The following is a 51,475-nucleotide window of genomic DNA, read 5'->3' as shown; positions in this document are numbered from 1 at the left end:
ATCCCACTTTATTATTTTGCAATTAATTCATCTGAATTCTCCAGTGTATATATATATATAGAGAGAGAGAGAGAGAGCGCCAGACTCCCTTGAGGCCACAGAGGCGCTGGCACTGGTTAGGGCTGCGAGAATCAAGAAATATGGCCTATTGATCTATTAGATTCAATAAGTCCTATGGATAATAGAAGGCCTCAGAAGAGAGAGATAAAAATGTTTTTTGCAAAATATGCACTTGTATGGATTCGTTTAAAACAGGAAGAATGAAACTGTTGGAAATGAGGAATTGAAAGTTCTGGGCACAGGTGTTCACAGAAAGTGACAGTGAGGTTGTGAAGCATGAATGTGGTTAAAGGAACACTATAAAGGATAGGGTTCAAGATTGGCTCAGGCTCTTTGATTTATAGCAGCCCTTGTAGGACTTGCTATTTCTCATTGGCCTTCTGCATTAATATGTTAATGCAGTGTATTACTGCTATTATATCTTTTATATCTATTAATTTCTAATGTTCCAAATTATTAGAAACAATAAACCTCTGATCTTAAAGTAAGAATTTCTGCTTGTGTTGTTGCCTTTGTTTTCTATTGGAATTTTCTTATGACGGGGCTTTGAAGGTTCTTCCTGCCTGTTTAATTTTAATTATTCTATTCTTGTTTCAAATGCCTCCTATTATAGCATTTATATCTAGCCTTTATGTTTTAATGTCTTGTACACTGCCCAGCATAGCTGTGAGATGAGTGCTTTCCAAATGTGACACACACACACACACACACACACACAGATGTAAAAAAATCTAAACACACCTGTTTAAATGCCAGGCTTTTGAGATGTAAAAGAATCAGTGCAAGAAAAATTACTTTGATTTTCTTCCACCTTTAATATAATATAAGCAGTTTGGAAAACAAACTGAAATATTTAAGTGGAGGAATAAAAAAAAACTAGAATATGACTGCATGAGTCTGTGCACACCTATAAGTAGGATATGGCTGTGTTCAGAATTAACCAATCACATCCAAACTTACGTTAAATAGTAGCAGTATTTACCTGCCATCAGTTGAAGTGACTGAACAAGCTCACATAAAGTTCAGCTATTTTAGTAGGATTCTTCTGACATTTATTCAGCTGCCTCTTACAGCAAAAGCCATGGTTTGCAAAGGGCATCAAAGGCATGATCTTACAAAGCATCAAAGGAATCTCATTGTTGGAAGGTATCGGTCAGGAAAAAAGTACAAAAAAAAATCCAGGGCATTGGATATACCCTTGGACACAGTGAATACAGTCATCAACAAGTGGGGGAAATTTGGCACAACAGTGACATTATGAAGAACTGGATGTCCAGTTGATGAAAAAACAAGAACAAAAGTGGTCTGAGAGGCTACAAGGGGTCCTACAGCAACATTAAAGGAGCTTCAGGAATATATATGGACTGCAGGCAGGATGGCAAGAAGTCTTTTCTTACAAAGAACATCCAAGACCAGCTACATTTTATAAAAGCCTACATCAAGTCTGGCAAGGGCATGTTGAAAAAAATGTCTTATGGTCTGATGAGACCAAGGTTCATCTTTTTTGCCATAAAAGTAAGTTTGGCACAAAAACAGCAATGCACATCACCAAAGGCACACCATACCTACAATGAAGCATGGTGACAGCAGCATTATATTTGGGGGCTGCTTTTCTTTAGCTAGAACTAGGGCTTTAGTCAAGGTGGTGGGAATTAGGAATAGTTCCAAATATCAGTCAATTTTGGCACAAAACCTTCAGCCCTCTACTAAAATGCAAAAGATTAAGAGGAATTTCACCTTTTAACAGCAATGGCCCAATAACAGTGACCCTAAACAAACATTTTCAGTTTGTTTTTCAATTTAATCGTACAGCTTACATGTTATATTAAACGAGGGGGAAAAATCTGAAGTGATTTATCTTGATCTGATTTTTTTTTACGTCTCAAAAAGCCGGCATTTTAACAGGTTATGTAGACTTTTTATCCACAGTGTGCATGTGTGTGTAGAGAGAGAAAGAATTATATATGGTAGTTATAGCTCTAATTTTACTGAACAGTATCTTCTGTTTTCTAGCCATGTTAAATTCATAAAGAAAGATGGAATAGCTGTGAGGGGGATAGTATTAGAACTTGTTCTTTTTAAAGCAGCCTGAGAGTAAATCCTGTCTTGCTCAGCTTTTTTAGTAAACATATTTTTGATAATGTTAAGTGCACTAATCCTTTCACCTATAGCTCACAGAAGTCCTAACATTCCAGACATAACTTGAATTGGTGTTCTTTTTCACAAAAAGAATCTTTTCAGTGTTACGTCTCAGTCCCAGAATATGTTCAGCTTTAACAAAGGGAAGACATCTGTGTATGAAGATAAAACTGATTAGTAGCAAGTGTGTAGCCCAATCTCTAAATACACTTAATTTTCCATAATGCTGTTTACGTACAGCTATAACTACGATACCAACTTGTTTCATTTCATTTTCATTTTATTAGGTTATTTTATTAGGGTTTATAGGCCGCCCTTTTCCCTGAGGGGACTCAGGGCGGCTTACAATCACCAGGGAGGGGGTGCAAATCAAAATAAACAATATACAAACAAATAAAGTAATAAAAACACAACTTGCATTCAACATTCAACACTCGGGTGGGGCAAATTAGAGACTTATCCCCAGGCCTGTTGGGAGAGCCAGGTCTTGAGGGCTGCGCGGAAGGCCTGGACGGTGGTGAGGGTGCGTATCTCGACGGGGAGATCGTTCCACAGGGTCGGAGCTGCAACAGAAAAGGCTCTCCTCCGTGTAGTCGCCAGTCGACATTGACTGGCGGATGGGATTCGGAGGAGGCCCAGTCTGTGCGATCTTATCGGTCGGAGGGAGGTAATCGGCAGAAGGCGGTCTCTCAAGTACTCAGATCCACTACCATGAAGGGCTTTAAAGGTGGTCAACAGCACGCTGAAGCGCACCCGAAGATCAACAGGTAGCCAGTGCAGCTTGCAGAGGATGGGTGTTATGTGGGCGAACCGCGGTGCGCCCACTATCACTCGCGCGGCCGCATTCTGAACTAACTGCAGTCGCCGGATGCACTTGTTGGCAGGAACGATCTAGACATTCAGCTATTTACATGTTTGTAATTCACGGACTTCCGGGGAGTGGCCTGTCGCCGGTCGGCAGCTTAACAGAACTGCCCCCAGAATTCAGGATCGTTATCTACTCAATATCAAGAAGATAACTCTTTTTTCAGACAAGAAAAAAGCAGTGAGGAATCTCAGCTGGTAAGAATCTTCTTTGAAGTTCACAGTTTGTTTCTTTGTGAGCTGTGGACGGAGGGGGAGAATCAACCCAAAGCTGAGTCATTCAACTCCGACCTGAACTTCGCAGCTGTTATTCACAGCACGAGACAGGATCCCCTCCCCCTCAGGACAATCTTTAGAAAAGAGACTATTAAAAGTCAATACGAGCAAAGACCAACTTGTGAACTTTAAAACCTTTCTCTATCTGAAATACCAGCTTCAATGTTATAAAAACCTCTTTTGCTTAATTGTCTTCAAAATGGCGTTTACAGCTTCTGCATCTGTTATCTCCGGCTTCCTGCTACAGAAGTAAAGAAATAATCTCTTATAATTTAATTAGAGCTACTCCCTTAAAGCTTTCAAGACTCTTTGTTGATTCAGACACATTCCAAACATTCTAAACGGACTTTCTCTTTTGAAATCTTCCGTAAAACCCCTTGGAAAAAAAAAAAGAAAAAAAAAGAAGGGAAAAAAGGGGGGGGAGGAATTTCTTTTTCTCCACATAGCACAGTGGATTAGTAATTTAGAATAAATAATTAAAACCAAAATATAATGGCATCCAAATCAACCTCTGTTAAATTACCTCCGAAAACGTCTCCCATACCTGGCACAAAGTTGCAGCCCCCACCATCTATGCCCCCTAGTGGAGATGTACTAACAAAAGAATTTTTTCTGGAAATGTTCAAAGAATCCAGAGAACAGAACTTAGAAATGTTTAAAGAATTCAGAGAACAGAATCTAGAAATGATTAAAGATTTCAAAGATGAAATAAGGAATGAGATGGAAGTTCTATATGACAAATTCGATACCAGGGTCACTAAAATGAATGATAATATGATGGGAATTGTAAATGTGATAACAGAATATATTTCTGGAATGGAAGATAATTTAGAAACTCTCAATGAAGCTAAAACTAACCTGATATCCAAAACTGAAGTGGTGGAACAAAAAATTGATAATGCTGAAAAACAAATTATTATGATACAGTATAAGCAGATGGAGCTTGCATTAAGAGTGAGGGGGCTGCGTGAAGAAAAGCAGGAGAACTTAAAGCAAATGTTTTCTGAAGCTTTTGACCGTCTGGTGGGAAAACCGGGATCCAATTTTGATTGGCAGATTGACAGGATTTTTCGTGTTAACTCATGGGCGGCAAAACAAAGGCAACTTCCCCGAGACGTAGTAATATACTTTGTTACAAGAGAATCTAGAAATATGATACTACAAGAGTCCTACAATACTAAGCTTCAAATTGGTGGACAGGACCTGATTGTTCTGAAAGAAATACCGCCTCAGATGCTAAGAGCCAGAAGAGATTATGCTTTTCTGGTGGAAGAGCTCAGAAGGCGCCAGATACAGTACAGATGGGATGCCCCATTCGGTATTATAGTTACAATGGACAAACAAAGATATCGTCTCAGCTCTGTATGGAAAGCTCGTGATTTCTATCATAAGATTCTGAAGATGGGATATCCTGAACCTTCGGGATATGGTGAAAAACCACGAGACGAACAAGATAAACAGCAAACCACACAACCATCAGATAAAATGTATCATCTCCCTCTTCCGGAAGGGCAAGGAGTCAAGGAAAAAAGATCCAACCGCAAGACCACCAGACAAACGGATAAACAAGCTACTATGCAACAATCTCAACAATCATTGGCCACTGACCAAGGAGCTACTGCAACAAGCTCAGAAGCTGTGGGAGGAGCCAAACCAAAGGTGAGACAGGCCTTGCGGGAGGCTCTAAAAAAGCTTCAGGCAACCAAAAATGACAACTAAGATTTTGACATGGAATGTTAACGGATTGAACTCTCCACAGAAAAGAAAGAAAATATTTCATTATCTTAAACAGTTTAAGAATGACATAATTTGCTTGCAAGAAACTCATATCAAATCAACCGATCAAAAATATTTGTTTAACCCCAAACTGGGCCAACATTTTGCGACCTCAGCCATGGAAAAGAAAAATGGCATAGTAGTATATTTAAGAAAAGACATTAAAGCTGAGCTAATTGAAGCAGATCCCTTTGGAAGATATATTGCATTAGATTTAATCTTAGAAGGGAAAAAGACGTTACTTTTGGGAATTTATGCTCCTAATCAACAAGATGGATTTTATAGAAATCTCCATGCTAAATTAGTACAGTGGGATTTTGAGTCTTGTATATTAATGGGTGACTGGAATGGCGTGATCGACACCAAAAGAGATAAGAAGACAGCTCGCCCGAACACCAAATTTCGAGCTAAGTTACCCAAACCCTTTTTTGACATGCTGGACGACTTTGAATTGCGAGACGCTTGGCGCGAGAGGCACGCAGAAGAATATGACTTTACCTTTTTTTCCAATAGACATCAATCTCTTTCAAGGATTGATTTTATACTAATTACAAATGATTTACTTTGTAGGGTGAAGAAGACAAAGATTATGGCGAGAGTTCTTTCAGACCATAATCCAGTCTGGATGGAATTGGGAAGGGTAGCCCAGGCAAGAAGGTCCTGGAGGTTGAATGAAAACTTATTTAGATATGAAAAGTATGTTAATGATTGTAAAAAATTGCTATCGGGATATTTTGTCTTCAATATGAACAAGGGTACATCTTTGGAATATGTATGGGATGCAAGCAAAGCGTATATGAGAGGAGTATTAATGAATATAAATAAAATACATAGATACAAACAAGGGCAAAAACGAAAAGAATTGGAAGAGGAAATTAAAGGGAAAGAGTCAGAATTAACATTGAATCCAGGAGATACAAAGATTAGGGAAACAATTGCTATATTAAAATCTCAGTTTGATATGCTGATCTCTGACCAGGTAGCTACTAGTTTATTATATGCTAAACATAATACTTTCTGCAATGCAAATAAACCCAGTAGGTGGTTGGCTTATCAGATTAGAAAAAAAAGGAAAGCTCGAAATGTAACCAAATTGTGTCACAGAGGGAAGGAAGTGTTTCAACAGGAAGAGATTCAAATGGTATTTCGGGAATTTTTTACAGAGTTGTATAAAGGGGATAAAATTAAGGACGGAGATATAGACAAATACCTAGATAAAGAGAAAATCCCCCTAGTCAGAGAAGAACATAGGCATAAGCTGAACCAACCTATAACCTCTGGGGAAATTTTGCAGGCAATTAAACAATTAAAGTTAGGGAAAGCACCAGGCACAGATGGTTTAACAGCTGTTTATTATAAATATCTACAGTTAGAAATGGTAGAACCCCTCAGAGAACTATTCAATAAAATTCAATCGGGAGGGAAAGTGCCTCCCTCGTGGAAGACTGTGTTCATATCGTTGATACCCAAAGAAGATCAAGACCTCACCCAACCAAAAAATTACAGACCTATTTCATTACTTAATGTAGATTATAAAATTTTTACTAAAATATTAGCAAATAGGCTAATGGGGGTAACTCAGCAACTGATACATACCGATCAAACTGGTTTTATACAGGGCAGACAGATGAAGGATAACGTTAGATTAATTATCAACGCTTTAGAATACCTGGGAAAGAACAATCAAATCCCGGCCGCATTCATATTTTTGGATGCGGAGAAAGCCTTTGATCGAGTTAATTGGCAATTCCTGCTGAAGACATTGCAAAAAATGCAGATAGGAGATGGCTTTTTACGGTCAATTGGTGCAATATATCAGCAGCAAACAGCCCAGATCATTGTCAATGGAAGTCTGACAGACTCCTTTCAAATTGAAAAAGGTACAAGACAGGGCTGTCCTCTGTCCCCATTATTGTTTATTATAACTTTGGAAATACTGTTGAATAAGATACGGGGCCTGGGCGGTCTAAAAGGGATCAAAATTAGACAGCAAGAATATAGAATTTGTGCATTTGCGGATGATCTGGTTATAATATTGGAACAACCGCAGGAATCTAGTAGGGTATTATTGAATACGATCAATCAATATGGTCAAGTCTCGGGATTTAAAATAAATCTAGGAAAAACCAAAATAATAGCTATAAATATGACTATCAAACAGAAGGAAGAACTGGGGGCGACGCTAAGATGTGAGGTAGTTAAAAAAGTTAAATATCTTGGAGTTAATATCTCAATCTCAAATGGGAAATTATACAAGTATAATTATGAATCACTTTGGCATAGTACACAGTTGGAGTTGAAAAGGTGGGAAAAACTGCATTTGTCCTTGCTGGGTAGAATAGCGGCAGTAAAAATGAACATTTTACCAAATTTTTTATTTCTTTTTCAAATGTTACCAATACTTAAAAGAGATGCGAATCTTTTAGAATGGCAGAAGGGTATCAACAAATTTGTGTGGGCAGGAAAGAAGCCGAGGGTAAAGATGAAAATAATGCAAGATGCACGTGAAAGAGGAGGATTGAAATTACCTAACTTAAAATTATACTATGACGCAGTGGCATTATCTGCAATTAGTGATTGGATTCATCTAACTAATGACAGAATTTTGAATATCGAGGGATATGATTTGTTATATGGTTGGCATGCTTACCTGTTATTTAACAAAAAAACGGATAAGAAATTTAAAAATCACATCTTAAGAAATGCTTTATTGCGGGTTTGGAAAAAATATCAACATAAACTAAATGATAAAGTGCCCATGTGGGCAATTCCTAGACATGCAATTGAAAATATGAATGTAGAACAAAAACACGATAGAACCACCTATAGACAACTTCTTATCTCAGAAAGAGGGGTGATGGAACTAAAATCTTTAGAGGTACTTAAAGAAGAGAAGGTAGTTCAAACGTGGTTTCAGTATGGTCAACTACAAGCTAGGTGGAAAACAGATCAAAAAACTGGCTTTGTAAAAGTTGAGGATAATTTGTTTAAACAAATAAGAGATCAAAGCTCAATGCATATAAAGAGGATATATAATGTATTAGTACAGATGGATTCTGAAACGGAACTGATTAAGGATTGTATGATAAAATGGGCTCAGAATGTCGAGGAACCAATAATGCTTGAAACATGAGAAAGAATCTGGGTAAGAAATGTGAAATTTACACAAGCACAAAACTTGAGAGAAAATTTTTATAAGATGTTTTATAGATGGCACCTAGATCCTAAAAAGCTTGCCTCTATGTATCCAAATGTTCAACCTAAATGTTGGAGATGTGGTTCTTGTGATGCTACATATTTTCATATATGGTGGACATGTCGTAATGTTAAGGCATTTTGGATAAAAATATGGTGGATCCTGCAAAACATCTTTAAAAGAAGGATAAAATTTACCCCCCAGCTGTTTTTACTGGGTATATGCATTGATTTTACAGTAGCAGAGACTAATTTGATCCTGTATTTAATAACGGCAGCAAGACTCTTGGTGGCGCAGTATTGGAAGAAGAAAGATTTACCCACAATTCAAGAATGGACTTTGAAAGTTATGAACTTAGCCGAAATGGCCAAAATCTCAGCATATCTCAAAGAACATTCAAACGAGAGATACAAAAGAGACTGGAAAAAGTGGATTGATTACATAAAAAGTAAATATGGGACTAAAAAACTCCAGATAGCTTATGCTTAGTATCAGTAATAATTTAAATTGTTTAAAATTTGGGTAACAGTAAGAAGCTGAGTTCAATGTAGAGATATTTCAGACTGTGATTGTTCAAAAATTATACCACGTATGGTCTTTGGGAAGTCGGGGGGAGGGAAGGGAGGTGGGGATTTAGGGGGAGGGGGGAGGGGGGAAATACAATATGTGTTAAATTCCATGATTGTATTTGTATACTGTGGCTTTTCAATGTTAGTGCGAAAATAGTACAAACCGAATATACTGGAAGGTAATAGATACCGAAGGAAAGAGTCGAGTGAAAGAAGAAGGAGGGTGGAGAGGGTGAGAGAGAGGAGGAGGAGAAGGGAGGGAGGGAATGGAGAGGGAGTGATAGGGTTAGAAAGAAGGGGAGGGGAAGTAGGCGTAGAGGGGTGTGTGAGAAGGAAGAATGAAAGTTGGAGGGGGTTGAAAGAGGGTGTATGGCAGGCCAAGGTGGTATACTGGGTTTGTATTGTAGAGGGCATTTTCTATATAAGTGAGGGCCGTGTTTATTATTCAATGTTATATGCCCTGATCAAGCACAGTGAATATGTGATTGTATAGAATGAAAACATAATAAAATATACATTAAAAAAAAAAAAAAAAAAACATGTTTGTAATTCACCATGGTCTCTATGCACAAATGTGCTTTGTGCTGGAGGCGTCACACTAAGAAAAAGACGATATTGCTAGATGTAAATGGAATTCGTATTACAGAAAGAACAGAAAAAACTAGCCATTAAAAAGTTAAACTCCACCTTTACTCCAGCTTATGGAATAGCTGGCAACATTCTGAACTGCCTTCCCATTAGGAACCATCAACTAAGTTGAAAGATTGACGTTTTCTCATCATAAGTAGCTTATCTATTCCTACTAGCACTCTCAGACATCTCTAACAAGAAACTCTCTTAAGAAAACTTTTAAGCGATTGTAAGCAGATTTCAGCACAGCAGTACCTAGATGCCATTTCTTGCAATAAGTGCAGAATTTTTTAGCTGTCAATATATCTATATATATAAAAGTGAAAACCACTCACACCTCATCGCGAAATCTCCAGGACTGTAAAGCATACAAACTTGAAATATGCCATATATGTTCCTCTTGACTTCTAAGTGCTCACTTAGAAAGGATTTTTTGAAATGGCCATCAAAGCATTGGTATTTCTTATATATTATAAAGTGAAAACAATGGGATTAAAATTACATATAATCATCAAATTAATGACAATAAGTAGAACTATCAGCCTTAGAATTGCAATGAAAATATCAAAGTGGTGTTGTTTCAAATTTTAGGCTTCATTGTTAGCATTTTAAAAGGTGATATTAGCACTTTTAGCAGGGCAGTCTAGGCCTTTTTAAAAAAACAACTAAGAAAACATGTTCTAACGAAAGCCATTTCTTTGGTATGTGACAACTTGCTTTTTCAGCAATTACACAATAGACAGCATATTCTAAAAATCTTTGAATACATTTGCAAGTTTTAACAAAGATACAAATCCAGCCGAGAAAGACCAATTTAAGCCATAAATCTGTCACTTATGGAATGTCTTCTAAAATCAACATTTTCTATTTTTTGAGACTCACATGTAATCAATGTCTTTTATTGTTTGGTCACTTGCTCTTTAACATATCATATATACCAAATGTATCTATTGTTTCTATAGCCTAAAAAATGATTTGACTCCCCCCCTTAATGATTTTTGCTTTGCCCAAATTACTTGGTGATTCCTATTTTCAGGTGGACAAAGAAGCTCTTTTACAAAGACAAATTTTTCTCTCAAATTCAGGGATCAAGTTCATATTAGCTCCATGCCAAATTCAAGGTGCCTGTGTTTGGAGACAAGATTCAAGATTTAATAAATTTGTATGCCGCCCAATCCCGAAGGACTCTGGGCAGCTTACATACAACAATTCGAAAAAATACTAATTTTTTTTTTAATAGAGCGAGAACAAATTAAAAGGCACATCATACACTCAACTTTAGTGGGGCTGGACCTCGTTCATGAGGTCAACAGCCCCAGGCCTGCCGGAACAGCCTGGTCTTAGTAGACTTTCGGAAGGCCGAGAGAGTGGGGAGGGTCCGGATCTCTGGAGATAGATCGTTCCATAGGGCCGGGGCAGCTACAAAGAAGGCCCTCCCCTGAGGAGACGCCAGCCGACATTGTCTAGTCGACGGCACCCGGAGAAGGCCCATCCTGTGAGATCTTATCGGACGCTGGGAGGTATGTGGCAGGAGATGGTCTCATAGATATATAGGTCCTAAGCCATGTAGGGCTTTAAAGGTGATAACCAGCACCTTGAAGCGCGTTCGGAGACCGATGGGGAGCCAGTGCAGCTCGCGGAGGATGGGTGTAACATGGGTGTATCTCGGTATACCCAGTATCGCTCACGCGGCTGCATTCTGGACCAATTGTAGTCTCCGAACACTCTTCAGGGGCAGCCCCATGTAGAGCGCGTTACAGTAGTCAAGTCTTGAGGTGACAAGGGCATGAGTGACCATTTGAAGTGCCTCCCGGTCCAGGTAGGGCCGCAACTGGTGCATCAGGCGAAACTGGGCAAAAGCTCCCCTGGTCACAGCTGACAAATGGTGTTCTAGAGTCAGCTGCAGATCCAGAAGAACACCCAAGTTGTGGGCCCTCTCTGAGGGGTGTAAAATTTCACCCCCCAGGCTTAAAGATGGAGTATCTGGACTATCCTTGGGGGGCAACATCCATAGCCATTCGGTCTTGTCAGGGTTGAGTGCAAGCTTGTTCACTCCCATCCAGACCCTGACAGCTTCCAGGCACTGGCACATTACTTCCACTGCTTCACTGAGTTGGCACGGGGCAGACAGATACAACTGGGTATCATCCGCGTACTGGTGGTACTTAATCTCGTGCCGCAAATGATCTCACCCAGCGGCTTCATGTAGATATTAAATAGGAGGGGGGACAAGACCGAACCCTGCGGCACCCCATATTTAAGGGGCCTAGGGGTCGACCTCTGTCCTCCGACCAACACCGACTGCGACTTGCCAGAGAGGTAAGAGGAGAACCACCGTAAAACGGTGCCTCCCACTCCCACCTCTTCCAGCCGCCGCAGAAGGATACCATGGTCGATGGTATCGAAGGCCGCTGAGAGGTCAAGGAGCACCAGGATAGAGGAATGCCCTTTATTCCTGGCCCGCCAGAGATCATCGGTCAATGCGACCAAAGCGGTTTCAGTGCAGTAACCAGGCCTGAAACCAGACTGAAAGGGATCCAGATAATCCGCTTCATCCAAGGTCCGTCGGAGTTGGAAGGCCACCACCTTCTCAACAACCTTCCCTAAGAAAGGGAGGTTGGAGACTGGATGGTAGTTTTTAAGGACAGCTGGGTCCAGAGAAGGCTTCTTGAGGAGGGGTCTCACCACCGCTTCCTTCAAAGGCTGCGGGAAAGATCCCTCCTGAAGAGAGGTGTTCACGATCCTCTGGAGCCAGCCTCGTGTTACCTCCCTGCTGGTCGAGACCAACCAGGAGGGACACGGGTCCAGCAAACAGGTGGCGGCACTCATCGCTCCACTTCCTCAGGAGTGACAAGCTGGAATTCACTCCACAAAATTTGATCAAGGCCTTCCCTTGGCATCTCTGCTGGCACTGTCCAAGTGGAGTCAAGGTCCGTCCGAATCTGAGCGACACTTTTAGGATGGCAGTCTAGGCCTTTTTTTAAAAAAACTAAGAAAACATGTTCTAACGAAAGCCATTTCTTTGGTATGTGACAACTTGCTTTTTCAGCAATTACACAATAGACAGCATATTCTAAAAATCTTTGAATACATTTGCAAGTTTTAACAAAGATACAAATCCAGCCAAGAAAGACCAATGTAAGCCATAAATCTGTCACTTATGGAATGTCTTCTAGAATCAACATTTTCTCTCAAATTCAGGGATCAAGTTCATATTAGCTCCATGCCAAATTCAAGGTGCCTGATAGTTTCTCCCTTTTAGGATTAAACAGCATAAAGAAACAAGCAGTCAAATACATTGGAGACTAGCACTTGGTAGAGCAGCCATGAAGGCTTTTAAAAAAACATTCAAATGCCATGTCGCCATACCTACAGGTGTTTAAAATTGTGCTGTGATATTTCCTGTGACACTCTATGGGTATGAAAGTTAGATTTTGAAGCAGGATAGGAAGAGAGCCAGTTTGGTATAGTTGTTAAGATGATGGCCTACAAATCAGGATTCTAAGGTTCGTGTCCTGCCTTGGGCATGAAAACTGCCCAGTCACTCTTTTCAGTACAACCTACCTCAGAAGGTTGCTGTGGAAAAATAGAAGGAGAAAGGAATATTATGTATGTTTGCCACCTTAAGTTACTTGTAAAGTAATGAAAATGGGATTTGAAAAAATCTAATAAGCAGTATTGATGCTTTTGAACATTGGTATTGGAGAAGTTTTCTATGAATTGTGAGGACTGCCAAAAAACCAAATTAATGGACCATCAAACAAATCAAAAACAAGTTCTCAGTTGAGGCAAAAATCACCAGAATCAAATTATTCTACCTCAAACACATTAAATAAAGATAAGGAAAGAGGAAAAAGAGATGACCAGGCGCACACAATAGAAAGACTTCATGACAATAACAATGCTGAAAACCAGATTAGGGACAGATCATTATGAAGAATAATTATCTGTGGTTGCTAAGAATTTAAAATAACTTGATGGCTATTCAAGGAATGCACTGATTGGGGTTAGTACTGAAGTTTTATTTGAGAATTTTGCTTCATAGCACCTGAATCATTAACACTGTCAAATTATGTTCATGTCAGTCTATATTGTAGTCCGCAATGGGAATTGCCAGCATGCAATTTCTCATCCACAGATATCTTTGCTACAATTCCTCTTAAGATGAATTGCTGAACCATGTCATTGGCATAAGTGTTAGGCAGACCATGACAATCTTATTGGAGGCAGCCAGTTCCATCAGCTCTGTGAACTTTTAAATGCACTGTGAAGCCACCTAGATGAGGCAAAGCAGGGCCGATGTATTGCTCATCAACACTTACTTAGTTAACACAGCACAGCAGTTTTAACAATATTAGCCCTTCAGTGTGTTATACTGTGTTAAAAACATGGTGTTTCTTCTATGCCTTAGGTTAGGATTATTTTGAGGGCCATCTCTGCTGATGGGGGAGAGAGAGTTGGTTGATATTCCCTCCAAATGATGCTAACTTCGCAGTTTTGTTTTATTTTGCTGTTTGTGTATATTAAGCTGTCCAGCTGAGTGGCTGGAGTTCATATCATAGAAATGTGATTACAAATAAATAAGCAAGCAAGCTAGTTAGTTCGCCACCAGACAACCACTGAACTGTTCTAATAAATTATATAAATCTATTCATCATATAATTCGTTTGTTCAATACCGAGAATAAGGTTATCTTTAAATACAACATTCAACAAGATAAAAAAATGCAGATTGCTGAACAACAGAATAGTTATGTAGGAGTTTGGGATAATTGTTCCATTTGTCTCACTAAAGACTGCAGAAAAGAACAGTAAATACTTCTAATACCACTATTTCAATAAATACTACTAATGCTATCATTTGTTGGCCATTTTGATAAATACTGATTGTTGCAAATATTGGTATGATCTAGCAAAATTTAAGTACTTTTACATCCTATAAATTTTAAAGAAAGAAAAAGAGGATATAGTTTTTTTCTGATATCTGGGATAGAAATGTGATTTGATTATGTTTTTCCTTACAAATTATTAGGCACAGATGTATGTATATGTTAGCCTTGAAGCAACATTTATTCCTCATGTGAAAATGAAGTCTTATTATTACCATGCTTACTTGTAAAACAAGAACATCAGGAGCAGTGGACTCAGCAAAACAGCAAGTCATTCACTTTCACCCTTCTTTTAAAGGTGAAAAAGATCTAAAGGTTTATGTTGATTTATTTCTAGGTAAGCCAAAGGACATGATGCGAACATTTAATACATGGTAATTCTTCTTAAATGTACACAAAATATTGTCATACTTCTATCGAACTAATAGGCTGAAAACACCCACTGGCAATTTTCCATATCATGTAAATCTACTTTTTGTTAAGCAGTAGTTATTTTAAATCTACACACATTCCTAACTAATGAAATATTACAGAGTCCATTGTGAGTTCTGCTTTATTTTATTATATTGTATTTGCCAGAAATTATCTTCATTTACTTTTTCACAAATTCACAAAATTGATGCAAAGAACTCAATGGCATGCATATGCCTTTTTATGATCTGACAATACTTTCTTATGATTCACATAATACAAAAAGATGTATGTTCATTTTCAGAATGTAAAAAAAAATCCAGGAAATGAATATCTAGTTCTGTGCTATAAAATTCAAATTGCCTTCATCTTCAATAACTTAGAATATAAAATACTTCTTGGAAATTGGGGGTTTACCCTTCACTCATTTGTGTTTCAAAACAAAGAGATTTCATAAGCCATAACTCTTACAAAGCCAAAAAAAATGGCAAAATCCAGGATTTACAGTATATCACATCCAAAAAAATGAATTTCTTATACTGTCTATTGTGCTAAAGACAATCCCTTCTATAGGAAGGGCAGTACTTCAAATAAAAACAAGTTAAAACACATTTCATTGATATCAAATTGCTCACTGCACACATTCTATATAAGAATTACAAGTGTGGATTAGCTTGCGGCAGATTTTGATAAAAGAGATTCTAATTTATCATTTACAGCATAATATATTTTATGAAAGTGCACAATTTCCAATTAAGAAATGGAAAATTCCTGGGAATTTTATCACTGAAACTTAAACCAATTGTTGAAAATTATCATTTTAAAGTTAAAATGTGTTCATTAAGTGTATACAATCTTTTCCTTTATCTAGTGTACAATCACTGCTAACTCCTGCCATTCAGCACAATTTTTAGGCTTATAGTTCTGGTGATTCTCCCATTAACTTATTATAACAGAGATGTCAGTTGTGAGCCTGGTGTTTTTTCATTTTTCATTTTTGATTCTGACTGGTTTTTTGATGTTTTATTGTGTTCATCTTCAATAGGACTGTTAGTGGGTATCTGTCAAGGAAATAAAAGGAAATTCAGAACATAGGAGATTTAGAAAACAGATTTAGTGAGAAGCTAGCATGGAATATTATCAGAGTAAAAAAAGGGGTATTTCCTAAATTCCAATGAAACATTCAAAACAATGGAAATGTATACAGTGGTACCTCAGTGTTCATCGTTAATTGTTTGGGGTGCAGGGGGTGCGACCAGTGCCAAAAAAGAACAAGCACCAAACAAATTTTACACATAAGGAGTAATGTATTAATCACAAGCCAGCCAACCAAAGTTCTAGCTTGCATTTCAAGTAACAAATGAGAAGTCTGGGATAAAATTTTCATGTCAAAATGAATTGAGTGCCAAATTTGATGAGTTTCAAAGCAGTTAAGTACTAAGGTACTACTATACTATGTTTTGTCCAAATCCTTTTGAAAATGAGGTGAACCTCATTGTGTATTAAATACAAATGTGTCATATTGTCATCTATATTGAGAAACCTCCAAATCATGTCTTACCTTACATTTAAATATTAGCATATTATACCTAATATTCTTATACAAATGATGAATACACATTCATTTGATACACAACTGAACATTTGCCTTCCATAAATGTATCATATTACTTGCAACTGTTTTGTATATTAGAGTAAACAACCTAGTAATTATTGGCTTTGGGGACCATTATGTACCCCAATATAAATAATTATAGAAAATTATTCTCTGAGTTATTAGTGGGTTAGGTCCCTTGTCTATGGAACATAACCTATTGATAATTACTTATATAATTGCAATTTATTTATGTACATAGACATGAAAGAATAGGTAATAATTTCAGGAAATACTAAAATGCTGTTCATGTCATTTTAATATATGTAACACGATAGCTACTGAATTTCCAGGATGAAATGGAATACTTGTTAAATTCCAACTCAGATAGAAGAGAGTGCTGTCTATAAAATTATATTATCCTGTACTATTTCATTCTCAATAAGGGTGGAGATAACATCCATGCATGGGTTGACACTGTCCTTGCTGTGATTGGACTGAGTCTGATTACTAATTAATTAACCACTATATAACCAGCCTCCATGAGTGGAGTTTCCGACTCACTCACTCTGGGACAGTCGTGTTATCCTTATCTCTCCCTTAATTGGTTAAAAATTTGATATTCAAAACTGTTGATTCCTTGCAGCAACTGTGAGTATCCTGGATCCAAATGTTGGGGCTCTGGACACCTGAAGCCACAGGGCTGCTGCCTAGAGGCCACGCATCTCCCCCCTCAGCATCACAAGGAGCATCGGCTCCCTGCCTAGTTTAAACGGCGCGCTTGGGAGAAAAGCGGTCAGTGTGCCATTCCTTTTAAAACTGACAGCCGCGGAGACAGGGAGAGCCCGGAATGCTGCGCAGCGGCTGGGCAGCATGCCAATTTCCGGACCGGCTCCAACAGTGTGTGCAAGGCCACTCTCGCTTTAAAGGAGCAGCACGCCAACAGGGAGAGAGCAGGACAATCGTGAGCGCCCGGTTAGGCTAAAAAATACACAGGCCGCCTAGCGCTTCTCTGGGAGGCTCAGTGCCATTCTGAGGGGGTTCAGCTGTGCGAAAAAGGGCACAAACACCATTTTGAATGGGACAGAGCTCAGAGTGCCCACAAAGAACTGTGGATGCCATTTTCTGCCATCTTTTGCCTTGGTGAGAGTATGGCCGATGACAGTGTGCCTGAGCCCGCCTCAGACACTGGCAGGGAGGTTGCTGAATCTGAACCTGGTCTCCTTGCTATGGCAGAGGCTTCTCTTTCCCCTGCTGGGGCAGTCTCATCTCAGGCTAAGGCCTCCCACAAGAGCTCGTCTTCAAGCAGTAAGAGCTCAAAGACTAAGAAGGCATCCAAAGCCTCTTCCAGTGCCAAGCACTCGAATACCTCCTCCCAACATCGATCTGAGAAAGAGGCACAGGCACTACCACCGACAAGGGCGAAATCAGGGAGGCTGACCTGTCGGATGAGGAGGGGTCCGTCGCTGATAAACCTTCCTACACAGGCCTATTTCCATCTAACTTGTTCACTCCCTTATTATGCAAGGCCAAGGCGGCTTCGGAGCTTGGAACTCAAGCAGTGAAGGAACCCTTATCGCACTCCCAGTTGACCAGTGTTTGGTTTACTGAGCACAAGTTGGAGACGACACCATTCCGGCCCTGCAGCTGTTTGTCGATACTATTCAGCATCAGTGGTCCACTCCTACGTCCGGCCCAGCTCCGTCAGCCAACGATAGACATTTCTATAATGTCACACACTACCTCAACAAGGCGCTGTTGTGGCCAACAATTGACCTGCAAGTCGCAGCCCTGTACACCAACACCACAATGCCAGCAGTGCAAGAGGACATACTCAAGCCAGAGGACAGACGGGCTGACCAGGTCATCCAGCAGGGCCACCAGGCAGCCTGGGCAGTTCGAGCCTCAACAGTGGCTTCCTTTTTCTCCCGCTCGAACCTTAGCTGGCTACAACAGCTACAGGGGTGGATCCCGGTCAGGGATTCAAGGGCCCATCAGGACTTGAACAAGATTGTAGCTGCTGTACAATTCACCGCGGATGCTACTTTGAGTGCTACTTGGTTCACCTCCAGGGCAATGGCGTCCTCGGTAGCCTCACACAGACTTTTGTGGCTGTGACAGTGGCAAACAGATGTTAAACATAAATGACGCCTTGCATATGAGCCATATACAGGGGGCACCCTTTTTGGGGATTCATTCACACCCCCCCCCCTATTCATTGAGGGTAAGGATAAGCACAAAATCCTCCCCTCCAATCCCAAGAAGGGGTTCTCACTCCTGACTCCTTACCCCAGAAGACAGCCCTTTCATGCCCAGGAGTATGGGGGTCCAACCGGACAGCCGGAGTACTCTCCTTCGGGTTATCACCCACAGGGAGGGTTCTTTCAGCAGTCTAGGCAACCACAGTATCGGCAGCAGAAGAGTAATCAATCTAAGCGTCCCTTTCGGGGAGGCAGTAACCGAAAATCACGGCAAAACTTAATCCCTCTCAGGAACAGTTCCCCATTGGAGGCAGGTTACGTTTTTTTGCTGACCAATGGGAGGCCATAACTACTGATGCCTGGGTTAGAGCCATGGTCAGGTTCGGTCTGGCCTTGGAGTTTGTTTCCACACCTCCAAAGTTCTTTCTTCGTTGCCCTGTTTCTAACAACCCCCAGAGGAGGTCCCTTATGCAGTCCGCTATACAGCATTTGCTCGAGATTAGGGCTATACAAGAGGTACCGGCTGACCAAGCTGGCTGTGGTTTCTATTCTGTTCTGTTTGTGATACCTAAGGCCTCTGGAGGGTGGAGGGCCATCCTTGATTTGAAACGATTAAAAAAGTTTGTCAAGTACAGACATTTTAAAATGCATTCCTTAATCACCATTCTGGAAGGTATTCACGAAAGCGATTTTCTAACCTCAGTTGACCTCACGGAGGCGTACCTGCATGTGTCCATCCGGAGAGAATATCATCAGTTCTTGCGTTTCTGTTACATGACACATCATTATCATTACAGGGCATTACCCTTTGGCCTTTCTTCCATGCCCCGGGTTTTCGGCCCATTTACGCTCCATCCCTGTCAGGGTGCAACTTTATCTATATTACATATTGGTAAAATCAAGTTTCAGGGACAAGGCGGTGGACGACCTTCGCCTCACATTAGATGTATTGAGGGGACATGGATTCTCCATCAATGAAGCCAAGAGCCATTTTACCCCCATGACTTGTATTTTACATTTGGGAGCTTGGATAGATACGGAGGCAGGTCAGTTTTTCCTTTCTGAGGACCTCCTCGACAGTCTTAGGCAGATCGAAACAGAGGTATTACGCAGTCACCGGGTATCCCTGGCCACACTTTCCAAATTATTGGGGAAGATGGTATCTACCATTTCCATTGTCCCCTAGGCTAGACTGCACACAAGGGAGTTGCAATGGTTCCTTCTCCCCTACCAGAAGTCTAATTGCAGTGTCTCCTTGACTAAGGTCCCATTGCCCAGGGAGGTTTGCCACTCCCTCCACTGGTGGAGGTCACCAGCCATAGAGACCGGGTGTCATTTTAGGATTTCTAATAGAGTGACAGTTACCACTGATACTAGTCTGTACGGTTGGGACCCATTTGGGGACACAAATGGCACAAGGCCAATGGTCACGAGAGGAGGCAGAGAAAAGCATTAACTGGTTGGAGCTACGGGCCATAAGATTAGCCCTACTGAGTTTTCAGGACTCCGTCTCCGGCCAACATGGACTTGTTCTAACTGATAATATGGCAGCCAACGCCCATATTAATAGACGGGGATACTATACCAGGTGATTTTATGGCAAAAGCGAATGTCTTATTTTCCTGGGCGGAGGAGAATCTCTGGTCCATTTCAGCAGAGCACATATCGGGCATCACAAACGTCACTGCTGATTGGCTTAGCAGGGCTAAGGTTGACCAAGCCGAATGGTGTCTACATCCTTGTCTTTTTCAGCACAGCATTTCGGTATCCCGATCATCTACCTGTTTGCCACCGCGGACAACACCCAGCTGCCGAGGTTTTTCACGTGGTTCAGCACCCCTGGAGCAAAAGCAGTGGATGCCCTTCGCTGCCACTGGCCCAGAGGCCTGCTCTATCCATTCCCCGATTCCTCTTCTCCCCAGGGTCATCTGCAGGGTCTTCTGCGTCAGATCGGAGATCATCCTTCTGGCACCTCACTGGCCGTGACGCCCCTGGTTTGCTGACCTGCGGTCACTGTTGGTGGCGAAACCTTGGAGGATTCCACCAGACAAGGTTGTCCTCACCCAGGGGTCTCTGGAACACCCAGACCCTCAGTGGCTGCAGCTGACCATCTGGCAGTTGAGTGGCTCGTGCTGAGGGACAGCAATCTCTCAGACAGGGTCATTTCTACCATATAGCCCTCCAGGAGACCATCAACGGTCCGCATTTATAATGCCACCTGGAAAAAAATTTCTTGTTGGTGTGCGACCAAACATATCTCACCAGTTCAATCTACCATCCCTCAGGTTCTGGAATTTCTACAGGATGGTTTGGAGAAGGGGTTGTCACCCAACACTCTTAAGAGACTGGTGGCCGCCTGGGTATTTACCTGGGGTGGGGGACAATTGTTAGCACATCATCCCAACATCCGAGGGTTCTTGAAAGGGGTGGTTAATCTAAAGACCCTAGCAGTGCATAGATATCTGACCTGGGATCTGGCTAAAGTTCTGGAGGCCCTGATAGATCCACCATTTGAGCCCCTTCGGGAAGTGTCTTTACAATTACTTACCTGGAAGGCAGCATTCCTGGTGGCCGTGATATCAGCAAGGCTTATATTCGAACTGCATGCCTTATCTGTGCAGGATGACCTCTGTAGATTCCATGAGGACTGGGTGGTCCTCAGACTGGACCCTTCCTTTATGCCAAAGGTGGGGTCTTGATTTCACTGCACACAGGTGGCGGTGTTGCCAAATTTTTGTCCCTCATCCAGACATGAATTGGAACGTCGTTGGCACAAGTTAGATGTGCATCGGGCGTTAAGAGTTTACATTGATTGCACGGTTGATCACAGACATTCATAAGCCCTCTTTGTTTCGTTTCAGTCTTCTTCCCTTGGGCAAAGGGTTTCGGTGGTGACCATTGGAAGGTGGGTTAGATGTTGCATTGCAGCAGCGTATGACTCACGCCAGGAGGCGAGGCCAGCAGGGGTAACAGCCCACTCTACAAGGAGCACTGCTACCACGACAGCATGGGCGATGCAGGCTTCTCTGGATGAGATTTGTAGGGCGGCTACAAGGGCCTCCCCTTCTCATTTCATACACAATTACAAACTTGACAAGTTTGCATCAGCTGATGCTGCTTTCAGAAGGAGAGTGCTGCAGGCCGTTTAGTTGGAAGGGTCAGTTTCGGAACAGTCTATTGCCCACCCTTGAGGGTTATACGGCTTGGGTATGTCCCATGCATGGATGCTATCTCCACCCTTATTGAGAAAGGGCGTTGGTAACTTACTTGATACGCCTCTTTTAATAAGGTGGAGATAGCATCCAGCCCGGCCCTTATTTTGATTGTTCCTTGTCTTTCTAGAACTGCTTTTGTTCTAATTTCGGATGTTTGTATTGACATATTGGTAATGTTCTCTTTCTTTGGATCACTAAAGTTGAAATTTGTTTGGATAACACGTGGAGTCTGTCTTTTTTTCTCTTCTCCGGAAACTGGATGATACCACTCATGGAGACTGGTTATATAGTGGTTAATTAATTAGTAATCAGACTCAGTCCAATCAGAGCACGAACAGTGTCAACCCATGCATGGATGCTATGTCCACCTTATTAGAAGAGGCGTATCAGGTAAGTTACCAACACCCTATTTCTCAGTGGTCCGTCTTCCACATATGCTGCAGACAGAATTAGGATAAAAATTGGATAAACTGGAAGATTCTTCAGAAACAGCAAATAATACATTGGGTTTTCAAACATCTAATAAAAAAAGAGGCAAAAAATATTTTCTGACATTTACTCAAAAGAACTGACAATATAATGAAAGTGAGTTAAACTTATATCACAATAAATTTAAAGATTAAAATTACTTACAGATTTAATGTCCCCAGTTACAATCCCTGAATTTACATTGTGCCTTCGCAAATCAGATTTAATTAAAGCTAAAAATAAAAGAGATAATATGAAATATCAATTCAAATACATTCACTCTGGTGATTTTTTTTAGTTTGGCTTTGTTAATTGTCCTACAGATACCAACACATTAATGTCAGCAGTCTTCTGCAGAATATCTAATACTTTATTGCAATGTTTTTCAGCTATTTCTAAAGTGAAAAATAGTTATATGAGTAAATACTAAAACATATTAATCAAAAGTGCAAATCTAGATCAGGGAGAGGATATTTTGGTGATGGGTGATGATATCAAGATAACATGGGGATTGAACAGCAGCTGTTGTACTGCAATGAAACTGATGCAGATAAGTAGGCAAACTGATTGAACAACCACCATATTTTTGGAGTATAAGACGCACCCAGGTTTTGAAGAGACAATTTTTTTTAAAAGTAGGTAGGTAGATAGAGGGATAGAGAGGGAGAGAAAGAGAGAGAAATACAATAGGGAGGGAGGGAGAGTGAGTAGTTAGGTAGGTAGGTAGCTAAAGAGAGAGAAAGAAAGAAAAAGAAAGAAAGAAAGAAAGAAAGAGAGAGAGAGAGAGATACATTAGGTAGGTAGGGAGAAAGTGTAGATAGGTAGGTAGAGAGAGAGATATATATACTGTAGATAAGTAGGGAGAGAGAGGGAGTAGGTAGGTTGGTAGGTAGAGGGATAGAGAGAAAAATAGAGAGAAATACAGTAGATAGGTGGGAGAGAGAGTGAGTAGGTAGGTAGGTATATAGGTAGATAGAGGGGGGGGAGAGAGAGAAATACAGTACATAGGGAGAGAGAGAGGGTGGATAGGTAGGTAGATGTTTCCAGGTATATTTATCCATGTGCTGGAGAAGGAAATAGCTGACAGCTCATCCCTAGAAGTTCTCAGGGTATATTTTAATGAGGTAGTAATTGTTTTATTTTGGGCAGGATTTGTGTCTGTAGGTGAGGAACAATAAAGGAAGTAACTGCATGCCTTTAATGATTTTCAGTACGTAGGTAGGTAGGGAGAGAGAGAGAGGGTGGGTAGATGTTTCCAGGTGTATTTATCCATGTGCTGGAGAAGGAAATAGCTGACAGCTCATCCCTAGAAGTTCTCAGGGTATATTTTAATGAGGTAGTAATTGTTTTATTTGGGCAAGATTTGTGTCTGTAGGTGAGGAACAATAAAGGAAGTAACTCTGTGTGCCTTTAATGATTTTCAGAGCCTCAGGCAATATCTGAGATTAGATATTTCTTAAAATGTATCACAATATATCAAAATACAATATCATATAGGAGGGTGGAGGTTTGTTCTCTGAACTTGTGGGTTGATTTCCGAACGTTCTGTTACCAGACTAAGTAACATTTTCAGTGGAGTTTAGAGGATTACCTAGCCTGGTAACGAAACCCTACTCTCATCCTACACCTGAGTTACAGATATTCACCACCATTGCAATACTGTGTATCTTAAGAGAGATCCTAATATTGATTTCTCTTAGATACTATGCATAAATTATTGAGGAAGATCTTATGACTGACCTACATGCTAATCAACTTTTCAGTTTAGGCTTTAATCCAGGTTAAAAGGAACAAACATAGTGATGAAAGACATTCATAAAAGATACAGGTACATGACCACAATTGAGACCAAAATTTCCATTGCTAAGCAAGACAGTTAAGTGAATTTTGCCCCATTTTACGACCTTGCTTGCCAGAGTTTAAATGAATCACATGGTTCTTAAGTTTAGTAACATGATTATTAAGTATATTCGGCTTCCCCATTAACTTAGCCTCAGAAGGTCACAAAGAGTGATCACATGACCCCAAGACATTGCAATAATCATAACTATTGTGTTTGCCCAAAAATAAGACCAGATCTTATATTAATTTTTGGTCATTAATTTTGGTCTTGTTTTTGGAGAAATACGGTACTAAAATGTGTCTGTCTGGCTGACAATCTTAACTGGAGCTTATTTTGGGGGTAAGGCTAATATGAGCATCCGGAAAAATAATGCTAGGGCTTATTTTATGGTTGGGTCTTATTTTCAGGGAAACACAGTACATGTCAGTTGCCAAGCATCTGAATTTTGATCACGTGATCACAAGGATGCTGCAATGGTTGTGTGAAAAAATGTCATAATTAACTTTTTTCAGTGTCACTGTAACAATGAAAGATCACTAAACAAATGCTTGTAAGCTGAGGACTACCTGAATAGAGACACTATACAAACAAAAAAGTAGGCAAATCCCCACAGCCTGTTTAACCAATCTTGTTTCTTACTGCTCTTCCTTTGCTGTTAACATATTTAAAATGTTGACAAATATTTATTTGCTTTACCGTTATGATGCATTGTATTTTGATTCTTGTAAGATATGGTATGTTTTTGGTAATAAAAGGAGTTTTACAGTTTCAAATAAAGAAAGATGACTTAAGCCTTTGGAACAGGGGTGTCAAGCACAAGGCCTGTGGGCCGGATCCATCCTGCAATGCGGTCAGATCCAGCCTGCGGGGCTGTCCTGGAAAATGTAAGGGGCCGTCCCGCATCGCTTTGGCCCAGTCTACCCAATGCAAAGAGGAAACATTGGGCGAGTGTGGCTTCAGCCCAGTGTATATGCTAGCAGTTTGGGCAGTGGCTGTGCCTACCCACCTGGCCATACCCAGTGAGTGACATCAAGCTGGCCACGCCCAACCACCTGGTCACACCCATCCAGTCAGTCACATCCCACCCTGCCCCCCGAGGTCAACAACAGCCCTGATGCAGCCCTCAATGAAATTGAGTTTGACACTCCTGCTTTGGACAGATTTCATATTCACTAAGAACAAAAACATAATTTGAGAATGTTTTAAGTTATTACCTGTTAAAATGATACCTATAAACATCCATGCACAGAGAAAAATATTTCCAGCACGAGGATTGTAATCTGTTGTAAGCTTCCCTTGGATCAATGTAAAGACGATCCCAAATATCTGTAATTGTTTATAAGAAAACATTTCAGAATTTAACTCTGCCAATTCTCCTTGAGTTCCATGAACTCTGCCCATTATTTCCTATTGTGCCCCATAAATGGGATTTTGTTTACGCACTGTTTTCAGAAAAGAACAGTGTGCTCTCATATTAAAAGTGTACTACTCATGGCCTGCAAATTTGTTCGGGGGGGGGAGGGCACCCCAGAATTACCCTGCCATTCTAATGGAAAATAGCTTACTCTAGAAAAAGTATTATTCCAAGCATAAACAGAGATATGAGAAAAATAGTTAGTTGACTGGGTAGCCACAAATTCATTTTTCACAGTGCCAATATTAATTCAGCAAAGGACAAATATTTTTGTGTGATTTTTTTTTTTGCATAGTAATGCAATTGTTACAACATACCGTATATACTCGAGTATAGGCCGACCCGAATATAAGCCGAGGCACCTAATTTTACCACAAAAAACTGGAAAAGTTATTGACTCGAGTATAAGCCTAGGGTGGGAAATGCAGCAGCTACCGGTAAATTTCAAAAATAAAAATAGATACCAATAATGTTTTTGAATATTTATTTCAAAGAAAAACAGTAAACTAGCGGTGTATTCAATGAAATACTTCACTCACCTCATGATGCTGATGTCCCGCTGTGATGATGATGTCCCGTGCAGCCGCGGGAGCGATGTCCCGCCTCCTATGACACACGGCACAGTGATTCCTATCATTGGCTCACTGTACCAGAGGAGGTGGGACATCGCTATGTGGCTGCTTGCCATAACAAGGAGGAGGTGGGACATCGTTGCAGAGCGGCAGGAGGGGGAGGAAGGGGAATCGTAAGACAGCCCTGCATTACATTAGAACGTGAGGAGGGGGGATGGTGCGGTGCGCGCTGCGCGGCAAACTGACACAGAGGGAGGGGAAACTCACAGGGGCACTGGGCCATTCACGAGTGTCACCCAGCGGCATGGCCCCGCCCCTTTTTCTCCTCCATTTCGGGCAAATTTTTCACTGACTCGAGTATAAGCCGAGGCGGCTTTTTTCAGCCCAAAAAGTGGGCTGAAAAACTAGGCTTATACTCGAGTATATACAGTATATGCTATTTTTAAAATATTTTAAATAGAGATGCTGCAAGCTTTGGGAAAGCTCTGAATATTTACTATGATTTTCAGAGCTTTCTGAAAGCTGTTTCCTTAATCTTTGCTACTTACCTATTTATGAAAACAGCATCACTGAAGTGATAAAATTATCTGAACTCAAAACTCCAAGATTCTAGTAAAATTCCTCATTACCTGTGCTGAAGCATTCAAAAGCCCTGATGAAGTGCCTTCTGACTCTGGGTATGTTATTTCCACAGCAAATTCAAAACCAAGGGGCAGGTAACCTGTCATAAAGAAACTGACATAAAAAGCCAAAGTGTCAATTAGCAATAATCCCTACTATTTGTATCAAAATTATTCTTCAGTATTTATTACTATTAGGGCAATGGATTTTCTAGCTTACTCCAATAATTAGAAAATCCAGTTACAAAAATCCACCTTTGATGGAAATATATTCCACTAGAAAATAAGCACTTTAATAATATATTTAATCTTCCTGAATTAGCACTGCAGTATATTTTATTGCAAAAAGCCTTACCCAAGTACTCCACCAGTCATAAATACAACTAGAAGGTTTCCACAGTTCAACGTGAATGTAAATATGACCATCCCAACAAAAGAGAGGATGTATACAACTAATGTGGTCTGTCTGTAGAAAAAAAAACACACAAATTATTTTTGCTATAATTTCATAACACAGGGGTCAAATAAAAATGTACATTTTTTAATGGAAATCTATCATTGCCTTCTTTTGCCACCTAACAATAGAGGTAGTCCTTGGATTACCATAGTAATTGGGACTGGAAATTCTATTGTAAACTTTTGTGATGTGCTCCTAAAGTGTGACACTGTGTGACGTCATTGCTTAACAGCAGCAATCCTGACAATCCCCGTGCCATCATTAAGTGAAAAGTGAACGTTGTTAAGCAAGGATGTGACCGCAGCTTACAACTGCCCTCTGGCTTCCAACAAGCGAAGTCAATGGAGGGCCAGCAGGAAGTTCTGTGGCATGATCTTTGGCACAAAGTTCCTGGCATTGATAAAACCAGAGATTCCACTAAGAATTAAACCAAGAAATTTTGGTCCTTTGTCAAAAACCAGAAAATGAGCTATGAATTATAGCAGAAGCTTTCCGAAAATGGTTAGTTAAACATAATTCTAATAAAGGAGAATATTTATAGCTCCGGGTTGACGTGAGGGATTGCTTGGTGCTCGCTGAACATTTTTTTTTTGCAGACATTTTATTACCCAAAGTAGGTAAGATCACCAGTGCTAGTCAATGACAGTGACAGTGACTAACACTGATAATGTTATATAATGAGTAATGAAACCTCTTCAAGAAAACAAGCAAGCTCAGAGAGCACCAAGGACTCCTCATAAACATACTTCTCTCTTCACACATAGACACATTTAACTAATTAACAAAAGACAGAATTACACTCTCTATATATTTCTATAAAATCTCTATTAAACTACTCAGCCTTCATATTATAACTACAGCATAACATATGAATTTAAACATTTGCTATTCCCATTCATATACCTACTTGTATGTCTTGGTATGATCCAGCCATAAGCCACAAATAATAGAGCCAACCATTCCAGCTACCACAAGTGTGAGGCCAATCCTACCTGCATTTATCTCTTCTCCCTTTATGTAATATAATTATGAAATTACATAATAATGAAATGATTAAGCAAGTTCATTCTAATTCACTTTTTCAAAAGTCAATCTATTAAAAAATTAGTAAAATTTATCAATCATTTTCGTAGGCAAATACCAAGCATAAGAAAATTCAAAGTACGGCAATAGTAAACTGGGAGTGAAACTATATATGCATAGCCATATATTTTAGTTTATAGCTCATTTTCAGATAATGAAATTAGGTAAGTCTTTCAATTATAAAAAAAACTATTAAAGATTATTCTATTACCAATTTTATTAAGACAAGGATTTATAAAGAAATAAGGAAATAGATGCAACCTAAGTCTACAAAACTGCAGTATTTTAAGACAGTATTCTCAAAGATTGGAAGATGAAATGCTTCATGATTTTTCATGATTCTCAGAGTGACAAACCCATCTTTTATTCCTTCTACAAATTTCAACCTTTTTATCTGAGGTAAAAATAAAATAATCCATAATCAGATAGCATATCAAACTATTATTCTTTTCCCTAATGACAGATCTCCCACATCCTGTATGCTTAACTCCTGAACAAATCAAAATTGGCAATGACAAAACAAGCAGGGCGCTAATTTTGATTCAATAAGGAATTCTATAAAAACTTACCTCATAGTGAGCTAATATCATTTGGTTTAGTAAAGTTGACACTGAGTAAAAGGCTCCAGTCATAATTCCTACAATGAAATTATCAAAAGTGCTGGCATCATTACAGAAAATAAATGAAGCCAAACTCATAAAACACAGAACATCTGAAAAGGAAAGGAAACCTAGACCCCCAGAATATCTTTTTGCCCTGCATGGGCTCATCTCCTACTTGCCATCAAGACAGGCATAAACAGAAGCACTGCACAGCATACTGAAAGGGAGATACCCAAACAGTCAATGAACTATGGGGAGGACTGTGAACAAGTAGAAGTGAAATCTAAATTCCATTCATCATTTTTGCCATAGGCAAAAATCTAGCGGGGGAGGGATCACTGAAAAAAGTAATTTTCAAATAGTCTTATGGCTATATGAAAATAGACTCGAGTCTAATGCCCCAACACTTTCGTCATCTCCAGTTTCACATTACTCAACAGCTCTTCAATAAATCTTTGGCTGGGGTTCTACGAGGTTCTATGAGGTCAAAAGAGAGGAAGCATGACATGACTTGATCTTGTCAGGTCTACCACAATATTCCAAATTATATAGAATAGTGACAGCTTCCCATTCTCTTATGAGAGAACTGTATAAACACAGCTACGTCACTGCACATTTAGGAATCATTCTTATGGCTCCCTTGCTCCTTCACCAACAATAGCCCAATGGTATCAGGACAATCCTCAGAATTTACATTATGCTCTAAGCTGCAAATACTACTACTGTCTCAGTATGAATGGTATGAAACTTAGACAACATATTGAAGTTTCTTGAAAAATGCTACAAATAGAGAAAGTAATTTTGCTACATTTGTCTTTTCCTGCCACAAATATTTAAGTAATTATAAATAGACATTGTATTTCAAAATCCATTACCTTATTTTTGAACCATTAAACATTATATACCACAGAATTAAAAAGTTCAACAATATTAATACAGGTTCAGAATAGTATGCAGTAGTGCTTAAATTGAATAATATCTGTATAACAGAATTAATGTGAATGTTTAATCTTAATGCTTCTAACATGAATATTAATAATTTAAAATTTTATATGCATTTATAATAGCAATTACGTAACTCAATAGGGAGATGGGTGGCATATCAATTTAATAAATATCTCTTAGCAAATAAATCTCTAAAGTACAAGAAGAAAGCCAGGTTATAAAAACAAAACTATGTTTAGTACACACATCTTTAAGTTAAATAAATGCTCACCATAGCTTATCAGTAAAAGAATAAAAGGAAAATTCCTGAACAAATTGAGTATTGATTGTTTATAGGAGTGATCTTTTGAAGATGGATCCAGGAGAACAGCCTGAGATTGACTTGGGGGATATTTGGGTTTTTCCTTAAACACTAGGGAGAAAACAAAAACATATTAAGTATATAACATTTTATCATGATGGAACTGTTTTAGATGCACCTTCATATGTAATAAATTATCAATATAATAAAGGGAGCATGTTTCTATGTTTTCATAAATGCACAGATACTGGGATAACTTGGAATTTCAGTCACTATAAAACCTGAAAGTCAATGTGTTAGAAGTATAGGTAGTCCTTGACTTACAAGTTTGTTTAATGACCATTCAGAGTTACAATGGCACTGAAAAAGTGACTTATAACAGTTTTTCACACTTACGACTATTGCAGCACCACATGATCACGTGATCAACATTCAGCTGCCTAGCAACTGACCCATATTTATGATGGTTGCAGTGTCGTGGGGTCATGTGATCACTTATTGAGGCCTTCTGACAAGCAAAGTCAATGAGGAAGCAAGATTCACTTAATAACCGTGTTACTAACTTAAGAACTGCAGTGATTCATTTAACAACTATGGAAAGCAAGCAGTCTTAAAATGGGGCAAAACTCGCTTAACAACTGTCTTACTTAGCAACTGAAATTTTGGCCCCAATTTGGTGGTAAGTCAAGGACTACCTGTAGGTATCACAGAACTAATTCCACTTTTTCATATGTAATGAGCAAAGGATCTTTGTCCACAAAACTTCCCTTCCCAACTGAGAGGTTCCTAAAATTTACTGATGCATAGTCATCCTCTTTATCTTGAGAATGATAAGAATGGCAACTGAACCACTCTCCTCTTTCAAAGTAGAACTTGCCCTTTTATAAACAAGATTTTATAAGTGTCAGAAGCTGCAGCATCCAACCTTTTATGAATTAATTTGCTTACTAGAATTTAACAGTCATTTATTTTTCCAATTTTGATTGTCAGTTGCTCACATACTATGCATTCTAATGATCATTTGAAACCTTAGAATATAATGTGTCACTTCATTGTCCTGAATTTGCCAAGCTCAGCAAAGGAACTGCACCATAGTTATGTTATTCTATATGAGTACTGATAGAACTACAGTGACCGGCAGCAGCATTAATGCCATATTATGTTTCCACAGCTAGTACCATCTTTTTTCCTTCATTAATATCAGATACAATTTTTTTTTGTTTGATGTTTCCTCGTTTCTTATCAAGTGTTGCATCATAGGATTTAGATTTTGCAATCTCTCCTTGGTTATTGTAATATTTTACATTGTTTATCTTAACTCCATAATTCTTCTAGTCATGTTTTAGTACAATTCTGGTAATTCTTCTTTTTCTTTTCCTTCAATTTGCTTCTTAGTCCTCTTAATCTAAACATCTCATTATAATTTTCCTTACTATCTTCTCATAAATATGTTATAATTTGTAATTACAGCTAATTCTAGGAAAAACAAAACAAAACTTTAATTATAATACATTGATATAATTCTTGTATTATTATTATTATTATTATTATTATTATTATTATTATTATTATTATTATTATGGTTAATCTTCAATTCGATTCACAGTCTGGGACTAGTAAAAATTAGTTCAAGTCCCAACCAGGGACTTAAGAGCAATTAAGGTAACATTTGAATATATAGGCCAAGGGTGTCAAACACATGTCATGACATTGTGGTCATGTGACTTATGACATTTTTCCCGCCACTTCGCTAAAAAACAGGATGGGCAAGGCCAGCATGTGATATATCCAACCCGCAGACCACAAGTTTGACACCCCTGATATAGGCAGTTCAGAGTAGAGTGGTTTTTGTAAAGTCAGGATATCCAGGTCTAATAAGTTCAAAAATTCCATGTATCTAGGCAGTCCTTTGCTCCAAGGGCAATTACTATTGGTACAACTATTGATTTCTTCCTCCATAATCGCTCAACTTCAATTTACAAATTATTTATTATTATTGTTGTTATAATTAGATTGAAATAATGTTTTACATACCAACCGCTGTTAATAAAAAGAGGAAAGTAGATACTCCTGCTGTGCCATAGAACATTATGCTGATATTATGACCCATAAGATCCAGGTTATCATATGTATTTGGAACTAAAACTGGAGGCAGTAAAAAGCCAATTGCTGTGCCTAGCTATTAAAATAAAAAGAAAATTGTGTTAGAATAAATCTGAAAACATAGATCTATTAGACTAGCATAGGTCAATCTGGCCAAAACAGTACGATACAACACTCCAAAATTCATTCAAATGCATAATCATAAGCAGTAAAGAAATAGCCTTGATTTACTGTTTCTTCCTAAGAGCTTCTATTTAAGCTCTCACACCTAAGCCTCTGGGAGTAGTATGCAACCATTAAGAATTATAGATATAAACAGATCAACTACCCCCAAAATCTGTCTAACTCCCCTTTAAAACAACCTAAATTTACGATCATCACCATATCTAATTATGCATTATATGGTAACATATTTTCTTTAGCATTTTTGTTTTATAATGAATGACTTGTGATACTGAGAGGAAGAAAACATTTTTCATCGTACATATGTTTTACACCTCTTTCTAAACCTTTTTTCTCTGCTTTTAAGAAAAAAAGCTTTAAATACTGTAGTATTGTCTAACAGAAAATTTGATATAATCCCCTAATCTTTGAGGTACTCCTATTCCAGTTTTATACATTTTACGGACACAGCAGTCAACATGAAATTGTCTATTTTCTCTGCTCCCTTATCTTTTAACCATTAACCAATTCTTAAAAAGTTGAATACTCTTAATACTCCTATAGCCGTTATAGTGAATGTTTGATAAAGGATTGCATGAATGTTTTTTTGAAATCCAAACATATTTCTACCAACACATTTGGTGATACCCTTTAAAATAGTATTAATAATAACATAAACCTGAAAGTTTCTATCACAAGGAAAAATACTGAAAGAACTTTTTCATCAGGAAATCAACAGCTAGTAACAGTTCTAATTCATTATATTTAAATGATGTGATTTTTCTGAATTAATGTGCAGAACTATATTTAGAATGCAAGAATGTTACAATAACCTTTTTATACTCACTTGTTTTCCTAACTGATTTTCTGAATATTAAAATATCAAAACTCTTGCAGAAAATATTTTCTTTGAAATATGCTATTTCTATATTATTAGTTCCACAATTATTAGAGGGTTATAACTGAAAAATGAAAACTTATATTATGATGCCTAACTGACATTATAGCATCAGACAGAAGATACAAATTTAAATAGCAAGGTTTTGGATTAAATATATGAAGGCTAATTATTCAGTTATAAATGTCCTTGCTTATTCAAGTTAATTGCTTCAATCACCAATGCCAACCATGTTATGCATGATAAGTGCTCATCTAACTATGGAAAAAAGAATGGAAACTAGATTTTTTTTCTTAAACCCAAATGTGCTTATTTTTTCTCACCAAAGTTATCCATCAACATCCATATCTCATGCAACTCTTTCTCCTCTTTTACCACTCACCTGATTGCCCAGAACAGCTACAGCACAAGCAGTGGACACTTCTTTGGGTCCAAACCAAACAGAAGCAATGTGGGAGGGCAAGCCCAAAATGAAGACCTGGGCTACGGAACACACAATCTGAGCCAGCAGAGTGACCAGATAGAGATGTGGCTGGACGCTGGTACACTTAATCCAGGCCCCCAAGCAATTCAGTCCAGATCCCAGCAAGGCAGTGACACGGAGGCCACGCTTGTCCAGCAACCAAGTGGCCGGAAATATGAGAGGCACATATGCCACCATATATGATATGGAGAGCCAGTCAATTTCAGAAGAATGAACATTATAGTAGCGAGTGAAGACACTGGTCAATATACTGTACTGGATCCACTGGAAGGCATTGACTAGCGAGTAGAAGCTGAACACGGCCAGCACCACCAGCCTCCGTTTGGAAAGCCGAGGGGTCAGTTTCACCGCCACGGTACAGTCAGACAGCATCGCTTCTGCTTCTGGATACTTCTCGAGATCAGCAAAGGAAACGGAGATGCTTCCAATCTCCGCATCCTTCTCGGTCACCAAAGAGAGGCAGTTGCCGCTGTCGTCCGGCTCTTTACCGGCCAGGTATCCATTGAGCTGGAGGGCAGGCACCGTGGCTTCCTCGCCGCTGGTCTCGCTTCTTTCCCCGGGCTCGGCCATCTCCGTTTCCTCCCCGCCCATTCTCGCTCCCCCGACCTGAGGCCTTCGCCCCGCCCAAGCCTACCTGCCGGCGGACCCTTGCTACGAACCTCCCTTATCTACCGCAAGGAGAACCAATACACGTGGCCGCCTCTTTTCCCTTCCGCCTCCCCAAAGCAAGTGTGCCCGCGGCCACTTCCAGCCTGCCTTTTCACATGCTGGTCAAGCGCTTCCCGCCCGTCCTTCGCTTTGGGGATGCTTCGCTTGCTCTCTTCGGCGCGCTTTAGCCCTCACTTCTCATCTCTGCCTCCCCGGCTGAGCTCCGCCCTCGCTTCTCCCACCCGCCAACGATCATCCCAGGGGCTCCAGGCAGAGATTGAAGGAGGAGCGCACCTCGGAATCACCGAAAACTCGATGCCGGCTTCGCATGCGCACTTAGCCTCTTCGATCGGGAGACGTTCCAAAGGAGAGGTTCTAAGCCAATGAGGGGACGGAGAGGTTTTTGCGCTATGGCGGCTCCGCCAATCGTGGAGAAACGAGGCTAGGCTGCGTCTTGGGGCAAAAAGGCTCGCAAGGTTGCCCGACCTCGTTTGGGAACTGGGGTTGTGGTGCGTCTCGTTCTCCGAGGTCGAGGCCTCCCCTTCGGCTACGTGGAAAGGATAGGCGTGGCAGCTGGTCCCGGCTGTCATTTTGGCAGTCTCTCATCTTTCACAGATTGCTGCATCGCGCGTCTAATCCCTCAGGTCCAACTCGTGAGGCATCGGGGGAGGGGGTGGCAGGAGTAAGCTATGTATGCGCTCCTCATTGGGAGCATCTTCCTAGGTTTCGAAGGCGGAGTGACATTTTTTAAAAAAGGTTCCTAAACTGTTTCTGGAAAATTAAGAGGAGGGTAGTTAGCTTGGACGAAAAGATTGGTGGAGATCCACACCCGGTTTTCTCCACGTTACGGTTATACTTCGGCTTCTCTTACCTTATGTAAAAGCAGCTGTTTTTTGCCGCCACCTTTTTTATTGGAATTTGTCAAACAAAAACGAGAACAAGAATAAGAGAATAAAACTACAAGGGAAAAGGACGATAAGCACATTAGTGCACTTATGTCATCCTCTCTATTGACCACTTAAATATGAAGTAAGGTCCACGGAAGTCAATTTGTGACTAAAATTGAAAATGTGTATCTGATTTCACCTATTTGTCCTAGAAAAATTATTGGACTACAGTTTCCTGCAATCTAAACCAGCTCAGGGTATTGCAGACACTGGGAGGGCATATCCAGTTTATGGAGACAGCATGCTACAAAATAGCATCCAAAAGATATTAAGACATCTGGTCTGAAAATGCTTCAGGTTGAGAAAAACCCTCATCGGGTTGAGAATTATTTTTAGGGGGCAATAAACAGTTTTATAGTCTTCAGTAGAGATTATGCGCTAAGAAGGAATTGACAGTGAATGGGTTCTTGCTCCTCTATGAACTTGGTTGCTTTCTGCAGATATGTCATTACCTGGGTAGGTAACCTCATTGCTGAGGAGTTCATTGACTGAGTTCAGAGAGCAGCAAAAACGTCAGAGTTTCTTCTGTCAGTGTTTATATGTAGCCCTTTGCCCTGCGAGTCTTAAAAATAGAATTTGATTTCCTTTCTGATTATTATCTGGTGCTGTTTCTTGCTTTTTTTTATTGTTGGCTCCTAGAGGGCATTGCCGTACATTGCCTGTATCCTAAGGAGGAGCAGATAGTTTGGAAAACAGCAATGGAAAAGGAACTGAACTCCTTACAAAAGTTAGAAGTGTATGACAATGTCAGGTTACCCCCAGGTAAACATGCCATAGGATGTAAATGGATCTACAAGATTAAAACAAGTGTAGATGGGACTGTTACCCATAAAGCCAGATTGGTAGCACAAGGGTTTGATCAGTCGGCCAATGACTATGATGAGGTATTTGAACCTAGTCTAGGCTACAACATTATGTGCATCATTAGTTTGGGCAGCTAGGCATGGATATGTAGTGAACCATTTAGATGTTGAGATGGCATATCTCCATGCACCATTGCAACATACTGTATATTTAAAGAAGCCTTTAGGTTAAACACTGGTAATAAACACTGATTGCTGGAAGTTAAAAAAGAGTCTTTATGGCTTAAAGCAATCAGGCTATGAATGGAATCAATGCACAGTGAAGGAATTAGCTAAGATAGGTTTTAAAGCTGGCATGGCTGATCCATGTTTGTTTAAGAAAGAAAGTAATGGTGTGATTTCATTGTTGCTATTGTTCACTGATGACATAGCATTAATCACTAAAACTGAGCAAGAAGCTACTCAGATTATTACACTGTTGAAAACATGGTTTAAAATAAAACACCTTGGTGAGATTAAGTAATATCTTGGTTTAAAGATAGATAAAACTAGGGGAGGATACAAAATTTCACAAACTGAGAAGATTAACTAGCTACTCAGAACATTTAGAATGGAACTGTGTAAACCAGCTAAAACTCAAATGGGTCAGGAATTTAGCCATGATTATGTAAAAACCCTTATGTTTGATAAAAGTATTTATCAATCATTAATTGGTAGTTTATCGTATCTGAGTAATTGGTCAAGGCCCGACATAGCATATAGTGTAAATCAACTAGCCAGGTTTAATGCTGAACTACTGAAAGGTACTGGCAAGCTGCTAAGAGGATGTTAAGATATCTTAAGCAAATGATGCATTATGCATTATATTTAGAACCTAAAGATGATCTCAGCTTAACTGCATATGCTGATGCAAGTTTTGCTACAGATGTGTCTACACAGAAATCAGCATCAGGTTTTGTTGTATTACTGGGAAACGCACTAATTGGATGGCGGTCTATTAGACAAAAATATTTAAGTCTATTGACTATGGAGGCTGAGTTCTCATGTCTCATTATTATGTACAGATTTGATTTGTTATAAACAACTCCTACTTGATATGGGGATTGACTTACAAGAACCTATTGTTGTTTATGAAGACAATCAAGCAGCAATTCAGATGGCATCCAATCTTGCTGTAAAAACTAGGTCAAAACACACTGGTATAAGATATCTGAATGTACGGCAAAGTGTGAATAGTAAATTAGTTTCACTGGAGTATTGTAAGTCTGAAGATAACATCGCAGATCACTTCACTAAGGCCCAAGGCCCAACATAAAGCATAAACGTTGTTGCGAGGAATACAGATTAAAATTGTAAGATTTATATATTGTCCTACCCAAAGGGGAGAATGTTAGGAATATAATCTAACGGTTGGGTTGGCAATATATAAATCATGTAACAATGTGCTGTACCTGTTTCTTTAAATCATACTGTAAAATGTGATTGGTTGCTGTTTTCCTCAATCGCCCATAAGAGGGAGCCAGAATGACTGTTAGCTCTCTCTGTTCATTAGATGCTGGGCTGATCTGGAAGCTAGCTGTTAGAAAGTGACGTGAGCTATTGTAAGTTTTGCAACTGTTAGCAAACTTTGTGTACTAGACTGTTTATATGATTCTGGACTATGTTATTTGGATTATCCCTTAACTGATGACTGACTGTCTTATCCGTATATGACTTGGACTGTTTGATGGACTCTGATACCTCTATTTCCACGAAAGTAAAAGCCTATTTAAACTGCAGTGTCTCTGTATGCTGGTTTGTGTGTTCTCCAACAGCACTCTCACAATGCTTCATTGAACGTACTCACTCTCCCAACAGGGAGTTTACCTAACAGGGTTCATTGCATTTTTAAAAAAATCAAAAGAATCCAATTAAAGTTCAAAATAGCTTTTTATCTTGATGGTCTGTTATGCAAACTACTGTCACTTTTGGGCATATTCCCCCAAACTACCATTTTTGCAGTCCTTAGGATTTTGTTCCAGAGTACACTGGGAAAATCAGAAATTTCAGCCTTTTTATGGTTTTTGTTTTTTGTTTTTGCTTCTTAAAAAACTGAAGAAAACCCAAAACAATTCTGATTTTTTTAATAGTACAGAACTGGGATCCTGTGAGTTTCTACAGTATTGGAAGAGATATAGTTTTGCTATGATAGTCATAAATATTGGTCATCAATTAACCCAATGCAAATTTCTTACGATGTATTGGTGGAGACCAGCAATAATGTATGGAAACATCTTTACTGGGTTAAATAATTGCAACTACTTAAGGCATTTTTGCATTGTCACGTTGAAGTACTAACCATCAGTTCTGAGATGGCAGAAAAACTATAAAAGTTCCAGTCTGATTTGCTGATCCCAAAGCTATAGCAAACTTCTCCATTTTGCTTTCCTACCAGCTGCTGTGTACTGTACCTTGTGTATACAGTAAAGTCTAACTTTACTGGTTAAATTCCTTGGCTGTATTGCCCTAAATTTCACCACAGGAGCAGTATTCACTACTAAGAACAGATATGCAGCGATGTGCAGATGCTGACTCACTTCTCCTGTGCTTTCCTGCGGATAAAATAGAACTTGTACAAAGTACAAAGATGGAGCAGAAGTGATAAAAATAAAGCAGGAGAGCTGCCTGTCCCAAAACTCAGCAGCTCCCTTCCCTGTTGTTGGGAGTATTGAGGGACCTGCATGATAAGTGGGAAAGCTTTCCTGTGGAGCTCCCCCAGCCTAACCAAAAGCTGTTTGGCAGACTGTAGGGAGCTATGGGATAAAGCCACCGCTGGCTGTTGTGTTAGCTCACCTTATCTCGAGCAAAGCAACTATGGTGATAGAGAACTGGGCTCAGGACTTGTGAAGAAGGGTATACTTGAAACAGCCAATAGGAGTGGATTGATCCCCTTTCCCGCAGCTCAGTTGAGAATATTTCACACACTGATCTGCTATGGGTTTCTGCCAATTTTGCTTTGTTTTGTTTCAGGTGGGACACTTCTTTAAAACCAGAACTGACAAGTTTCTTTCAGCCATGAGATTGCCATGACATATTCATTTCTTGACTAGTTGCAAATGATCTCCCTGATTTTTTTTAATTTCATTTGTCTGCTGATGTTTCTTGTCTTTGTGTCTTGTGATAACATAGGTCCTTTGCTTTATTGTGCAACATATAATTCAACTTGCCAACAGTTGATTAAAATAGATGCCTGTGTACTGGTTTAGCCATGATTTGAATTGCTGGTTGCCAAGCATTTCTGGAACGTTCTAAGATTGTTAGTGAAGAGTGGCCGTTTCTCAACAGCTATTAAAACTTGGGAACTTCATTTCAGCGAAAAATGCAGATCTGCAAAGCATAGGTACGTGTCAGTGAGCATGTGAATTAGAAAGATCAAGGAATCATTGTTTACTTGGATTTCAAAAGGCTAATGAAGCCTCTCAACAAAGATTTCTAAGCAAACTTCCTCTTTTGTTAAATAACAAAAATCTGAAAGGTTAAAATAAATGTTATTTCAATGGCTAGAACTATACAAATAGTGGGAGCCAACTCGGTCAGTGTACAATATGTTATATTACTGATCAGTGGCTTGAACTCCAGAGTAATCCAGACAAATAAAAAGTTCCTCAGCAGTTTTAAAACTTTAAATAATGTAAATAAATGGTTAAACTATTAAATGAAGTGCTGCCAAGTATATAATTGACACATAGCTTTAAAAAGATAGATTTGTGAAGGATGGGGCTATTAATGGCTATTTGTCTTGGTGCTACAGTGGTGGGTTGCAGGTGGTACGCCCCGGTAAGGGTATATCAGAGCCTGCCCGGAGCACCGGATACCATTCTGGTATGATGCTCCGGAGGGCCCACCCGTCCACTCAAGTTCCTTACCTGTCTTTTAAGACTTCTGCGCTTTTGCGCACGTGCATGGCACATACAGCACCTGTGTGACACTCTGCGGAGCAGCTGGAGTGTCACGAAGGCTCACGGAAGCACTAAGATGCATGTGCGTGCTGTATGCTTCCATGTGTACGCCGCAAGGCCCATTCCAACCATACCGGTTGGAACGGGATCCGGAATCCACCACTGTGGTGCTAGTATGAGTTGCTAGAGGAGAACCAGTAATTATAGTGCTTCTGGCAGTTGAAGTTATCAGTAGCTTTAATCAATATTAGAGTAAACAAGCTGTGGTGGTGTTGCACATAAAACCATAAGCAACAACAGTATATGATGATAGTCTTGAGAGACCAGGAGGAAGAGCCCCAAACAATGATTGGTTAACAAAGCTTGAGTCCAAAGGAGGAGGGATGGTGAAAATGTTCCTAGTTTTCAGGAGAGTGAAAGGGAAGAGGTACTTTGAGACTTGCAAGATTGATGTTAGCCTTGCAAGGTATCCAAACAAGAAGCTCAACCAGTTGTACTAGTTATACCCTTATTGTGAAGTTAACAGAATCTTGTGAATCTGAAAATACTTCAGAGGGGGACTTAGTGACATCTCCTGGCATGTTTGGGCAGAAACCATCTGTTTTAAAGTTCTTTGTGCTTTTGAAAAATAATAGACTATAGTTCTAGAGATGGCAACCTCAGATTCCAAAGAGGAGCTTAAAAATTCTACTTTTAAACTATTCAACTAAAATGGTGCGTCACAACTTCTGAAGTTGAAGATGAGGGTTTTGCGCCAGTGGTGGGTTTCAATTTTTTTTACTACCAGTTCTGTGGGTGTGGCATAGCTTGGTGGGTGTGGCTTGGTGGGCGTGGCAAGGGAAGGATACTGTGAAATCTCTCTACTCCAGGAGAAGATTATTGCAAAATCCCTATTCCCTCCCAATCAGTTGTGACTCAGAAGACAGAGAATATATGGGGGTGGGGCCAGTCAGAGTTGGTATTTGCCAATTTTCCAAAATACTCAAAATTTCTGTTACTGGTTCTCCAGAACTGGTCAGAACCTGCTAAATACCACCTGATTTGCACCCATTGTATTAGAAATGCCCCTATGAACTTTATACCATACCATACCATACTATACTCAATTACATTTTAAGTTAATGCTTGATCATTCCCCTATAATCCTTCAATGTGTTGTCATAAGAAAGACTGTTAAACAGCTTTTATTGTAATTTGGCCACGCAGGAAGTTCACAGGTGTGAATTATGTCATGCAAGAGGGGGGAAAACACATTTATCATGTTTATTCTTTGATCAGGGAAAAGACTTGTATTTCCAGGTTCTTCATAATATCAGAAGTGTCTTCATAATCTCATAAGTGTCAATATCTCTAGAAATGAAGCAGTGGTCTATATAATATATACTCCACATCAGATTATACTCTCAATTTTTTTAACAATTTTCAAAGAAAATGTTAATTACATTGTTGATAGGCATCTGTGTAAATATGCCTGAACCTTTATCTGACAAGACAGGAAAAGAGGTAGACTACACCTTTCAGAATATTTTCTAAACAGGATACACGCCTCCTAAATTACTAACATTCTCTAAATAAACTTTTAGAACATTACAGGATTTATCACTCTCAAGTGACTATCCTGAAAAGACTCAGAGAGATCCTAGAGATTTTGCAAGTAGCTAGAAATACCAACTGGAACATGGACTTTTTGGCTGATATTCTTCAGAGCTACAGTTGTACTTACTATTCCTAGCATTGTAAATCTGTCTAACAAACAGGATATGTAAATAAGAATCAACTCTATAGGAAAAACTGAATAGAAAAGGAAGGAGAAAGATCTTATCATGGGAAATCACATCAGACTATCCAGGAGAGATTTGAAAAGGTCCATCAGGATACCCACATGAAAGAAATATTCATAATCACAGAATGGGGGCAAGGGATGAAAGAATGGTGTATGGATTTAAAAACTATGTAGGAACTACGTATATATGATTTTTTTCTACCGTGAAGAATTCCAAAGAGTCCTTGCTGACCAAGCATATGTACATAGAATTGAAAAAGTGCTCAAAAATAAATAGGGAAGAGAAAATGCAGACCAATTCTAATCAAATAAATTGGCTAGCGAGAGAATGTCAATAGCTGAATTAAGAGGACTAATGCAGCATCTTTGATGGAATGAGGTTTTACCCTATACAGCAATATTTTTGTGGCAGTCTTCTCCAGAACTAAACTTCTACTATTCAGTTGATGGGTATCCTGGATCTTCTAGATCTTGGGAATTAGAACTACTGTTCCTGATCTTGTTTCTAGTTTGTTTTTAATGGTCTTTGAAGAATGTTTTAGTCTTTTTGTATATCACGCAGAGTCACATTTCTGAGATAGGTGGCCATATACATTTGATAAATCAGTACCTATCCAGCTGGAACACTTGAACATCTTCCCTACAATAAAGAAAGGCTTTGGGGCATCTTCACTTGGAAAATAGCCATTGAGGTAGAAAGTTATTGAGAGGAATAAAAACCACATGATGGATAAAATGAACAGAGAATTTTGTTCCTCTCTCACAAAATGATGATGGGTCATCCAATGAAGCTGACTAGTGGGAGATTTGAAACAGTCAAAAGAATGCTTTCCCTCAAAAATGTATTAACTGAGAAAATAATTACCATAAAACCCTGGTAGTCTGTTACATACTTTAACAGCAAATTTGTTAAATACATCGAGGACAGATCTAACAAAGGCAGTTGGGTTTGGAAAATCCAAGACCACTTGCAGGTGATAGTGGTGAGAGATGGTTATATCTCTAACTCCTCAGAGGCGTCTGGTTTATTATTATGAAAAACAGTACAGGACTAGCTTTGGCCTCATCCAGTAGGGCCATTGTTGTTATTAGCTGTTATTAGGAATGGATTTTAGGACGATTAGTACATAAATTGTCTGCATTGGAAATGAATATTTTTCTCCCTTCAGATCAGCTGCATCATCTTTTCTAGCAAGTACATATCAGGCGTCATCTCTATAAGAACAGATTAGTTTTGCCTGTTTTCAGTGATAAAAAGTATTAAGCAAATGAGGCCTGAGTATTTTGTATTATATGCATTGTTGTTTTAAAAAACAGGAATTCATCTCATGGTAACAAGAAGCACATTTTACTATAATGGCTAAAGATGCGAAAAAGCGCTTGCTTGAATATAATAAGCTGAGGGAATCGAGATGCTTGATAGAAGGAAATAATGAAACTTGGTGGCTCAGGCCCCAGAAAAAACATTATCCTCAAAGTAATCGAGCTTCAGTAGAGAACTACAAGGAAGAAAAAAAGGAGTATGACAGTGGCAGGACATCCTGGATAAAAATAACTCCTCTTAATAAAGAAAAACGGCATTTTCCTGAAAAAAGTAAGTTTGAAAATATTGCACTTCAAATAAATATTGAACTTCACACACCTGTAATTTCTTCTCAAAATTAAGAGGAGGGATTCAGTTGTGATGGGTCTATTATCCTATTGCTGCAAACTAAATTTGTATCAGTCAAGATATTTAATGTACTGAGTGTGTCTATGTGTGTACACTACATATGTATGTACTTGCATCACTTCTGCTTTTGTGGTTAAGTTAATCATCCTGGGTCATTAAGTAAGATATTACATGATCACAACTTGCAATTTTACTGCTATTTTTTCTCTTTACTCTGTCCCAAAGATGCTTTTTTTTTCAAGAGGCAAGTGGACTTTCTAGTTTTTTCTTTGAAGACATTTAGCTTCTCATCCAAGAAGTTACTTCAGCTTTCTGAAGAAGCTTCTTGGATGAGGAGGGAAAGGTTGTCTCTTGAAAAAAAGCACCTTTGGGACAACCATGACTTGGATGATTGAGAATCTCCATAGGCATTTACTCTGCTCGTTTGGAAGCTGGTTATAAAGAGCACAAATGTCAATTATGTAACTATGGGGACATTGTGATGGCCATAAATGCGAGGATTGGTTGAAAAACCCTTTTTTCCAAATGTAACTTTGAACTGTTGCTAAACAAGGAAGTTGGTAAGCGAGCATTACCTATATGTACAGTCAGGGGTGAAATCCTCCTGGTTCGGCCCGGTTCGGCCAAACCAGTAGGGACAAATGTCCTTGGTTCTGCAAACCGGTAGTAAAAAAAAAAGAGCTTCCAAGGATCGAGTGGCTCAGCTTTTTTTTTTGCTTTTTAAAGCATTATTTTCCTGCCAGTTCGGGCAAATAGGCAGGGAAAAAAATGTTGTTAAAAGTGAAAAAAAGTTGGCCACGCCCACCCAGTCACATGACCCCCCTGCACCAAGCCACGTCCACAGAACCGGTGGACAACAAAATTAGATTTCACCACTGTGTACAGTATATAAAATTGAACCCAGCTATATGGTAAGTATCTAGAGACAGCTCTCTGAAAAGCATTTTCTGAAGATCACATACTTTCCCTGGAAGGCTAAGATCTCTAGGTGTAGACATCCTTTTCCTTCCAAAAACAATCAGAAAACGTTTTAAATTATACTTCCTTTTTCTTCTCAACAGATGCAATGGTGAGAAGACGAGATTAAAGGGACATTAGACCTAATGCAATTCTGTAAACAAATTCCAAGTTGATTACATGAATAAAAGCTTCCTCCCCAAATGCTTGTAGCATACATTAATGTTTCTATTGTTTCCCTGGTTGAAAGGAGACAATAAGGAAACATCTTCTCCAGCTATTTCCTTGGAGTCCTTGCAGAATAAAAAGGTTGTAATCAATAAATAATTATCCTAGCATTCTTGTCCATTTACCTGCAGTTTGCCCCAGCATGTGAACATGTGAAAACATGCTATCTGGTTAGAGTATATATTATTTAATAAATAAATTTGGATATTGAAATATATGATAGAAGTCTTTCCATATCCGTGTCATCTTAATAGGAGCTAACAGGCACCTTTCTCTATCATCACACCTGCTCTTGGTTACCTCCTAAGGTCCACGTGATCCCAATCCCTCATCTTTCAAGAATGCCTTAAAACTCTGGCACTTCCTCTAAGTGCCAATTTCTAGATATATAATCAAAATGACTTCCTCGGCACATCACAGGCCCTAATAATACAGGAAGAAATGTTTTTTAACTAGCTACTGTAGGTTATAACCCATACATGATTGCTGGTGCTATTATTCTTGTTTCATTTATGTTACTGTTGGTTCTATATCTTTGTTTTGTAACAGGTCAGGCTAGATTAAATAAGGGTGTTCCCTAATTGTATACCCGTAGTAACAAATCTTTGAATATGATTGGGCTTGGAGAGAATGATTGATCCAGAGTTATTCAGAGAGGTCTATGGTTGAATAGACTTGAACCTGGCTCCTCTGAGCTAAACATTATATTACACTGATTTTCACACATTAAAACTATGATAATAGAACCAATTTAGTTTTTTAGGAGGCGATATTATATGTGATTCTGCCAATGCATTACAGTCAATATCATTACTGTTGCTTTTAGCATACGTTCCAAAATATTATTGAGGGAAATAATTATGTTCTCTTCTTTCATTATTTATTAATTCATAAAGATTTATTGGCTGCCCAGTTCCAGTGGTCGCCCAATATAACTTAATATATCTTGTGAATGAAGCAAATAGGTATTCTATTTTACTGAAAACTCTTTGTTCTTAATCACTAACTTTTTGGAAAACAAATACTGATGTTGAATATATAATAGAAGAATAAGCTACTACAATATTCCTAGTCAACATATTTCAGAACACTATAGAGAAACCCAGTGCTTGTTTTTCTAGCCATAATTTTCTCTCGCTTGGCTCATAATTACACAATTCATTTTTATGATCAGAGGAAATCCTGCTGAAGTAGCTTTTTACATTCAAATGTTCAAAGGTGATTTTATAGCCTGCAATAATTTTTACTATTTGGTTATTTTCAGAGAAAGTTATTGTAAAAATATGAACGGCATCCATTATATTTTATCTCTTTGGGAAAGCATAGGATTTCTTTGTTAAAGACTTGGGAATTTTTACCTGAAATAAATGCTAGAGTAGAATATGGGAACTTATAAATTACCTCCCTGGATCCTTTCAGTTCAGCATCCTGTGAGCCAAGAAATCCATTTAGTTTGTTGGCTTGCTTTAACCTTATTCAGAAGCCTATCTATTTTCAGGAATCCATATTCAAAACTGTATCAGTGAAATATAGAAGCCTGGAAAATGTACAAGCAAAATGGCCAAGGATCCTCAGAAAAGATGGTCCTGTAGTTAGATTTTTCTCTATTCTCTTAAGGTTTGTTCAGCGCAATGTACATAATTAAAGTGCTGGAATAGGACCTGGGGAACCAAGATCATATCTCTTACCAGTCAAAAGTTCATAAGATGACCTTTAGACCAGTGTTTTTCAACCACTGTGCCGCGGCACACTAGTGTGCCGTGACATAGTGTAAGGTGTGCCGTGGGAAAAACACTTTATATATAGTCAATATAGGCACAGAGTTAAAATTTTTTAACATTTTCTAATGGTGGTGTGCCTCGTGATTTTTTTCATGAAAAAAGTGTGCCTTTGCACAAAAAGGTTGAAAAACACTGCTTTAGACAACCACTCCTTCTAAATCTAGTTTATCTCACAGGGCTATCACAGAGAAAATGGAGGAGAATCTGCTTATGCATTCTGCCTATGCTTCTAAAACTGTAATAATAGCTAGTTTGGTGTAGTGGTTAAGGCATCAATCTTGGCATGAACCCAACTGGGTAACCTATGGCCAGTCAATTTCAGCAGTGGCAAACCATTTCTGAAAAATCTTGTCAAAAAAACTGCAAGGATTTGTTCAGGCAGTCTCCAGGAATTGAACATAATAGAAGAGAAAGAAAAAAAATATTTAAAAGAAAAATGGGGTAAAAATAAAAAGCATTATTATTAAGGTTAGTTGCACACAGCCTGATATTTAGCCTGGATTTGGCATTTTTATCCACCTCTCAAGTCCCTCCTAAGGATCTGGGATAAGCAGATGTGTTGTTTGATGGTATTAAAAGATATTGTTCCAAGATGTAAGCTATTTCAAAGAAACTTGCCTTTTGCAATTTTGTTAATGCCAGTCGTGTTCAAGTGGTACTCCAGATGTTTTGGGATTGTACTCATGGTGTCTATTACAAGTGATATTCTTTGCTTTCTTGTGCCACCATCACACTATTTTGTGGGTTTTTTTTTCCAAGACAGCAAAGAAAAAGTGTACTGGAACTTCCATCTCCAGTTAGAATAAAGCAGCACCCAGATTCCTTGGAAATAAGCTCTCTTGACTATATGAAATGTCTTTTAGTTTATATTTAAAGATATCAGATCAACAGTAAATAATCTGCATCTAGTTATTCTTCTGAGAGGGACGGCTATATATATTTAATAAATGATTGTATACCAATAAAGGAGAATATGTATAACTCAGGGTTGAAATGAGGGGTCCTTGGTGCTCTCTGAGCTGGGTGGTTTTCTTGTAGATGTTTTAAAGTAGTCTAGGAATATATATATAAATCATTGTGAGATATGTAGATCATATTGTGTTATCCCATTAAAACCACATCACTCCCTGGCATAGTGAATTGGACTGTTCTGACAAGAAACAGATATCAGATGGTTTCAGAAGTCTTGTATAACTTGTATTTATACACATTTCAACTACCATGACATGCTGTAAGATTATTGTATTGTTAACTAACAATAAAATGTTATATAACCAAGTGATTCTGTTTTTCACCTTGTATTTATTTTATCTTTCAGACAATGCAATTTTTGGATGAGAAGACCTATTAGAAACAGTTTCTCTGCTGGAATACGAAAGTTGTATGCATTTTGCCTAATTGAAAAAACAATAGCATTGTTTGTTCATGTGTATGCATGTATACATACATACACAAATATTCATTGTTGAAAATGAACTTAACTACATGATTATGGTTAATTTTTAAAATGGATTTGCATGGATTATACAAAGTAAAACATAGTATGATGAAATAAATGTCCTTCATTTCAGAAATATTTTCTCAATATTCCTCATAATATCGTGTAAGACTGGGCAATATTATTATACAATGCTCGTTTTCCCCAAGTTACTGAAACATATAGAAAAAAATGGAGTCACAGATTAGTTCTCAGTTTAATGTATTATGTTACACTATCAAAGCCTATTCACATGGTAATCTTCCAAAGTTTTCTTAAAGGTTGTCTGTACTAGTTGCTACCATGGCTGAACAGAATAATGTTTAACAGCTGAACTTTTTTTTAAAGTCTGGTTACAGTTATATCATTTTTCCCCCATTTACTTGAGATAAAATGAAAGAAGCTAAGTGGTAGCATTTTTTTTAAAGAATCACCTTTCTACTAAGTTTTATTCTCTTCTATGTTACATAAAGTTCTTGGGTGTTGTGCTTTTTTAGCATTGATGAAAGATATAAAAGTCATTAGAATGCAAAATAGCTATCAAGATTTTATTTTAATTTGGGAACTGGTTGTTGTGCTTTCATATAATTTTGTCTATGTGGATTTTATTTTACTTCATATAGATAAATGTGTGTGTGTGTGTGTGTGTGTTTCACACAAAAGTATGTACATGCACAAAGACTTGCCAACAAGAAGGTCACTGCTTTTTTGGTAGAACAAGAGGGTAGAGCAGCAGGAAAATTGACCAATGGGGGAACATTATAGCCTTCAGTCCTGAGTAGTTTACAAGTTTACTAAGGTGTCTCAGTCTGGATAAATTTTTCTTAAGTTATTTAAAGTCTAGCTGCCATAAGCAGAGGGCAGGAGCAGTTTAAACAATGTTCAGATTTTTCCTTCATCAGGTAGAATAGCAATAGCAGTTAGTTAGACTTATATACAGGTGTCTCAAACCCCAATTAGTACAGGAAACTCCCTCCCCCATCCCCAGTAGATACATCTATGGCAGCAGAAATGATCAAGGTGCTAACTCAAACCACAAAGTAGGGTCATGGTTGGTGTGAAAACTCAAAGAGTTTCTGGGAGGAGACACTTTGAAACTTGTATCACCCATTCTTGTGCCTAAAACAAGACAGGCTAGAGAGTAGTGGTGGGTTACGACCGATATGCCCTAGTACGCTCCAGGTACCGTTCCGGTATGGTGCTCCAGAGGGCCCACCCGCCCTCCTTACCGGTATTTGAGGTTTTCGGGGCTTCCGGCATGGAATGTACGGTGCCTGTGCGACGCTCCGAGCAGCTGGAGCATCGCGGAGGCGTCATGGGTGGTAAGTACGCATGACACGTTACGCGCATTCATGTGGTGGACGTCCGGCCATTCATGTGGTGGACGCACCGTACCAGTTGCAATGGGATACGGAACCCACCACTGCTAGAGAGGCAGAGTAAAGCACCATTTCCTGCCTCCCATTCCCCTAATGTTTGCACCAGAGGACATCTGCAACCCAGCTCACATCATTTTTTCAAAAGCCTACTTTATTTGAGCTTACTCTGTCCTCGCTGAGCACAGCTGATATTCGACTAATAGACATTTCAGTGTAATGTAAAAAACGTATGTATTTTTTTAGAGGTATGTACACCATTTAACCACAAGAAAAACTTTTGAACTACATTGAAACAAGTTCAAAGACTTTTCTGGACAGGAATCTCATTCCTTTCAAGTCAAAAATAGCCCTTTGAAGATAAAGTTCTGTTTATTTAAAAACTGTTCTGATGTGATAGCAAAATGTTTCCAGCCTCTCGGATAAATTCCACTAAATGCTTACCGCTACATCTCAGTCTTTTATATCAGTCTTAATGAAATGATTTGAGATGTCACTGAAAGCATAGCTTTTTTTATCCTTAGATACTAGCACAGTCATTGTTTCTTACATCTTACCTTCAAGTGCTTTCACTCTTTCGGAAGCTGAAAATGATCTTAAAAATACTGATTCATTTCCAGGGATCAATATCTCCAAAAGAAGATAAAAAAATATGGAGGGACATTGTTTACATCTGTGGTATCTAAAGCCTAGAGCCACAATTAGGATTGCATATTGAGATACAAACTTGGTGAAGGTTCTGCTGAAAGTTATTTCCCATGTAGTCTCCATATCAGAACTACAGTTCCCTAGAGAAAGGGAATGGTTATGCCCGGGAGGTTTAGATTCTGTGAAAACATAACTCCCATTGTTGGACCATAGTTTAAGCAAGGCAAAAAAAAAAAAGTTCCTGAGAATAAGATAGCTCCAAGTTTAAGAAAATGTCATGTCAGGCAGTCATTCTCAAAACATTTTATCTCCATAAATATTATTTCTTGGAATGCAGAGAAACAAAAGGCATGTGCCCTGGTTAATAGCACAATACTAAGCCAAGAAAATCTTAATAGCAGAAATACAAACATTCTTCACTTGTAATAGCCACCAAATTATTATTGTGCTTTTAAAATGAGAGTCCATAGATCCAACCAAAATAAGCAAAAACCTTATTGGACCTCAAAACCTTAAAAGCTCTTTGAAACTACAATAATAAAGGCTTGTTAAAAATGAGACAAGAAAACATGGTACCACATATATTAAATACTCTAAATATTTAGATTTCTGCATTATTGATGCTCTTGGCTAAAAATGAGAAGTTATAATTCTGTGTATGAACAGTAACAATGTTCCTTATAGAAAGAAAATGCTATTGTCTGAATAACTTGTAGGTTTCTATTTAGGTAAGATACTGTTTCCATGCTTTATCTGCATTGGATCACAAAGCACTGTTTATATGCAGCTATGCACTCAGAGCCTTGGCTGTTGTGGCATCACAGATCAATCTTAATCATTTCTGCTTTTAACATGTCACAAAACCTTATTTCAGCACAAAATCTCTCAAACTGTGAATGGCACAAAAGTTATCTGTATTCTGAAAAATGATTGTGCATGAAAGGTAGGGCACTTGGGCTGGGTCTGTTATACAAAGCAAACTGTGTTTTGTTTGGTTTTCCCTTAAGCACTAGTACTTCTTACAGATTTTGTACATTGAATATAGTCAGATGAATGAGTATTGTTACTTAACAAACAGATTCTAATAGAATACATAAGAGTACTCTAAAGCAGTGTTTCCCAACCTTTGGCAACTTGAAGATGTCCGGACTTCAACTCCCAGAATTCCCCAGCCAGCAAATGCTGGCTGGGGAATTCTGGGAATTGAAGTCCAGACATCTTCAAGTTGCCAAGGTTGGGAAACACTGCTCTAAAGGAACACTCAAATGTTAATTAACAGCTACAGTGCTTCAGAAGTGCTACGTTTTGACAACTTTCAGAAAAGCAGTACTGTACTATATAATCAGAGCAACCTGAAGCTCCTGTAGAAGGCTATTTCATAAAACATGCAATAGAAAAGCGACATCTAGTCTTGGGTCTAATAACATGGCAATGGGAGGCTATCAA

General features: G+C 38.9%; 2 protein-coding genes across 4 annotated transcripts; one reads left to right on the top strand and one right to left on the bottom strand.

Moving 5' to 3' along the window:
* Positions 1–14,937: 14,937 nt before the first annotated feature.
* FLVCR1 (FLVCR choline and heme transporter 1) lies at positions 14,938–34,727 on the bottom strand. The gene is made up of 10 exons (XM_014062910.2): positions 33,670–34,727; positions 32,159–32,303; positions 30,095–30,235; positions 28,846–28,913; positions 28,101–28,204; positions 27,092–27,202; positions 26,746–26,851; positions 25,345–25,456; positions 22,453–22,520; positions 14,938–15,870 (listed from the first exon to the last, which is right to left on the bottom strand). Exons 1-10 carry the CDS (start codon positions 34,360–34,362, stop codon positions 15,757–15,759), a joined length of 1,662 nt encoding a protein of 553 aa, XP_013918385.2. The 5' UTR covers positions 34,363–34,727; the 3' UTR covers positions 14,938–15,756.
* An 87-nt stretch (positions 34,728–34,814) lies between these two features.
* SPATA45 (spermatogenesis associated 45) lies at positions 34,815–48,539 on the top strand. Of its 3 annotated transcripts, none has more exons than XM_087717768.1 (3): positions 34,815–35,063; positions 43,208–43,484; positions 47,847–48,539. In XM_087717768.1, the coding sequence occupies exons 2-3, from the start codon at positions 43,247–43,249 to the stop codon at positions 47,864–47,866; spliced, it is 258 nt and encodes an 85-aa protein (XP_087573894.1). In that variant the 5' UTR covers positions 34,815–35,063; positions 43,208–43,246; the 3' UTR covers positions 47,867–48,539. The 3 variants fall into 3 exon arrangements, with proteins under 3 accessions (XP_087573894.1, XP_087573892.1, XP_087573893.1); XM_087717766.1 differs by having other exon boundaries at positions 34,819–35,448; XM_087717767.1 differs by lacking the exon at positions 34,815–35,063 and adding an exon at positions 39,087–39,548.
* The last annotated feature ends 2,936 nt before the right edge of the window (positions 48,540–51,475 follow it).

Source organism: Thamnophis sirtalis, unplaced genomic scaffold (assembly GCF_051295495.1).
Source record: "Thamnophis sirtalis isolate CommonGarterSnake01/CBP01778 unplaced genomic scaffold, rThaSir2_p1.2 scaffold_6, whole genome shotgun sequence".
NCBI classification, from domain to species: Eukaryota; Metazoa; Chordata; class Lepidosauria; order Squamata; family Natricidae; genus Thamnophis; species Thamnophis sirtalis.
The sequence above is the reverse complement of the archived record's forward strand: the minus strand, read 5'-3'. Positions and strand labels throughout refer to the sequence as shown.

Coding starts and splice junctions, on each gene's coding strand:
- FLVCR1 (XM_014062910.2), bottom strand. CDS start 34,362: ATGGGCGGGGAGGAAACGGAGATGGCCGAGCCCGGGGAAAGAAGCGAG. Junction 32,304..33,669: donor TAGCTGTTCTGGGCAATCAG/GTGAGTGGTAAA, acceptor TTATTTTAATAG/CTAGGCACAGCAATTGGCTT. Junction 26,852..27,091: donor ATGACTGGTGGAGTACTTGG/GTAAGGCTTTTT, acceptor TTTTTATGTCAG/TTTCTTTATGACAGGTTACC.
- SPATA45 (XM_087717768.1), top strand. CDS start 43,247: ATGGCTAAAGATGCGAAAAAGCGCTTGCTTGAATATAATAAGCTGAGG. Junction 43,485..47,846: donor ACGGCATTTTCCTGAAAAAA/GTAAGTTTGAAA, acceptor TTTATCTTTCAG/ACAATGCAATTTTTGGATGA.